Source organism: Chiroxiphia lanceolata, chromosome 26, assembly GCF_009829145.1.
Source record: "Chiroxiphia lanceolata isolate bChiLan1 chromosome 26, bChiLan1.pri, whole genome shotgun sequence".
Taxonomy (NCBI): domain Eukaryota; kingdom Metazoa; phylum Chordata; class Aves; order Passeriformes; family Pipridae; genus Chiroxiphia; species Chiroxiphia lanceolata.
In genome coordinates, this window is record NC_045662.1 from 2,156,263 (window position 1) to 2,223,944 (window position 67,682).

Below are 67,682 nucleotides of genomic sequence, written 5' to 3' on the forward strand. Positions count from 1 at the left end.
GAGCCAAGTGCTGTTCCCTGTGGGAAGGGCACAGCTGGGAGGTGGCAGCAGGGGGACAACAGGCAGAGGGGGGACAGATGTATAGGCATAGAAACAGGAGCAGAGTCCCAGGATTGCATTTCCAAGCCAACCTGAGCTCCCTGAAAGGGATTTGCTCAGCTGGGCTGTGCTCTGGTCTCTTTGGAAGACACCAGCACTGCTGCCACTGCGAGGAGAGATTCCCTCTCAGGGCAGCTGGAATGCTGCTCACACTGCTCCCTTGTTCTGGGGGGATGGAATCAACCCTCCTGTGGACCTGACACAGCCCTGAGAGCTGACATTGGTAGCTCTCTGTCACTGCTCAATATTTACTCACTCGACTCCCAGGAGGCTCCTGGTAGCTGAGAGAGGGGTGAGGAATTTCAATAATCCTACAAAGAGCAGAGGGAAGTGTTAAAAAGAAGGGGAGAAACCCAAGCATATGCCTCACAGGGGGCCAGCTCCCAGTGGCAGCGAGCTGGGACCTGGGAAGGGAGGGAGCAGATGGCAGCTTCAGACCATGGAGCTATTTTTGTATTTTGTTTTGAAACTCTGATCTTTAATTGTGCAGAGTGATAAACCTTCAGGGTGAGGAGGGGAACACAACAGCTTGCAAACCCCTGCCACGGCTGCCCTGGAACACACTTGTCTTAACACCAAATGTGCAGAGCTCAAACCAGGGCAACGAGGCTCCTGCCTGGACTGTGATGAGGGAATTCTGGAAGCTGTTTTATAAAACTCCAACTGACAGAGCTGTTAGTGAGGGGGCCCAAATGATCACTTGGTGTCCTGACTGAAGTCAGTTCCCATGTAAGTCACATCATGAGGCTGCTGCTGAGTTCTCTTTCCAGGTCTGCCAAGGACCCCATGAAAAGCTGGGATGAGTCACATGTCCTGGGCTGTATCCCTTCCTTTTATAAAGTGGAGAACAATCTATTCCCCGGGAGGCTTTGAAGCTAAAACAGGGCTTGTGAAACAATTTGGGGGGAAAGATACTGAGAAAACCCACAGGAAGTCTTTTATCAACTACAACCCACAACTCCTGGTGGAAGAGACACACGCAGTCAAATCCCCAGGCAGTCAGTGCTCCATCCACATGCCAGAGCAGCCAGAGGAGGAGGAGGAGGAGAATAAAAAAGCACATGCTGGATATTTTTGTACCAGTAATAAAACATTTACTAGAGCAAGCAGAAAGTAAATGCACAGCTGATAAAGAAAAACATCACAATGTCACAAAACCCTGACAGCTTCTGATACTTCTTCCAGTGGAAACGAGCCAGCAGTGGGTGCTGACATGCTCCAACAGAAAAGTTCTTCCCTACCTTGTGGCAAAAAAAAAAACCAAACCGAAACAAAACAAACAACCAAGTTAAAAAACGGATAATACACACGAGTTAAAAATGGGCAAGCAAGATTTTACAGATTTCCTATATGTGTTCAATATGGGGCCAGATTTGAGCTGTTCCATTTCATTCACTGCTTTTTGGGTTCTCCCTTAAAGGCTTCTGAGCAGCAGATCCCTGAATTTCTGAGTGAAGCCTCTGCCTTTAGCAATGCTTCCTGGGGGGCTCCAGCCTCTGATTGTTGTGGTGGATCTACACTGTTTTCCCTTTTTTTTGCTTTTAATTTGAAGAAAGCACTCAACCCTCTCAGAACAGAGGGTGCATAGGCACAGCAGAGAGACAGGTTTGCTATGCAGGCTTCCACCAGAATGAAGGATATTAGGGAAGAAGAGGTTCTTTGAAAGGAAAAAAATACCTGGGCAATGGGACTGGGACTGATGTACTGACCACAAAAAAGCCAGGGAGTCCAACCTACACTACATGTGAATTTGTGGTTTGCTGGGCTGGAGAAGGATCCCTTGAACAGCTCCATAAAAAATAAAACAAAGGGAAAGAAAAATCAACTTGCTCCATCCCACCTTCAGCAATGCAAATTCATACATTCTTAGTTGATGGGGAGAGAGGTAAAGGGCAACCAGGAGGCCAAATTACTTGGGAATCAGAGAATATGTGAAGAGGAGATGGGGGAAGAACTCACCATACTGACCAAAGTGCTGAGGGATTAATGTCTACCAGGCAGGTCCTGAGCATCTCTAGGTGGGCTGGACTGGTTTGTAAATGTGAACGCTGGTTAAGAAAAGACTAATTTATATTTCTGTGGACAACAGTTTCTCAATGTTCCCAGGATGTGGAACAGCTTCCTTTCGTCAAGAAGATCTGTTTAAATCCAGCAGAGTCACTTGAGCACTGAGTGTTTCAAAGCAGAGCCCAGGGAGCTTCACCAAAGTGACTTCTCTGACTGCGGGCGGTGTGTGCACGTCACGAGCGGGTCTGGCCGCAGATGTACCGGCCCGGACTGGCACGGGGGCTTCATGGTTTCCTCCTCCTCCTCCTCCCCCAGCTGCTCAACAACCAGTTCCCAAAAACCCCTAAGAAATCCTCTGGAAAAAGACAACACTACCTGCCGAGGTTCCAGGCTGTGAAACCCCGGCTTTTAACTGTCCCACCGGCTCTTCTTACGTTTGGGGGGCTCCGGGACGGCGAAACCATCTGTCTTGTTTTCCCGGCTGTTGGCCTCCTTCCTGCTCTCGCCGTTCCTGCTCTCATTGCTCCTGCCCTCGGAGCTGTTCCTGCTGTCCCCGTTGTTGTTGCGGCCGCCGGCGGCGCCCGGGAAGTCGGTGAAGTGCCGGCCCTCGTGGCGATGGATGTCGCCGTGCCGGCCCTCGCCGTGCCGGGGAGCGTCGCCGTGGCGGCCGCCGCCCTCGCCGTGGCGCTGGGCATCGTTGTAGCGGCCACCGCCGCCCTCGGCACGGCCACCGCCGCCCTCGGCACGGCCACCGCCGCCCTCTCCGCGCCGCGGGACCTCGTTGTGGCGACTGTTCCGGTTGTCGTTGTACCGTTCTCTGGCAATGCCACCAACACCGCCGCCTTCTCGGCTGTTGGCGCTGGCACTTGTGTTGTTGAAGCCCTGTGCTCCCCCGGGGAAGGTGGGCACGCTGCTCAAAGTCCCTGTGCTGGTGAAGCCCGGGACGCCCTTGGCCGCCGCGCCGGGGCCGTCGGGGTTGGCGGTGTTTTGCTGCGCCGAACTCGTCGGGACGGAGTTGAGGCTCCCGGCGCTGGTCCAGCCGCTGGCACCAGCGGCAGAGCTCCCAGTCTTTTGGTTGTTTAAACTCGCGGCGACAAAGTGGCTCTTGTACTGGGACTGCAGGAGAGGGGGAGGGAGAGAACAGAGAGCAGGTTTGGCTCTGCACTGCCCCGCAGGACGGGGAGCGATCGCGGGTTCACGAGCCTGCCTTGGATCGGGGGGATCCCCCAGGAAACAGAGTTCCTGGAAAAACCTTGGCACGATTACATTCCTGCTGTGCTTATGAACACAGAATTAGTAACGGGTATCTGCTACCAGACCACAGAAACAAGGGAGCCCCTATACGGTGGGGTTAATTTTCACACTGAAGAGAAAGAGTTTCTCTGTTCCCCCTTTCTTTGGATTGCAATTACACTATGGCTGCTAAGCAACCTCAACAGGATCAAGCCAATCCAGGAGGGAAAAAGAGCAAACAGGCAGAAGAAAACAAAGCAAGTTTGGCAAATCTGTGCAAACACATTCAGTCCAGCCTGCACATGAATTCCACCGCTTCACACTGCAGTGCTCCGAGTGACACGGTCACAACTACCAAGCTCAGCTTCCCTGAAATCAACGGGGCTGCTGCATTTTCAGGGGAGAAAATGAGTCCAAGTGATGGAACCAACCTGGAAAGCTGCTTTCATTGCTGTCAGCCTGTCCCCCATGGCCCCCGTGGATGGCTTGTAGGCCTCGTAGTTACTCATCACACTGTTGTTGTTTCCACGGTCCTGTGCAAAAACACAAAGGGCAACTGCAGAGGTTTATCCCACACAGACACTCTCAGTTCAGCCACTCTCCAAATCTGCCTTGACCCTGCACCCAGGAAATTCATCCACTAAGGATGACAGACTTCTGGGAGCCCTGAGCAGCAGAGCCATGACCTCGAGGACCACAAAGTAAAGAAGCATTAAGTCTTAGTGGGTGACAGGTAACAGTTTAACTGCAGTTTCCAGCTTCTACAGTGCAATTAAAAGTAAAATGGAATCAAATGGAGTTTTTCACACAGGTCACAGCCAGGACAAAGTGTAAACAAGGCTCCAGCTGTGGCTTTTGGAAAGATGCTGAACATGGAAGTGTCCAAGGTCAGGCTGGACAGGGCTCGGAGCAACCCAGTCCAGTGGAAGGTGTCCCTGCCCATGGCAGGGGGTGAGACTGGACGAGCTTTAAGGTCCCTTCCCACCCAAACCATTCTGGGATTCTATGACATGTTTTCAACAGCTCTGCCCCTGTACACACTGGCAGTGAGCTCATTTCCTAGCACAGATGTGCCTCAATAAGCATCCCCAGTGCTGCAAGATTTTTTTCTGCCAAGAATCAGCCTGGAAATGGCTTTTCAAGTCATTTATTAGCATTTATTTTGCAGCGACAGTCTATTTTGGGAAGAACCTCCAAACCTTCTGGATCACTCTGGCCCTAAGGAGGGCAGCTCTTGGCAAGAGGAGAAGAGCACAGGAGAGTTTCATTTGAGATATTTGATACCAACTCTGAAAGATGCTGAGCTATGAAAACCTTGAAAGCACAGGCTGTAATCCAGTACTGAGATTGTTTAAATTAAAGAGTAATCAATACTAAGTATAAAAGTTCCAAGAATCTGTAAACAACCTCTTCAGCATCTCTACTTACAGAATTCTCTGAGCCCAGCCCGGGGCGTTCCCGGTATCCCAAACCACCACCACCAATGTTCAGCTTCTTGCCTTTCCCTCCTTTGAAACGGGATTTCCGGAACCACGGATTCTGTAACAGAAAGGACAAATGTTTCTCCACACGGGGAATAAGGAGCTTCATAAATGCATGTAATGAGGCTCAGAAAAGAAGGATTTGGAGCATTTGAAAATAAAAACCATAAATGCTGTTTTCTGTTCAACCACACAGCTGCTGTAGCCACTTCTGTCACGTGGGTCTGAAGATTTTTGCTACAAATGCTTTCTATGAAAACTGATTTTATGCCCTCAACTTTCATCCATGTTTAAGTTTTGGGGCTTTGCATTCTAATAAACCCAGGATTCAACACAGTTTCCAGTGCCATCACTTGGGAGCTCTGCACTTGCTCATGCTTTGGTTTCACTGGTTTAGCTCACTGCTCGCTGGAAGAGAAATGAGGGTCTGTCAGCAAAACTTCCTGCACCAAGCAGAGGCCAGGAAATGTCACCCCAACCAGACCTCCTGTTCCCAGGTGTTTAAATAGTGGTTGGCTGCACCTCTTTTTGTGCCCTACAGTCTCCAAATCCGAAGAAGCCAGTTGGCCAAACCATTCTGCTTTGACACTCTCCTTTCAAAGGCAGCCTGAGGAGCTCTGCCTCATAAATTCTGTCCCTTTTGCTGCTTCTGTACCTCAGAAAAAGTATGTATTCTGGCAGCTGCTGTCCAAGATGCTTGGCAATGAAGCCACAGGCATGCTAATCCATCTCTGAATTTGGGAATGACCAAAAAGCCTTTACTCTCTTGCAGTTACACAGGCAGCAAAAGACAAGAAATTAAAGAGCTGATGAGTTCAGTAGCACAAGCACAACTGCTGCAGCTACCTGTCATCCCTATATATAGCAAATCTGCCAGAGAGCACTGCCAAGCACATGGAGTGATCAAGCAACAAGAGGGAATGTCCCTGTAATTGTTTTCCAGTTTAGCTTTCAACTCAGCTGCACCTCCCAGGTGCCTGCCATAAAAGTGCATCGAAAATCTGATTGTAATGAGACACTGGCATCAGCCAGATTACAGCTCCTAATTTCCTAGGCAGTGCCTGGCCCCAAAATAGATCACATACTGTGTTCCAAAATACCCATGGATTCTTCCAAAGGCCATTAAAAACACTAGGAAGCCTACTTTAAAACAGGACACTGCCAACACATGATGGAGCCAGAAACGAGCCCCCCGGCTCCCGACTTTGTGCCGGTCGTGGAATGAACCTTCCTCTACTCATCCATACCTGCATTGCCAGATCCAACAGCTCTTTGGAGACATGTTGATTGGCACCTTCCAGGTTTCTGACGAGGTCCCCAGCGAAGTTGCTGTCCTTGGGAGTCAGCAGAGTGTAGGCAACCCCCTTCTCGCCCGCGCGGCCGGTGCGGCCGATCCTGTGGGTGTGGGTGTCTATGTCCCGAGCCACGTCGTAGTTGATGACAGTCTTGATGGAAGGGATGTCCAAACCCCGAGCTGGAATAAAGGGCAACATAAGGAGAAGTGTGGTTATCCCCAGTTAACTCACAGCAATCCCACTCATACCAGCCTGTCACCTCATTCTGCTCCAGCACACCAAAGGAGTTTCCACAGGAAAACATCTCGGTTAATGCACCTTTCCTGGGCTTCAAGGTCAGGCTGGATGGGGCTTGGAACAGCCTGGTCTAGTGGAAGGTGTCCCTGCCCATGGCAGGGGGTGGAATGAGATGACCTTTAAGGTTCCTTCCAACCCAAACCATTCTATGATTCTAAAACTCTTCACAGTGCAGCAATACCTTCTCTAACTTTTATATAAGTTACACCAATCCCCAAATTCACAGGACTGGAAATGGAAGGGATCTCTTCATATGGCTGTTTTTCCAAGGAAGACAGAGGGCTTTATCAAAGGACACCAAAATTCACTTTGTTCAGCAAACATCTGTGTGCAAAAGCTGTTCTAGGGCAGGTTTCAAGTGTTTTCACCTCTTCATTTAAACATGTATAATGTCAGCTGATGAATGAATAGCAACAACTTCCTTAAGACACAGCTTAATTTCCTTCTGTATATTAAACAATAAGTCAGCCTAATCCAGGCATCATTAGGAGACTAAAAATAACCCCCCTTGCTAACGCTGTGCCATTCACAGGCTCGTGGTGGGACTCCTGGGGTGTCCAGTGCAGGGCCAGAGTTGGACTGGATGATCCCCGTGGGTCCCTCCCAACTCAGGATATTTTATGGTTCCATGGTTCTGAAAAGCACCTGGAACACAGTGCCCTGAAAATGCAGAAGCCAACCTGGCTGCCTTCCACTGAAACAAGTTTGCCTTTCTGCTGATCCCCACGGGCTGGTTCCCAGAAGGTCACGCACCTGCCACATCCGTCGCCACCAGGATGGGGATCCCCTTCTTCTTGAATTCTGAAATGACTTTATTCCTCTCACTCTGGTCCATGTCCCCATGAAGCAGCCCCAGGTTATGATCCTCCTGCTTGAGGTTATTGGCCAGTTCTTCTGCGTTGGCCTTCTTGGTGACAAACAGGAGGACGCTCCCAGAGGACGTGAACTCCACGAGGCGCCGGGTCAGCCAGTTCCACTTGCTGGGGCCAGAGGGGAAGATCTCCACAATCTGAGTGACATCCTCGTTTGCCTGAGGGGAGAAATGTCCCTGGAGTCAGGAAGAGGGGAGGTACAAGCTCTCTGTGCACCCTGAATCAAAAGTAATAAACGTGCAGTCCGGCTCATGGCACCACCGGGGAGTTTCTCAGATTTAATTTTTACACAGTTCATTATTATTTAATTCAAGGATGGTGCTCCCATAATACAGTAATAATTCAGATCAAAGCATAAAAACTCTGTGATTGAGCTGGGAAAGCTGCTTCATAGGAAAAATTCCCTGAATGAAGGGGCTTCAGGTAGCCATTATTTTTTTGTTATAAAGAAACATATTCCTGATGGAAAAAATAAACACAGAGAATTGCTGAAAAGAGAAATGTTCTGAAGGCATCCTGTGAAATTTCTCAACAGTTTCCATATATAATAAGCAAAGTTTCTCTAGAGCAAGTTTCCCTCTGCCCACTTCATCAACTTCCCACCAAATCCTCAGCCTGCTGATAGTTCAGCTGCTACTGTCAAGCAAGTCCAGCATCAACATTCCCACATAACCCAGCTGAAAGACATTACAATTTAAGCTTCAAATCCTTCATTGCAAAATAAATAAAAAAATAAAAATCGCTGCAAATTAAATAAGAGAAAATAAATAAAGCTCTAATGGGTTTATTTATATTTTTGAGACAAAATAAAAGGATATACCCCTGATTCAGCCTAATACAAAAAACCTAAAAAATAAATCACTGCATTAATGGTGTTTCCCTCTTTGATGAAACCTTCCACCACTACATTTATTGGAAGAAAGGTCAATAAAATAAAAAAAACCAAACCACGAAACTTTACTATTTTTTGTTAAGCCCGAAGTATTTACTCTTAAATATAAATGATGACTGCTGCAGTTTAACTTCAGTTTCAGAGAACAGGAAATGGAACAATTCTTTGCTCTGATTGTCTCACAGGTACCATGGGATTACCTCTCCAATGTCTCCCTGCACAACCCGGATTGGGTCGATCAGAATGTCCCGGGCCAGTTTCTCGATCTTCTTCCGGAACGTGGCACTGAACAGGAGAGCTGCAAGAAAAACAGGGGTTGAAATGGAAACCTGCTTTCAGAACTGTGAAAACACAGCACAGATGTTGTGAACGAGGGCCTGGATTATTCCTGAGGAATCTGGAGGCTGAGGTCTGTTTTCCAGGCTCTAATGGAAATTATCAATCGCTCTCAGAACGCCTCGAAGCGTGGGAACACATTTCCTGGCACCTGGAACGCTGATAATCTGTGGCACTGCTGGGAACTTTCTCTCATGGCAGCTCAGAACACTGAATTTTGAGGCATTATGGACACGAATTCAGCTCATCAGCTTTCCTCTGAGTGCAGCCAGTGGAGGGATTAGAGAGTGAGGAGCAGCCAAATGCCCACGAGCCACAACTGCTCCCTCCCCACAGCCCACGCTCAGAGTCACACCAGTGGACTTTGGCACAAGTCTCCTTGTGTGGCCGTGTCCAGAACTGGGAATTCATGCTCTGCTCCAGACTCTGAACTGCTACCCCACCACAGAGCCTCCTGTGACTCTCAGGAGGTTATTTTGAGACACCTTTACTCACTCTGTCTGTCGGGACGGACGTGGCTTGCGATTGATCTGACCTGATATTCTGGAAAGGAGAAGAAATAACGCTCTAATCACCACTGTTGCTCATTATTTAGGAGAATAACTCAAAATGCAACTTCACTGCTTTATTTAACAGACAACCACGGGATGAATGAGTGCCTCTCACTCATTATTTCATTTCACAGTCCCACTAAGCTGGGACTGGACACCCCTGCTTTCCAAAACAGTGATCTTTGTTCAATACCTACCAAACCCCATATCAAACATCCTGTCAGCTTCATCAAACACAAGGTAAGTGACCCTTTGAAGGTTTGTAGCTTTCTTTTTCACATGATCAATCAAACGACCCTATTAAGAAAAAAAACCCCAAGTTTTTAAAGTGTATTTTAAATAATGTTGATATATACAACCTTCAAGCACTTTGCTGCTTTTTATCCTCACTCACCAGAGACTTTGAACAGAAAATATCTCAAGGCTTCAGTCTAGAAATGTCAATATTCAAATCATAGAAAGAGTCCTAAAACTCTCATCAACTATGTCTGACAAGCTGAACTTATAGCTGTTTTTTCAAGGTTAACAGTTTAACAATTTTCCATTCTTCCTTATAATTAAATTTTAAATGTGAACTGCCAACTTAATCCCCCAATTTTTGGCAAGGGAGTTTCTCATGCTTTCTTTTCTTGCCTGGTACCAAATAAATAGCCACAACAAAACTTTCTCTAACCATTTGTTGCTCTGTTTTGTCCAAGTTCACAATAGTTTCTGCAATAAGCAAAACCAGTTGTCAGTGGTGCTTGTTCAGCACCAACAGCCATCCTGATTCCATGTTTCAACCCTGCAGTGTTACTGCCACTGGTTCCACACAGATTCAGGAAGATGACACTCAAGATCATGACATTTTGGGAATTCTCTTTGTGAATTTAAGGCTCAGCTTAATCAGAAGCTGGTGTTGTGCCCAGCTGACACAAACAGACCTCGCTTGCTGCTCTGTAACCTCCTCAGTTTCTCTTGGGAGAACACCAAACCCAACAGATTTGCTCTCAACACCTGACAGCCTGTGAAGAACTCGGGTCTCAGTAACCAGAGAACTAATTCTGCATCACACTGGAATTAAAGATCTGCCTCAGCTTCAGGTAAGCAACAAAAGGCTGCCCTGTGTGCACACAGGTACTTACAGGGGTGCAGACCACAATCTCTGCCCCCTCCTGAAGGGCTTTGGCTTGTTCCCACATGCTCCCTCCTCCGTACACAGCCACGGAGCGCAGGTTGTAGGCCTTCCCAAAGCGCTTGCACTCAGAGTGGATCTGGGAATTGGGAACAGACACATCACAGGCCACCTCAGACAGCTCTGAGAAAATACATCTGCCTTGGAAATACAGCCCAGCTCCTGAAATACACCTTTCAGCTAATAACTTAATGAAATTATTCTGAAATCCTCAGGGCTGAATACTTGAACACACGTGGATAAGTTTTACTAATTTGAGAAACCTATTGGGGCATCCAACTGTAATTCAGCCTGCAGGCTCTATCTTTTTACACATATAGTTTGTAGCAATGGATCCACAGCACTCTTATACTTGAAAATAACATGGGAGCACTGTGCAAAAATTTAAAATTTCAGATTTGTCCTGATCCTTCAAGAAAAAGGTGCAGGGAAGAGCCGTGAGCTGGAGCCACACTACTCATGCTCAGAGTAGTTTTTTTTAAACACTTTGCTGAGGTTCTCTGATAATTTTTGCCCAGGAGTTTTGTCTTCTTCTCCAAGAACTCTGGAAGGCACAGACAGGAATGCCACACACCTACCTGCTGGCAAAGCTCTCTGGTGGGGCAGACAATCACTGCAATGGGACCATCCCCTGGCTCCAGCTCCTTCTGATCCATGATGTGAATCAGCATCGGCCAGATGAAGGCTGCTGTTTTCCCACTTCCAGTCTTGGCTATCCCAATCATGTCTCTGCCACTCAGTGCAACTGGAACACCCTAAAAAGAAGGAGATTCTCAGCCCATATTATGCCTACCTCAGTATATCCTTGTGCTAGACTTTACATGAGAACTGAGGTAACAAGAGGAAAGCACATTACAGAGGACTCACAGCAACAATATGCCAATGCTTACAGAGTTTTATTGCCAAGTTCAGATCTGAATTAGTCTGTTTTTAGGTCTGGAAGCCATTACCATGTTGGATTGATGGTATCCTGTATGAAATCAATGTTTGGGCACAGTACAGCAGCCCAAGGATACAGTCACATGTACACAAATAAATCTTCTGCAGTTCTAAGAACACTAAAAGTTCTCTGAGCCTGTTCTTTCTGCTGCCACTCTGAGTGCTGAAGGCCTCAGTTCATCCCCACTGCTGCTACAAGGACCTCTCAACCACAGGGTTTTAAAAATACTAAGGACCAAGGTCCTAAAATGCATCACTTGGACCCAGCATCACATCCTTCTTTATACCTCAAGAAAAGCATCAGCAGTGGTGTAGGTATAATCACATTATTGATAACCTTAATTACTTATGATAACCAATCTACAGATGCAGTAAATCCCTTTTGTTTGCATGGCTCTTAAAGGAATAAATTTGTCAATGGATGGCTCTTTATTCAGCTACTGCTATTTTTAATACAATTTCTAAAAAAAAAAAACCAAAACACAAACCCTCCCCAAAGCTTTCATACATTTCTATAAGGAAGAGATGTCACTTGAATGCTCTTCAGTCTTCATCAAGAGACAAATGGAGAAAAGGATATGGATATATTTATAGTGGTCACTTAACAAGAACAAAAGTGGGTAAACCTCTATTTAAAAAATATCAAAGCTATTTTCCTGGAAAAATACAAATTCTCTGTGACAACTCTCTACAGACAACCAGAACTGTAGCTATCACATCCTCACATGGACAAGAGGCCTTGGCATGTGTTTGATTAGTTTTCTTTAGATGTTAGAGCAGCAGCAACACTCACCTGACATTGTATTGGAGTGGGTTGGGTATACTCTGATTTCCTAATTTGATGCATAAGTTGCTCATCAAACCCAAAATGAGCAAAACTACTGCCAGGCCTTGGAGGAGCAGCACCAGAGACCTTGGGAACACAAACAGAGCTTTGTTTATGGAACAGTAAGAGAAAAACAAAGAGCAATCTGTACAAAAAATAAAAACAGGGTATCTCTGCCTCTGAAAATGGATTTTTACTTTATGAACAAATGCAAATTCCAGAGGAGTTGTGTAACTAGGACTTGCAGGTATGAAAATTTAGATTAAGTGTCAATCAACACTACTAAATATCACAATTACCTCTCTGTATAACTGGTGTTCTTATAATTCCCTTCATAGAAAGTCACCCCAGTAACATGTCACAAATGGCAAAAGAACTAATTTTTGCATCTAACTTTTCCAGTTTTAATTCCTGGCTCTGGAGTTCTTTATTCCAAGTGCAACCTTGCAATCCTGGCAATCCTCACTGCCCACTTCCACAAACCCAGAGGAGACTTTAAAGACATCAGAGTCACTGCAGGCATCTGAGAGGCTTGGATTCAAAAACTGGAGTTCCTCGTGAAAATCTCCATTAAAACTAAGATTATCCAAAAGGAATGGGAGGGGAAAGATGGTGGGAGGACAGTTTTGTGCCCAGCTCACCCGGAGGTTCAGCTTGTGCCGTAACTCCACCACCTGCTGCGGGGTCAGGCTGGTGATCTCCTCGTGCTCATCATAGAAATTCTTCTCAAAGGGTGGATATTCAATCTGCAAGGTAGTTTATTACTAAGTTAGTCCAGACTCAGGATTCCTTTCTTTCTGAGGTTCTTAACTGTCTGCAAGTACATTCCTTTAATATGAAGCTATTTCAAGGACCTTTAATGTGACTTACCTACGACAGCACTGAAACATTATGGGACTCAGCTCCCGCTTTCTGGGAATGCCTCAAACAGAACAAAACGGAATAAAATCCCTTCCTACCTCTGAGTGGTCAATAGGTGGAAGAGGATCAATGATTTTTTTGGAGGGTGCAATCGGGTTCCCATCACTATCATACTCCAGGTTATCCTCTTCCTCCTCCTGGACCACACCAGCAGTGGGGTTTTCAGCCATGTAGCGAAAATACGCTTCCTGCAGCAAAACAGATCAGCACCATCACACACAATAGGAAGCAAAATTACCACTGTTTGTTCAAGTGATGTGTAAATGCTAAATGGCTGTTTGCTTTCATACCCACCACTGAGGAAAAAAACAGCCACATTCACTAGAACTGATTCTTCCAATGAACACCAAGAGATCCGTCCAGAAGGACAGTAAGCACAAATGAAAACAACTCTAAGTGTCAGCTAGACCACAAAGTGCTTCTTAAAAACAAGCTACTCTTACATGTCTGCTTAACAACTCCTTCTACCCAGTCTTATGTTTAGCAATAGAAGGGAATCTATTCTTATTTCCACACGAACAAAGCACAAATGCTGCAGGTTTCTAACCAGAGAACACAATGTTACTAAGTATATGACGCTTGTTTTTTTAAACACACTATGCCAAACAGTTTCTTCTCTTCCCCTGACTAGACTCTAAGAAATGAAAATGTATCTATTTTTCACTGAGACAGTCAACAACAAATGTGAAAGAAACTATTTCAGAAGAGTCTTTCAAGACAAGCCCAAGTTAAGTCCCTGTCACCACTGTCACATGCCACCCTCACAGCTCACAAAGATGTCTGTGTCCCTCAGAATCCCACTGGCACACCAAGACTTTCTCAGGGAGAAAACACCAGTCTCACTTGACTTGAAGCAAACATTTAAGGTCAGACTTTTAAAGCAAGGTTCAACTAAAAATATATGCATTTACTCCTCTGGTTTTTCCCCTTTCCTGGCTGATTATCCCTCAGTCTCTCAGCTATTCACTCAATAGACTGGAACAACAGCTGTCTCCAGGTGTAAGTCACCTCTGCTCACAGTTTGGCACAGCTACACTCACTTTGGAAGCAAAGGTCTTGAGGCCAGACAACCCTGCCAAGCTCTGAATTAATGCCAGTAACACGAGAGTTATGAATTACAACTTAGTAGTAAGGTATGTTTTGAAATGAAGTCTTTCCTCTTTACTAATTCTGTTACAGTGATGGTTATAATCCCCAATGAGAACTGGAGCTCCCCTGACAATGAGGAGCAAAAAGCCTCATTCTTGCCCTTAACAGACACTAAATTCTACTGCAAGTCACCTCCACACTCTAACAGCCTCTCTCTGTGTCCCATGGTGATTGTGCTCATTTCAAATTGGATGAGACCCTCAGATACTGAAAAATCTGTACAGGAAGTTGAAGTTCAAACTGACTGAAAAAAATCTTCTTAAATGAATGCAATTGTCTCCTAACATTCTTCTTGAAACACCTAGAAGGGTAGAGGCAGCAGGGTGACCCTAGAGCTTCCTGCTGAATTGTCCAGGTACTGTGCATGATACTGGAGTTTTGTTTGTAGCTTGCAGTTATGTGTTTGGAGAGGGAAGGTAAAAGAAAACAAAACAACAAAAAAAGAAGATAGAAAGACTGCATAGGAACTCACTTGGTCATCTTCCTCTTCAATGTCATCTCGAATACCCCTGGAAAAACAAGCGGAGAAAAAAAACTTCCCTGCAAGTGTTCCACAGACTCAGCTCCACAGTTTCATTTGATTAGTGCTGAGCTCCAGATTTCGTGGAAGACACAACACTAACAACTCGGTAACATTTATAATCCCAACCCATGGAGTTTTCACATCTGGTGCCAACCATAACAGCGACCCTGCAAAGACTTCTCTTTACTTCTAGTAATGAGACTGAAAGGTTAGGACTCCGTCTTCCCAGTAGAAGCCACATCAAAGATCATCCTGGTCTAAAGCTCTCGATGCTACAGAAGTCTCATAACTGAAGAGGAACATGAGCCAGGAAGTGCAAATCCAGTTCAGAACTTCCCCAGGTGGTGATTTGGATCCGGTGTTCTGTTTCAGGACCACGTATAATCTGATCAACCCCATGCAATGCAAGGTCTAACCAATGTATCTGACATTTCTATCAAGAATCAACAGCATAACTATTTCCCTTGTTCCAAACAGCTGCAAAAATTTAAACTGTTTTTGAACTCCAAATTTAGTATCCCCATTATCACGTGCTACTTGATATACCAGCTTTAATGTCTTAAAACCTAGCTGAAGTTTGGAGGAATCTCCAGGACTCAGATACAGCAGCACTGAGTTATTTTGCTCACATAATTGCAATTTTAAACTAAACCATCCTGATCTTTCCAAGGGTGTGGGAAGAAGAAAAACTATCCAGGCTGCTCTGGAAGGTGGTAGGAGTACAATGTGCTGCCCCAATTTCCATGGCCTAGAAAGGCTCCTCGTGTGGGATAACTCTCAGTGTTGTTGCAGTTCACCACAGGATGCTGCCATGGATTCTTCCCTCCTATTATCCCATTTTTACAGCACAAAATCTTTACCCACAGGGAATATCATGCACTGTTTAATGCTGTTCACTAGGTATATATTATACTGTCTACAGAACAACCATCATCAACAAAATGCATTGGAATTCTTTCAGCACCACACAAGACAAGCAGGGATGGGAATGACAAAAGAGAACTTACTTAACGTTCTTTTTTTCTTTGTCTTTATCTTCGAGTCTCTTCATGTCTCGAGCAGCTTGATCCTAACAAGTCATAAAATTATCATATGTTAAAAAGACCAAGATGATAAAACGTGGAAGGGAAAAATGTTCCTGCATAACTAGACCATTATGTCACAGAGATGACACTTTTTGGGCTAAAATTCCTCATGTTCCATAGCAGATTATCCTAAATAAATTCTCCTACTAATCCCTTTGAAGTTATACACTCTTAAGTTTGTGGCAGTGTTGTTGAAGAAATAAATCACCCATATTCCTCCTGAAAACACTGTGCTCATAACAGAACTGTAGCTAAGAAACAGTCCATGATAAACACAAGTAATTAATATTCTGGCAGTGAAAAATGCAGAAAACCTCAGTTTGATACCCAGAGACAGGCACAGCTCTGTGTTGTATTGTTTTGACGTGCCCAAAGCAGTTAAGTTATTGTAAATCAGATCCACCCTCTCCCTACCTAATCCACCTTTGAGTCCTAACACATAAAAAACAAAGCTAAATGACATTTTGACTGCAGCTGCCAAAGCCCTGAGTGGCATTTGCTGCTCCTGACTGTGGCCACAGCAATGAATAAACATTTCCCGAGCCGGGTCTTGCCTCCACTTCAGCCATGAATGCTTCCAGAGGGTCATCATCGCTGTCAGAGTCTGCTGACTTGGAATGGAACTGCTGCCGGGTGGGGGAGTTCTCTGCAGGAATGTAGGGCAACTCCACATTGCTGGAATCTTCCTCCTCATCCTCAAAGTACCTGAAAAGAATCGACCAACAGCCCAGTCAGCACATAGTTTACAGCACTGTGCTGTCCTTCATGGCTTCTGAATGAGTCAGGGTTCCCACACGGGTAATAAAAGTCAGGATGGACAGTTGAGATTTATTAATTTACCTACAATTATTCGTGTCATAAGGTCAAAGTGGTTGCAGGACAAACAGACATCACAAAACTGATCTTCTTGAGTGACTCCCCCAGGCTGGTGGACAAGGGATGCTTTTCTGACCCACTCCCACTTCCATGTGACAGATTTCATGGAATAGTTTGGGTTGGAAGAGACCTGAAAGCCCATCTCATCCCACCCCCCTGCCAGGGGCAGGGACACCTTCCACCAGCCCAGGTTGCTCCAAGCCCTGTCCAACCTGGCCTTGGACACTTCCAGGGATCCAGGGGCAGCCACAGTTTCTCTGGGCAACCTGTGCCAGGGCCTCCCCACCCTCACAGGGGAGAATTCCTTCCCAATATCCCATCCAAAGCTCAGTTTGAAGCCATTCCCCCATGCCCTGTCACCCCAGGCCCTTGTCAATAGTCTCTCTCCATGTTTCCTGTAGCTCCTTTCAGGCACTGGAAGGCCACAATCAGGTCACCCCAAAGCTTCTCTTCTCCAGGCTGAACAATCCCAATTCTCTCAGCCTTAATTTATCCATTTATGCAGCCAACAGAAGGGTTAGTAAAGAACTGTGGAGTTGAATATTCGTTTCCCTGTGCAAAAGACACCCAAATTTCTCCTGCTTGGCTCCAACTCTGAACACACCATGGAGTGAATAAGCTTGAGCTGACTGGGGCTCAGCTGGGATATGTTCTAGAGAGGGGAAGGCTGGAGGAGGAGAGCTCTCTGTGGGCTGCTGGAGTATCTCACAGCGCTTTAAATATATTAATGTATATTTATATATAGATGTACGTATATAAATGTCATGGATATTTCCCTTGTCCTTGGAAACTTTAAAACACTGAAACGTGCAGCTTGATAAACACAAGGAATGACTGTACTCACGCATTCTCTTCATCAAAATTCGCTCTCTTTGACCCAATTTTGTAGAAGGAAGGCAGCTGAGGAGGCCCTGATTTTGCAAAGGCTGCTGAGGAACCGGCTGTTCCGAAAGCGCTGTGGGACTGCTGGGACAGCTTGGGCTCCTCTTTCTTCCCAGGTGTTATGGCAAAGCCACCAAACCCAAAGCCTCTCTTAGTACCAGGTCCACCTTTATTCCAATTCATGATGTCCTCAATGTACCTGTTAAAATGAGAAAAAAGACAAATTAATGCTCTTTCTGCTTCAGGAAGTTAGAGATAATTGTCACGATTTTTCTTGTTTGTGGATCACACCAGCTATGGAAATGTGAGTGACAAGTTTGATCTGCTTCCCACAAAGGACTTGGTTCTGTACTTTTCTTGTCAGTGGGAACACATCCACAATTCCAGAGACAAAAAAAACCCCAAGTGCTTATCTTCCAAAAAAGGTCATGTCCCTCAAGGCTTACTTAAGCATATTTAAGATGTTACCTGTCCTATCTGTTTGCAGTCCAAGACAAACAACCTCAGGGTCAGAACTTTGAACACCAGGAGGAACAAGAGATGAAAAGTCAGCTTGGTGCATATTTTGCATGTCCACAGTCCCATCCTTGAGTGTAAAAAGCACTCCTGCAACCTCTAGAAAAGTGGGCCCAGAGCAGCAGACAGCTCCATTGTGAGAAAAGACACACCTCTGCCAAAAAGTCAACTCCTTCCTCTTAAGAAAGCATCTTCAGCCACATACATATGTGTATGCATCTGTGTGCACATATATATACACTATATCTTTTCTATATAATATATAAGGTCTCCAACCTACATTTTTCAAACCATATTTTAAATACCACACCCCCCATGTCCACCCAGACCTTGATTTTCTAAGATGAAGACTGAACTGATATACTAAGATTTAGAGTTCCTATTCTCAATAATTTAATTATCTGCATGGTCAAGTAAATCATACCTGTAAGGCACTAAACAGCAAGACACCCACTGCTTTCCAGTGCATTATAATCAGTTGTCCAAAGGCTACAAGTCTCATTAAACAAATCCTCACACTGAGAATCCTTGATGAGATCAGAACTCGTGGGCAAGAGAAACAACTTCACAATAATCCAAAGGCAAATAATGCTGCTGCTCCCTGTACTGAACATTTACCAGTTTGGGACTTGCTCAATAAACCTCGAGTCTAGACCAGAGCTCAGGAGCAGATTTGAGGGACAATTCTGCTATTCAGCTCTGCGTGGCAGGGACTGACCCTGGAGTCCTGACACACCTTGTGGCCTTCACACCTGCGGGTCTGCGGCAGCTGAGAGCTCAAAATGTGCCACAGAGGGGTGAGAGGTGGAGCTGCACTTCTGCTGCTGACAGGGGAACCTTTTATGTTAAAACCGTTGAGTTAAAACCTGACTGCAAGGATCCTTCCTCACTGTACTTATCCATCTTCTTTTTTCCCCTCCCGCTACCGCAGAAAATAAGGAGAACCACTTTTTTATTTCCCGTACAGCCGCGAAAGCACAAGACGTGCTCAGTCTGCCCGCGGCGCTAGCGGCGAGCGAGCACAGGGATCACGGGCAGCCTCCCGAGGCTTCGCTTCCCCGCGACCGCCGTCCCGCGGGAGGGAACTCCCAAGGCACGGACCCCTGCCCGGACCCCTCCCCAGGGCCGCGCCGCGCCCGAAGGGCGGCGGGAGCCCGCTCCCCTGAGCACGGCAGGGCCGGCAGCAGCGGGCGGGCGCTGTCCCGGCCGCCCGGGGCCCTGCGCGGGGCCCTTCCCGCCCGCGGGGCCGCGGCGCGGGGCGGGCCCTTTGTGCGGGGCAGGCCCGAGCCGCCCCCGCCCGCTGCCAGGCCGCAGCCCCGGCGGCTCCGGCGCGCGGGGGGGCCCGACGGGACGACTCTGCGGCCCCGCTGCCCTCGGTGCCCCCTCGGAGCCCCTCACTCACCGCCGGCCCCGCAGCCGCCGCCGCCACTGCCCCGGTTACCGGGGCGGGGGGTGGAGACGCGACGCACTGACGTGCCCACGCACGGCACGCGAACGACGCGCGCGGCGCATGCGCGCTGCCCGCGGGTGAAGCCGCGCCGAAGTGTGGGCGGCGGGACCGGGCAAAGGCGGGAGCGGGGAAAACCGGGAGAAAAGGGGGGGAACGGCGCCGGCGGCCCCCTGACCGCGCCGCTCCCCCGGTGCCTCCCGGGTGGTTCTGCCGCCCGCAGGGCTGGGGCTCGCTCGCCCGCCCCGCGCCCACGAGGGTGTGCCCGCGCAGCCCCGCACATGCGGCGGGGGCCGCGCCGCGCATGCGCCGCGGGCCGGCGAGCACGGAGCGGCGGGCGGGGGACGGGCCCGTGACTCAGGTAACGCGGGGCCGGGGCCGGACCGGGTGGGCGCTCGGGTTTGGGCTCGGGCTCGGGCCCTGCGGGGATGGCACACCACGCTCCCGCCTCCTCAGGCCGGCCGGGCGGCGCTCACCCCTTTCCCGGGTACCCGGTGCCGGCGGTGCTCCCGGCAGGCGCAGCCTGGCGCGGAGGGCACGGCCTGTGCCGCCCCCGCGGCGCCGGGGGTGCGGGCACCGCGGCGGGGAGGCCAGAGGGGCACTGCGGCGGGGAGGCAGATCGCTGATTTTGTCTCGTTTAACCTTGACTCATGTCCCGGGAAGGAGCCGGGAGCTGTGCCGGGAGCTGTGCCGGGAGCGGCGGGATCACGGGCAGCACCTGCGGGGGCGTCCCCGCGCCGGACGGGGGGTCACGGTCAGGGCCCGACCTGCCGGGGCCCGGCCCCTCTCCGGAATCTACTGAGCCGGGTCTGGACTCGAGTTTTACTGAGCAAGTCCCAGGCGGGTAAATGTTCTGCACGAGGAGCAGCAGCAGCGCTGTTTATTTACCTTCGGGTTACGGTGAAGTTGTTTCTCTTGCCACTGAGTTCTGGGCAGCCTGGGTGGAGATCGGGGAGGGAACCGGTCTCTCCCTGAGGGGTGTGGAGCGTGGAGGGCCTGCCAAGGCATATTCTGCTTCCTGGAGTTTGTACTTGGACCCTGTTCTAAGGGAATGCTGAGCTGAGGGGGTGCTCCAGCTTCCACCCACCTCCAGCTCAAACGTGCCCTTGTAACTGGCCACGGTTTATTTTCCAGGAAGCTCTTTGGAGTTGTCGGATCTTCTGAGAGTGGATATGCTCAAATAGTCTCAAGATTCTTACTGTGAAACTGCTGGGGTTTGGTCAAGCAGGTGGCTCCGTTGCCCTGGTGGTTTTTAACCTCTGAGTGCAAATTCCGTTCTATCTAAATAGTGGTTTGGGGTTTTATTTTTCACATAAAATTGCAGGGTATCGACACAATGCTACTGGGCTCTGCCTTGTGCTTTCCATCCTGTTTTAACATTCCGTGAACATGTTCTGTGCAGGTTTTGCTGGAGTGAGGAGTCTTTGACAGAGGTGTTTATTTTTGCCGTCCTTGTCATCCCTATCACACAGTGGGTTCCCTGTGTGAGGCACTCAGAGGAGAGCTGGTCAAATTTAGAAACAAAATCGTTTCTATTCTGAGTTTAAGAGCACGCTCTCATTAACATTCGGGTTCCCACTCGGCTCTGGTTGCGGGAGGGAGTAAAATGAGCCTCCCCAGCCGAGCCTGGTGCAGCTGATCCTCCGGGGCTGGTTGAGAAGTGCAGCAGGAGGGTTAGAGCTGCCTTTTGGGGCTCCGTTTTTGGACCTTGGAGAAGCTCCTCCTTGGGCTGGGACTGTTTTGAGATGGAGCAGAAAAGATGGGAAGCTGAGGGGAAAAAAAGGTGAACTGGTAAACTCTCTGCAGGTTTGTGGCTGATCTGGGGGCAGCTTTGGGCTCATGAGCCCCAGTTTACTCTGTTGGTTCAGGGCCTGGTGTAATACCCATCCTCTTCCTGCCTTTTATTTTTTTTTTTGGTTGAACTCCCAAGAAAAGGTCTTTGTTTCTAAGCAGAAATTGTGCTGGGACACTGTGGGACCTGATTCTGAGCAGGCAGCCTAGAAAATCACTGGTGGGCACTTTGGAACTAAGAGACATCGGAGCATCACTAAAATTAATCAAGTGTATTTTAGGATTTACTGCTGCTGTTACACATTGGTTGAGCTGACTGTGTCTAATTGCTAATTAATAACAACTGTAGGCACAGAGTGTGGTCTCAGAAGTGAGCTGGCAGTGCTGGCTGGGAGATGCTAATGGAGGGAGCTTTATAGTGGAACATCTCTGCTTCCAAACTTGCTCATCTGAACAGCGTGGCCAGATGTGAATTTGCTGCTGCCATAAGCAATCTCACCTTCAAAGTTATTTTCTCTTGTATCAGTAGTCACTTTATAGAGAAAATGGCAAGATCAGACAGGGGTTTATTTCTCTCTCTGGTCTGACCCTCATAGAGTTTTTAAATAGCTCATGGGAGTTGGGGATTGTAATGGTGTGATGTAACAAAATTGATAATTAAATCTATCATTGCAAAGAGTCCCTTTTTTTTTTTTCAGTGAAAATGAAGAATTTATATCTTTTTATTGCTGTCCTGTTCATCCCATGGAGCTTTGCTTTGGCAAAGTATGATGAATTTGAGGATGGAGATGACATTATGGAATATGATGATAATGACTTTGCTGAATTTGAAGATGTGAGTGAAGATGCAGTCACAGAGTCTCCTCAGAGGATCATCACTACAGAAGATGATGAAGAAGAAGCCACTGTAGAGCTTGAAGGTCAGGATGAGAATCAGGAAGACTTTGATGATGCAGACACGCAGGTAAGGCCTCATCTTCTGTGTTTCCTAACAGTGTCTCTTTCTTTCTCACCTTATCTTTTTGGGTTTTACTTCCTGGGCTTTGGATTTTCATGCTGTTTGTGATTTTTGTCCTTTAGGAAGGCGATACTGAGAGTGAACCATATGATGATGAGGAGTTTGAAGGCTACGAAGAGAAACCAGATGCATCTCATAGCAAAAACAAAGACCCCATAACAATAGTTAATGTAGGTATAACTGTTGATCTGCTTTCTAGTTGGAGTTGCATCACTTATTTTCTCAAGGCAGTGTGCCAGGAATGTCACTGGGGTACTAATGTGCACCTGCAATGTACAAAGTGTGGTTTTTAGCTTGTCTGTGACTGAAGTTTCACCTTGAAATGGATGGGTTTTGAAGCCAGTCTCTCTGTCCACGCTGAATCACCTTGTTGCCTCCCAAGGCAGTGCTTCACAGAATGATCAGGTGCATTTTTATTACCCCTAAGATGTCTTTTTGAGTATGTTAGTGAAAATTAAGGTTTGGATACTTCTGTGACTGAGGGGGGGTACAGTGATAACAGAATGGCTAATTAATCTCTGAGGTGGCAAGGCCAGGAAGGCTTCCCTGCTCCCCCACACAGCCTGTGGCTCTTGGTGGCATCCTGAAAATGCTCCTGGACATCAGGATTTCAATAGAAGTTACATGATGATCAGATAATGCTGTGATGGGCAGGGCATCAAACTCAAATGCTCAGTGAGTTGAAATGCTGGGCTGTTTACTCTGAGCTCACTTGGAAATGAGGAGTATTTTGTTTGTATCAAGCGAGTATTTTGGGAATGCTGTTCCCAGTTGTTTCCTGTATGCTCACTGTGCCCCAGCAGAGCCAAGTGCATTGTGTAGGCTTAGCTCTGTCCTGTTGCCTTTGTGGAGCTTCCTGCTGTGTTGGGGATGGAGCTTCTCCAGTACTCTGCATTCCCAAATGGTTTGTGTACATAAAATCCACTTGTTCAACATGTAAAAGTTTCTGTTGCCTTACACAGGTCCCTGCTCACCTTCAGAACAGCTGGGAGAGTTACTACATGGAGATCCTGATGGTGACAGGTCTCCTGGCTTACATCATGAACTACATCATTGGGAAGAACAAAAACAACCGGCTGGCTCACGCTTGGTTCAACACTCACAGGGAGCTGCTGGAAAGTAACTTTGCTCTTGTTGGTGAGTTCCATAATGACAGAGATCCAGTTTTGGTATCTGAATAAAGCTGGGTTTCGACCACGTAGGCTGTAGCAAATCCTTTTCTGTAACGTGGTGTGAGCTCTGAGCCTTCTGGTGAACTTTGGCGTTCCAGTTTGTGACTTTAGGTTGTGGTTCTCTCTCACTGCTGTTTTCCTCAGGGGATGATGGCACTAATAAAGAAGCTACAAGCACTGGGAAGCTAAATCAGGAAAATGAACACATATATAACTTGTGGTGCTCTGGGAGGGTGTGCTGTGAAGGAATGCTCATTCAGTTAAAGGTAAGGATGAGGGAGTTTGTGGTGCTGTTTACCTGTCACCAGCTGTCAGGTTCTAGAGGTTTTTCCATTCCAATTTGAGCAACAAGGAGTCCCAGCTCAGCTCTTGTGCTCACATTCAGGTACAGAGTTCTGAATATGCACATATGAAGGAAAAACTGGATAATTAAATATCTGTACAGGCCCATATTCTGCCCACCAGACTAGGTAAGAGTGAGCACTTACAGAAGGAGTATAGAATCCAGAGGTATAGTGTGAACAGAGGTAACTCTGAAGAGCTCAGCTGCTGCTTAGAGGGAGGAATGGACCAACAGGAATTTCAAGGAATTACAACAAAGACAAATACAAAGCCCTGCACTTGTGATGGAACAGCCTCACATGTAGGTTCAGCTCCTGACTGGAGGGAATAAGGCCCTGAGAAGCTCATGTAATGCAGAAAGTGGGCTTGCTTTTGAGCTCTGTTGGTGACAGAGGGGAAATTTAGGTTAGATCTTAGGAAGACATTTTTCACTGTGAGGGTGGTGGGACACTGGAGCAGGTTGCCCAGGGAGGTTGTGGCTGCCCCAACCCTGGCAGTGTTCAAAGCCAGGCTGGAAAAGGCCTTGAACAGCCTGGTCTAGTGGGAGGTGTCCCTGCTGTGGCAGAGGGTGTTGTTGGGACTAGAAGGTCTTTAAGGCCCATTCCAACCCCTTAACAATTCTATGATTCTCCAACTTCCAGAGGGCCCCTCAAAACTAAATTATTCTATAAAAACATCTCCTTACAACTGCCCTGTTTTTCCTCGAGCCCTGCTGCTGTCTGCCAGTGGAGTGCTGCACTCTGGGCCCGTTCAGATGTTCTCTGAGTTTACCAACTTGTGTTTTTAGTTTCTCAAGAGACAAGACCTGCTGAACGTCCTGGCGCGCATGATGAGGCCGGCGTCGGACCAAGTGGTACGTACTGAGCCCTCCAGATTAGCTGGGATAAACCTGCATTCCTTTGGTTCTGCCCTGCTGCTTTTGGTTGTTCCAGGTGATTTCTGTAGTATTCCACATCTTCCAGTTCAGCAGCTGTTGAAACAATCTCAAAAGAACTGTTTGTATTTCTTTCCTGCCTGTGAAATGCAAACTGCTGATGACTGGAAATTCGTTTTATCTGGGGGCTTTATCGTTTGAGTGGTTTGGTGAGCAGTCTGTCATGATTCAAAACCTCAGCTTGATAAAAAGTGGTTTTGCAATCTGAAATACTTAATGATTGTTCTTCTGTCTGCTCAGTATTTAATCCATATGTTGGTCTGGATATTATGTCCTGTAATGTTACTCTGTGCTTTCTCCCTTGCTCTCGGAGAGCATAAATACCAAGAGAGGTTACTTTTGGAATAAAGTGGCTGTGTGCACTGTGAATTCTCTTTCCATTTATCTCTAATTGTATTTACCTATATCTATTAAGAATATTTAATTGCAAATTATTTTTTACAGCTCTGCTGTTCCAGTCCCTGTCATTACACCACGACACTGAACTAAGTGCTCAATCTAATTAAAAAGCTCCCTTACTTTAAGACACGCTGGGAAGCTTTAAATCAGCCACCTTCCTCTTAGCTGTGTCTGGCCTTGCTTAGTCTTTGTGCTTAGGAATCAAAGTGTCAGACACTGGAATCTGATGAGGACTAATAACCTTCTGTCTCACAGCAAATAAAAGTGACAATGAATGATGAAGACATGGACACGTATGTGTTTGCTGTTGGAACCAGAAAAGCACTGGTGCGACTTCAGAAGGAGATGCAGGACCTGGTATGTACCTGCACGTTGATAAGTAACAGCATGTAAGAACCTCTGATCTGTAGATTCATTGTTTGTTTGGGAACAGCTGGGAACTTGTGACAGACCTGTTGGAATTTGTGGGGAAAAGACACTTTCGTCTACTGGATGAAAGTCTAATGGAATCAAAGGTTGGAAGTGTGAGAGCTGCAGGAGAAGAGGCAGTGGGAAGCAGCTTGCACCTTCCTTTTGGGGTATAGCTCATTTGGGAGGGGCTATGGTGTATTGGCAGGACACACATGTCACTTCACCTCATTTAATTTGCACAAATGACTTTTTCAGGGATTGAAAAGTAAACTTCATTAGTGATCTGTGATGTGGAAAATTTGGGGTTAAGTCATCTGTTTTTATGTGATCTGAAATGAAAACTTCCCATATGTTCCAGCCCTGAAGCTTGCAAAGAATCCAGTGATAACAAGCAGTGCTTTGCAAATCTTTTTTCTCAAGTAACAGCACTAGAGTGTGGTTGGGAGGATGCCAGGTTTTGTTCTGTTATCAATGTCAGCAAAAATGCTTTAATCCACTTTGAGCATTCCAGCATGGATGTATTAGAATTGTTTTATCTTTTTCCTGAAAGTGCTGACTATTGAAGGGAAATACCAACTTAAAGACTGTCGATGCCTTGTGCTTTGCTTTGTTTGAGATGTCCCCTGGCCAGGCTCAGCGAGTGTATTTTTTATTGTTTCTTTGCTGGTACTTTTAGGGGTCCCGGTGTTCCAGCACAGTTCAGTCTGATAAGATACTTAGAAGCTTTGTGTTTATTTTGCTTTCTCATTGTTCTCTTTGAAACAGAGCGAGTTCTGCAGTGATAAACCCAAGTCTGGTGCAAAATATGGGCTTCCAGATTCGCTGGCCATCTTGTCGGAGATGGGGGAGGTCACGGAGGGAATGATGGACGCCAAGGTAAACCTGACTGAAATAATACAAATATCCCTTGGAAACCCTGGCCTTGCTTACAGCCTGTGGGACAAGGTTCTAATCTTTATGTCCTGGGAGCATCACAACAAGAGAGCCAGATGGCCCTAGTGGGATCTAGGGAAATCAAGACCCTAGTGAAGCATGAGGGCTGGAAGGAGGATGTAATTCTCTTTATTCCTTTTTTAACATCACAACTGTTAGTCTGTCCTGAATTGCAGACTTAAAATTGCCTTTCAGAGCCTGAGAGTAGCTTCAGCAGCCAGTTGAAGGAAGGTGTTGATGGTGTATCTGCAGGTCCTCAAAGCTGACTTGTTTTCAAATTAACTGGAAAATCCCAAATGAGAGTTACAAATCTGAGTTGCTCACGTTATTTCCATGCACTGGGGCCCGTTCTAGCAATAAGTAAAAACATTGGAGTTGAAATTTCAGTGTCATTGTGGCAAGCTGAGCACAGCAATTTTCTGAGTGATATATGGAATCACAGCCTGGTTTGGGATGGAGGGGACCTTCAAGATCATCCAGTTCGAACCCCCTGCCATGGGCAGACAACCTGGCAAACCTGTATGGAGTGAGGAGGCTGCAGATGGGTTGGTGTTGGGAAAAACTAACCCCGGTTTGTCTTTCAGATGATACATTTCCTCACACACTACGCTGACAAGATCGAGTCCGTCCAATTCTCGGACCAGTTCTCCGGTCCAAAACTTATGCAAGAGTAGGTACAAAGCCAGATCTCTGCCCCCAGTAGCTTTTGTAACTCCAGATAAAATAGAGGCCTTGTTTGCAGTGTGAAACCTGCTGGAACGCACACAAGGGGAAATTGGGAGCAAAGGTCAGACAGGTGAATAAATACACTCCCAATGCTTCCAAACGCTGCGTTAATTGAGAAGATCAAGGTGCTGGATTGCCCTAATGTTTGTTTTTGTGTGCTGGTTCCGCTGTGGTTTGGACAGCTCTGGGTATCAGACACCACCTGGCAGGTGCAGCACACTCAGCTGCACAGAAAACAACTCAGAAATCCTGCCCAGGGTGTGCAGGACGTGAGAGGGCCACGACATGACACTGCAGGAGAGTCAACACCTAACTCAGGTGCTGTTTGAATGCACTGAAAACTGGGTTTAAGCAAGTCTGAAGTGTAAAAAAACCCCAAACTATCACAGCTGCTTGACCTTCCCTCCTTGATACAGCCAAACATTCTGCTGCTGAATCCATCCCTTGGCCACTTTTGTTCAGGATAATTCACAGCTGTGCTTCAGAAATACTCAGGTGCAGCACCTCTGCTGTTTCTCTGAGCCTCCCAGTCCAGAGGTGCTTTACTGCTGCTTCAGGATTGCCAAGTGGTGGGAGATCTAATCTGAATTATCATGTAGGTTTTTGCAAGGGTGTATTATGCTCACAGGCATATAAATAACTGATCTCTATTGAAACTTGAAACTCTCCTCCAAAAAAAGGAACAGACTTTGATTTAACTGTAAGACAGCAGCGTGTGTACCTTGTACTGAAATTGTGCAGGATCTGTGAAATGCAGGCCTGAGTTTCTCACATGAGAATACTGTGGGATTTTGGGCAGTGAAGACCTGAATTCTTCAGAAAATGTTTTGTTTTCCTAGCACATGTATGGATCTTTAGTAGTATAAACAACAGGACGTGTAAAAATGAATGTAATTAAAAATATACAGGCCTCCTTAGTACTCAGAGGCCCTCTGACAGTCAGATGGGCTGGTGCTGCATGTTTTTCCATTCATGCCTTTTCCCTGCACACTTTTGACTAAAACACTTCAGGAATCTGAACAGTTTGAAACTTAACTTTGGTTTACAGACAGGCTTTTAATCTTGTTTGTTTTATTCAAGTAATTTCCAAGTGTCTCTTGGTTCTTGATGAGGTTTTCACTAACAATTGAGGTTATTTTTTATTCCTGTATTTTTTTTCACTCATTCCAAACGCTTTTTTCTTTCCTCCAGGGAGGGCCAGCTTACAAAACTGCCCGAAACTAAAAAGACACTTTTGTTTACATTTAACGGTAAGAGAACTGGTGCCTGTGTGTGTCTGGGGGAGTGTTGGGCTTTATTTGTGCAAGTCACCTGCTCCAGTTCTGTCACCTATGGAAAATAATGTATGATGAATGACTTCAGTGCATGATAATTGATAAACACAAGGCAGCAACACACTGGGACTCTCAATCTTGCTCTCACTGATCTTAGATCACGCTCCTCTCTACAGGTGGCTTACTTTTAAGCCATGAGCCCTTACAGTTTGAGCTTACACAGATTCCCCTGGTTAACCCTGGTTTGAAATAAAAGCAGACTGTTGAGGACCTCTTCTAGAAAAGGCCTGTAGTTCTCTTCAAAATTCAAGGCTGTCCCTCCAAGTGAAGCTTCCTAAAGAGGAGGATAAGAGCATCTTTATTTCATGAACAGTGTGACCAATAAGGAAAGAGCGTTAGAGCAAGTAGAGAAGTCCTGCCAGTCTCTCTGAATGAACAAGTAACTCTTTATTTCAGTGCCTGGTTCAGGCAACACTTCCCCAAAGGACATGGAGTCTTTGCTGCCTCTGATGAGCATGGTCATCTACTCCATTGACAAAGCAAAGAAGTTCCGGCTGAACAGAGAAGTGAGTAGTGTCTTTTTGTGTCTTCTGAGTGCTGTGTGAAACTGCAGCCATTGCCACTGGATCCTTCAGATCAGGAGCCTTACGTTTCACGGGTGACTGCTGGAGATGCTGCATCCTGCTCGTGGGGAAATCTAGATAAATTTTTTTTTTTTCCCCCCTCTGTGGAAAGGGTAAACAGAAAGCTGACAAGAACAGGGCACGTGTGGAGGAGAACTTCCTCAAGCTGACCCACGTGCAGAGACAGGAGGCTGCCCAGTCCCGCCGGGAGGAGAAGAAACGGGCGGAGAAGGAGCGAATCATGAACGAAGAGGATCCCGAGAAACAGCGTCGGCTGGAGGTGGGGGGATGTCAGACTGGCCCAGCCTGCTGGCACATTCCAGCAGTGGAAACTTTGATTTCTATTTGCTGGAAGGCAGACAGCTGTCAGGGTATTTACTGCTGCTCTCTGAAACAAGGCAACCCCTCACCCTGAAACCGGCTGGGAGGGGAACATTCTTCCAGATTCCTTGGGCATGCAGTGACAGGCCCAGGGGGAAAGGTTTTAAGCTGAAGGAGAGTAGATTTACACTGGATATTGGGAAGGAATCCTTCCCTGGGAGGGTGGGGAGGCCCTGGCACAGGTTGCCCAGAGAAGCTGTGGCTGCCCCTGGATCCCTGGAGGTGTCCAAGGCCAGGTTGGACAGGGCTGGGAGCAACCTGGGCTGGTGGAAGGTGTCCCTGCCCTTTCTGGGATTCTATGATTTCCCTGCTGGTTAAACATGGGGAAACTGAGGCATGGCTGCACTGTGCCTTGTCTGAACCAAAGGGAGGATGGTGGAGCCTGTGCTGGCTGGAGCATAAAAGAGGGATGTGCTTCCTCTTAAATTTTGGGGGAAGGGTTTTGTCTTTGTGGGGACCCCCCCACGCACACCTTATGAGAAAGCCCACATTGGAAGGGAGGTGAACCCAGTACTGGGAGTTTTGTTTGGCTCTGAAATGCTCCACTTGCTCTTTGAGGAGGTCCCTGATGTTTATTCACACCCCTGTCCTTGCCCACAGGAGGCTGCTCTGCGGCGGGAGCAGAAGAAGCTGGAGAAGAAGCAGATGAAGATGAAGCAAATCAAAGTGAAAGCCATGTGAGAGGCGTCTCGGTGCCACCTGGGGAACTGTAATTCACGGGGACAAAGACCTACGTAACTCCATAATCCTCTGCTTCTTTGAACACTAGTAGCCATTCAGAGAAAAGTTCTTGCATTGGTGTTACTTATTTAAGTATTGCAGCAACATGCAGGTGTGTGTGGAGAGCTTTGTCTCGGCAGTTCGTATTCCAGGTGGTAAAAAGTTTTTTGCTACTTGTCTTGTTTAAAAAACAAACAAAAAAAATATTGCAATATTCTTGAATGCTCTTTGTCATTTGTTCTTTAAAAACAGAAGATTGTAAACCTGTCCACGTGTGCTGGTAACATATTCATGCTTTGGTTTTAAACTTTGGGTTTAGTTAGTGGGAGGGAAAGGGGGGAAAACTTAATGGGGAGGAAAACTGCACAATAAACACTTACTGTGCATTTATTTGCATCAAGGCACAAAACTTAGAGCCTTCCATACACAGTATGGATTCTTCAGGGATTTAAGCCCAGTAGAATAGAAGTAATTTTTTAATTTTCTTTTTCTTTTTTTTACAAACCAGGGCCTGAAGCAGTATTAGGTCAGCTGTGGGCATGATTGGCTAATGTATAAAAGATAAGGATGGTTAGAACCAAGGGAGTGGAGTACATGGATAGTTTCCTACCTGTGGGTTTGGATGCTGCAGGCTTGGCACAGCGTGAGGTCTGTGATGTCAGCTTAGTGTTCCTTCAGGAGTGAGTGCATGGTGAGTTAGCAGTTCAGCCAGCTTTCCTCGGGTGTTTTTAACTGTTCAAGTTTAGTTCAGACACTTCTGATCCCAGCAGCTGCTGCCTAGTTCACTTCAGCCAGGAGCCAGATTCAGTGAGGTGCCTGCAATTGCCAACGTCCCCAAGGCAGTAAAAGCGTTTCAGAGGACATTTATCCTCTTCATCTGGTCAGTGGTCACCTGAGGGTTTTGAATCCAAATGGGGAGAATGAAGTGAATGCCCTGTGCAAGCACTTTGCTGGGAGAGCTCTGCATTTTATAAATGCTGCCTATCCAGAAGGCATTTTATTGTTGCTTGTAACAGACTTTGAACAGTTTTGTGGGGAAACAATGTCTTGCATTTTCTTGTTCAATACTTTGCGCAAACTTGGTTCTGAGGCAATAAGAAAGAGCTGCTGTTGAAACAGCAACTGCTTAAACTTGTTCCAGCATGGGATACTTTACCCTGATTGAAATGCAAATGTCTGTAACCTGATACATGCAAATACATTCATTTTATAATGGTTGGTAAAAATATTTAAAACCAAAACTAATGTAAAGTATGTGGAAATTTTAGCACTATTTAGCTTTAAAGATTAATACAGTGTTGTTTCACAGAGTTCTTTGAAAGGAATTACTAGTTTGTGCTCTTCTGAGTAAGTGGACAGCTTTCCTGAAGTCCCATCCAGTTGTGGGCCATGGCAGCTAATTTTGTAATATGAACATTCAAATGAACAATCTAAAGAGTAAAATATAATTGAAACACTCCACTTGCCTACTTTACTTGGCTCGACTCAGTGTTCCTTTCATTTAGTAGGATCTCAAAGCCTCCTTTGTCCTGGGTAGGTTTTGAACATCCAGGAGCTGCTGTTCCCTCTGCTGTGATGGTGGGTGGTGGAAGTGATTCCTTCCACCTGGGATCTGCTCCCTGGGAGGGTGGGGGTTGCTGGGGGAGGGCTGGAGGAAGATGTCTCTCCCCTGGTGCAGGTTTGGGATGGTGGAGATGGAGGATTTGCTCCCAGGCTTTAAGGATGGGGTTTATGGGTGGGTGCAAGAGCAGAGTGGGGGGGTGAGTGGGTTCCCTGTGCCCGAGGACTGGTGGGAGCACAGCCTGGGCCACTGAGGGACCCACGGAATTAGAGAAGCTGGAAAAGGCCTCTGAGGTCATCAAGCCCACCCTGTGCCCGATCCCCACCTTGTCCCCAGCCCAGAGCACTGACCACCACGGCCAGTCCTTCCTTGGACACCTCCAGGGATGGGGACTCCACCACCTCCCTGGGCAGCCCCTTCCAGTGCCTGACAACCCTTTCCAGGAAAAAATTCCTCCTGATGTCCAACCTGACCCTCCCCTGGCACAGCTGGAGGCCGTTCCCTCTCCTCCTGTCCCTTGTTCCCTGGGAGCAGAGCCCGACCCCCCCCGGCTCCCCCCTCCTGTCAGGGGGTTGCAGAGCCAGAAGGTCCCCCCTGAGCCTCCTTTTCTCCAGGCTGAGCCCCCCCAGCTCCCTCAGCTGCTCCTGCTGCTCCAGCCCCTTCCCCAGCTCCGTTCCTTTCCCTGGAAACGCTCCAGCCCGTAAATGTCCTTGCACTGAGGGGCCCAGAACTGGATACAGGACTCGAGGTGTGGCTTCACCACAACAGGGGAAGAATCACTTCCCTGGTCCTGCTGCCGCTCCATTTGACACAAGCCAGAGGTGCCTTTGGCCTTCTTGCCCACCTGGGCACAGGCTGGCTCACGTTCAGCCTGCTGTCAACCAGCACCGGCAGAGCCGCTTTGCAGCCGCTCCGCCCCAGCCCTCAGTGCTGTGCCCCGGAGCGCGGGACCCGCTCGCTCCCCCTCGCGCCCCCTCACGGACCCAACATGGCGGCAGCTCCTGCCCCGCCCCCTCGCGCGTCGCGCGCCGGCGCGGTGACGTCACGCGCGTCGCGCGCCGGCGCGGTGACGTCACGCGCAGCGCGTCCCGCCGGTGAGCGGCGGCCGCAGTCTGAGGGGTCCGTGAGGGGCCCCGGGGGGGGCACCCGGGGAGGGGTCGGGGCTTTGTGAGGGCTCCGGGCGGCGCTCACCGGGGTCACCGCTCCCCTGGGGTCCTCCCGCGCTGGGGTCGGGTGAGGGGCTCAGGGGGACATCGGGGGTGTCCGTGCTTTGTGTGGGCCGCGGGTGAGGGGCCCCGGGGGGTGTTCGGGGTATCGGTGCTTTGTGAGGGCTCCTGACGGTGCTTACCGGGGTTAACGCTCACCTGGGGCCGGGTGAGGGGCCCAAGGGGGGTGTTCGGGGGTGTCGGTGCTTTGTGAGGGCACCGGGCGGTGGTTACCGGGGTTACCGCTCCCCTGAGGCCCTCCCGGGCCGGGGCTGCTGGGCAGGGCGGGTGAGGGGCCTTGGGGGATTCCGGGGTCTCGGTGCTTTGTGAGGGCTCCGGGCGGTGGTTACCGGGGCTGCGGGTCCGTGAGGGGCCGGGGGGTGCCCGGGGGTGCCGGGGGTGTGAGCGCTGCCCGGTGCGGGGGTGACACTTGGCCGCTCCGCTGTGTGTCCCGCAGGTGTCCCGCCCTTTCTGCTGCGCGCGGTCCCACAGCGGCGGATCCATGTCTTTCCTTGTAAGTAAACCCGAGCGCATTAGGGTGAGTGTTGAAGACCTCCCAGCTTCCCTCGAGTCGGTACTGACGAGCCTCGCGCTTTGTGCAGAGGGGGCCGGGCCTGGAGAGCACCGTGAAAGCGCAGGGAAACTTAATTACGGGGTTAATTACAGGGCGGGGATGGGTGTGCGACCAGCGCTGGTTAAAAAACACTGTGCCGAAGGATTTATTGCTGCACGCGTATCTCCTTGGTGTGCAGCGGGGCTGCAGTGGGCCTTGTAATGAAGAAAAAGGGCCATAATGCTGTTTATTTTCAGCTTTTTTTTAAGAAGTGGCCGCCTCACCTGTGTCACCTGTTTGTTTTTCCCTTCACTTTGCTTGCAAAGCTAAACTCAGCAGCTGCGTTTGATTCTGCTTTTTTAAGTGAGGTTTCCTGCAACACAACCACTTTTAATGCCTTAAAATGGTACTGTTACAGACAAGTTTTGAGCTACTATAACCTAAACACTCGTTGGTGCTTTCTAGGACTGGCTTCCCTTGTGCTAAAAAACATGAGCTGTTTTTTAAATTATTTTGCCAAGTAGACAGATGCTACCCTGGTAATGTTTGTGATTTGTTGTTTAATACTAACTTCGTGATCAATACTCTGCTAGCTTAAAATTGCATATTCTGTTTTTTATTACGTGTGTAGATATTTTTCTTTCTTTGAATTACAGTGTTGGATAGTAGTAGAACCTAATGCTGTGAAATTTCAAATGTGAATTCTGGAGGAGAACAACAGCTTTAGAACCTTTATGTTCTAATCAGTAGACATGTAACCAAAATACTTAAATTTTCTAAGATTGTAAATTGTGAAAGCTTTTTTTTTTTAACACCTATTACACCCTAAAACCCAATTTATTTGCCTGTAAAAGGGAGTTGTTGCATGTTGGTAATTTTTGCTGTATGTGCATGTATAAAAACTTGTTTGAATTATTAAAATGATGTTAGTTTTACTGCATTTTAGTGCATGTTGGTTGGGAATAACAGCGGTGGGTTGTCACAAAAAGGGAATGTCCTTGTCCAGAGTGAGGATATAACTGATGATGCAGCAAATCAGTTCCATAATTACTGAAGTTACATGATTCTCCTGTGGGTTTTTTTGGGGAAGGGGGGAAAAGAAACTTGGCTCCAGGTGGAATAACTGATTGTGGGGAGGATTTTTCTGTCTTTCAGCGGTGGGTGTCTGAGAAGTTCATTGTTGAGGGTTTAAGAGAGTTCGAGCTGTTTGGAGGTAAGTTCTCTACTCTCCTAAGATGACATTGTTAGAAATGTTTTATTTTAGCTGCAAGGTCTGTTAATTTGATGGTAAAGATGTATCTTAACACTAAAAGAGGTGATTCAATCTGGTTGTAGCACCAGGTCTGGTTATTCAGGCTGGCAAAGCACAGAAATTTAATGTGGAAGTGTTGTCCTTTGGAAATCAGTTCCATGTTGATTACTGTACTATTTTTATCTGTATTTCTCAGCATAACCACTTTTTTTCTTATGCAAAAGGTGGCTTTGGGGTTTGGTAAAGTTAATTATGATTTTCTGAGTAAAAGTGGATTTTGAAACTGCTGATGGCTCCCCAGTGTGCCTGCAGAGACCTGATGGGTTTGTGCTCTGCCTTGTGCATAAAACCCCAAATTGCCCACTAGGATGCAGAATTCCTGATCAATGACATGGAAAAAATCAGCGTAGGAAATATGTCTAGACCTTGAGCTTTCAGGTGGAATGGAGGAATTTTTATTGCTTTGAATAGTTTTCGATAGTTTCTTCTGTATTTAAGTGTCACCTCTGAATGTGTTTAGAATCATAAAGAGTTTAGGTTGGAAGAGACCTTTGAAGATCATGTAGTCCACCCCCCTGCCATGAGCAGGGACATGGCAGAGGGATATTTAGGGCTGTAATTAAAAAAATTGCCACCTTACATTTCTGTCAAATATATGAACAGTAGCACTGTTTGAATCTCTTTAATTCCCATATGTGTATTGAAATTTTATGTAAATTAAATAATAACAAAGACTTGTGTATATGTGGTATCAGAAAGTGTCATGTAGGGTTATTTGCTCAGTTTTCCAGCTATATTTTAATGTGTTGAACACAACATGGTGAACAATTAATTTCTTTACTCCAGAGCAGCCTCCGGGTGACTCTCGGAGAAAAGTAAGTGACTTGTGCAGGCTGTGGTGCTGTGGTTCATTGCATGGAGATTATTCCTTGTGGAAGTTTGATTTTTCTTTTTATCTTAGTTATATATCTCATCTCTGTATTTAGCTCTACAAGTGTGGAAGCAGGTTTCACCCTGGAGTGGAGATTTTGGTGTGTGGTTTTCAAACTCTTCTGTGATCAGCCAAAAATTTAAACTCAAGTCTCTTGGATTTGTACTGGTGTCATCATCCCCTCTCCCCCCAGCCTCTCGAGGGTCTCTTTTTGAGGTGACTTAGATCTGATTCTTCAGAGAATGAAGGAAGAGGTTTGGTGGTCATTTTCAGAGCCAATTCCATGCCTGATTTGCCTCCTAAAAAGTAAAATCACTCCCAGCCATGGGGTGTTCAAAAATGTACATCCAAAATGTGGCAGTTGAAAGCTTCACCTTGGTGGTGTTTGTTCTCCAGGACCTGATCACTCTCTGGTTCATAATGAGCACATAAAATAGCACAATTTACAGGACAATATTTTTGTCAAAATGATTCCCCACCTCCCCACAACACACTGAAACATCTCTGTGTGCAGGTGTTGCTCTAGTTTAAGTTAATTACAAACATGAATTAAGTGTGATTTGATTATAACTGTGTCAGTTCAAGCTTCTTATAATTGATTTTTGTGCCAGTGTCTGTAATTTACTGGCACAAACAAAGCTGAAAATAGGAGATGTATTTGGAATTTGTCTAAAATTGAGTACATTCACACCTTTTTGAAATGGCTGAGTGTTACAGATATGCTGGGCTGGAAGCAAGTTGAGATTAGCATCTGTTTTGGTTTTATTAAAGTATTCACTTGGGGTTTGGACACTTTTACTGATTCTCATTTTGAATTTTATATCTAAATAAAAGCCTTTTTTTTCCCAGCAAAGCTGTAGAAAAAAGTAAATAATTTGGGGAGAGGGGTGGGAGGAAAATTTCTGTTGCTTGTGCTGGAAGTGAGTGAGGGAATGAGGAGGTGGAGAGGAAGGCAGCAGAACAAAACTGATATTCCCTCTTCCTAACTCAGAGGAATGTCACTTGGCAAATGCAGATCCTTGCAAGCATCACATAACTGATTGTGCTGTGGCATTTATACCAGTAGTTGCCTTTCAAAGGTTAATTTCCTTTAAATCTATCTCAAATTAAGATCAGCTCCAGGAGCTGTAAAGCCAGCTCTGAGTGAATGCTGGGCCATAAAGCTGCTTTTGCCTTTGACCATACACCAAAAGTTACCCCGTGTGAAACCACTGAGGAGCTTTTTGCAGTATCTCATAAATGACATTTCAGTTTAACTTTCTTTTTTTTAAACTCTTGTATGGTGTCAATAAGTTCCTGGTAGAGCTCCTTTTGCATTAACTCTGTTATTGGTCACTGCTAACATGAGGAGAGGTGAGTGAAGACCTCCTACTGGAAGACTTCAAAAGAGAATTTACAGCATCTTTCCATTACTGTACAGCCTACACCATTAATGAGATTAAATTTATTTAATTCTTTGCATCTGTTTTGTTGGCTCATGCTCTGTCTGGAGTGGACTTTAATAAAGCAAACCACTTACATGTTGCTCAGTGTCCCCCTAGCTGTCACCGCTCCATAACTGCTTCCCAGCCTCCTGCTTCCATCTCCTTGGTGGTGCCTTTCTGCTTCAGAGGTTTCCATCTGCCTGTGTGTCTCTCCTGGCAATCTGGCTGCTGGCAGGACTGTGTGAAATTGCTGCAAGAAGTGATGAATGATACAATTGGGATCAGAACTGACAGACCTCTTTAGCAGAAGTTTGAAATCCTGAGTGGGAAGTTGCTGCCTGTTCTGAGCCAAGGAACAGCGCTGTAGTCTTAGGACTAGGAGAAAGGATTTGAGAGTGCTGGTCCTGAGACAGGACTGAGTTGTTTGAGCTGAAGTTATACCCTAGCACTGGTCACAAATCTTAATTTTTGCCTTACTGGAAAAATATTTTAAAGGCAGGCAGTGTGCTGTTCATAGCCAGTTGAAAAGGTGGAACTTGGGAAGTGTGACTCTTTAGTTTACTCTCAAAGTACACTTGGGGACCCAGAGGTAATTTTCAGCAATTCCTGTCTGTGCTCTTTGCATGTACCCCGTGCTGAGGGTAGAACAGGAAGGTCCTTGTTTTTCAGCTGTCACTGGGCTGTTTCCATCTTTCAGTGATGGAAATAAAAAAGGGAGTTTGCTGTCACACTAGGAAAAGGCACAAACCTCTTCTGCTTCATGCACCATGAGAGAAGGTCTGATAAAGGGCATTTGCTGTTGATGAAGAATGAGGTGGAAAAATTGAGCTGACGTTCCAAATGTCAGGAGGAGTTAATGTGCTGGAAATTCGAGATAACTAAATGCGATTTTAGACACCAAATAAATTCTAATCCCCATTTGGATGCATTCCTGGTGACTTTGGAATTTGAGGGAGTTGGAAGGCATAAAGGAGCTTTGTAAGAATGTTGAAGTTTATCATCTGCAAAATCCTACTTGGGAAGATTTATGTGTCTGTAAATAAGGCAGAAAGCTTTGTGTCAGATGGAGTGAGGGAAAGCTGACAGGCTTGGGAGTGCTGCTTCCCCATGTGCTGGTGGGGCTTTTTTATCCCTTTTTCCCCCTCCTTTTTTTTTTCTGTAAGCACTAATGCTTTGCAGTTTTTGCTTTCATTTGGAGCTTCTCTTTTCACATGTGTCTGATTTTCTTCATCCCTTGTGCCATTCAGCTAAGCAGCTTCAGCTGTGCTGGGCTTATCCCAGGTGAGCAGGTGAAAAGCAGGAGCCCCAGCGTCCACCAGGAACTGCCACAGTGAAGGGAAGTGCTGGGAACAAGCTTCCCTTTGGCTCTTGCTCAGGCAAACAGGATGGTGGCACAGGAGTTTGTAACTCATGGGAGAAAGGCAGTTACCTTAAAGCAGTGCTCAGGCTCTCCTGGGAAATAATAATTGGCTTTATCCAAATATTCCTGAATAAATTCTAGCTTACAGTGGTTAACAACCTACCTGTTACTTGTTTGGTAACACAGATCTCTGGATCTTCTGAAATGAGGCATCTCCTGAATTTCAATTGATAAATGACTATTTAAGAGCATTATAACAGCAATGAAATCCTCTTCTGTATTCAGTACTGCCATTATTTTGAGGTGTGTGATGAGGTAAGGCACAGATGATTTTTCCAGCAGGTGATCTTTGTTTCTTTTGACCTGACTTCCTTTTTTCCCCCAGACAAATGAGGCGAGCTCCGAGTCGATAGCTTCTTCCCCTAAAAGGGACACCATGAGCAACTTCCTTCCAGACAGCAGCTGCTATGAGTTGCTCACCATCATAGGTAATTCTGGAGGGCTGGAGGATCAGAATCTGCTTTGCAGAGAAAACAACTTGGACAGATTGTTGGCCTTTTCTTGATTGATTGCTTATTTTTGACATTAGGTGTCTGTCATCTTTGATTTTAAACTCACTTGAATAAAAAATGAGATGCCAGTCCTGAAGGTTTTCAGCTGGGAGGTGGGTTAATGATACTGGGGGTGCAGTACAGTCAGCAGAAGCAGCCTGAAACCTGTCCTTGGTGGTCTTGATCACTTTATTTCTACCTCGGTCTTGAATTTGAAGGACAGGATAATATTACTGGCTAGGAGGATTCCTCTCAATGGGATACCTGCCAAGGAAAGTGGTATCTGATGGAATGATTACTCTTTTTCACAAGGCCAAGAATAGTTTCAGTAAATGAGCGTAAAGATGGTTAGAAGGGTCAAGGACTGGAGGATTTCTCCAGAGGGGTGTGGTTCCAGAAGGGCTGGAGGATTTCTCCAGAGGGGTGTGGTTCCAGAGGTGTTGCTGAAGCTTTAATGCCTTTTCTTTCAGGCAGAGGCTTTGAAGACCTGATGGTTGTGAACCTGGCCAGGTATAAACCCACAGGAGAGTATGTCACAGTCAGAAGGGTGAACCTGGAGGCCTGCACAAACGAGATGGTCACGTTCCTGCAGGTAACACCAACCCACGATGGGAGCTGAGGAGAGGACAGAGACAGCTACAGCTGTGCTTATCAACACTGCAGCCATGTTTCTACATTTTCCAAACCTAATCAAAACATCTTTTTTTTTTTTTATTTCAGGGGGAACTTCATGTTTCCAAGCTCTTCAACCACCCGAACATCGTGCCATACAAAGCAACCTTCATAGCTGACAATGAGCTGTGGGTTGTGACATCTTTCATGGCCTATGGTAGGTGGAGAGGGGATACCTTTGTCCCACCATCATATTGTGTGAACTGAAATGAAGTGGAAGAGGTGAAGTATCCTTGGGGCTTTTGTTCTGACAGGTGGTGTTTTGTTTCTTTTTAGGCTCTGCAAAAGATCTAATCTGTACCCATTTTATGGATGGGATGAGTGAACTGGCCATTGCATATATCCTCCAAGGTGTATTGAAAGCACTTGACTACATCCACCACATGGGCTATGTACATAGGTATTAAAAAAATAAATTGATCCATTTTCCTTCTTTTGGAAGCTCTTGGAAATACTGCTCAGAGTAGAGCAGAGAGGATGATTCAGGAGACACTGAACACATTAAGTTTTGTATTTGCTGTTGGAGCAGATCAGTTTGATACTCATGGGAGATGATATCACTGACCTTACTAAGCTGCAGGAAAGTGTCACTGTGGAACAAATTTGTCCCAAAGACCACTGTATCTGAAATCACAGTCCATAAGCTTTAGTCCTGCATTTCTCCTTGCCACAGAAACATTCTTTGGGAACATGCAAAGGGGGTGAAGAGAGTCCCATTAATGTTTGTAGAAGTGGTCCCAGGATGGTTGTTTAGGAGTCTCAGTGTCCTGGTAGGAGGCTGTTCAGGTGTTGTCCTGTGCATTGAGCTGTCCAGTGAAGTAAAGGCAGAGAACCTGACTGTTTTTCCCTTCTTTTCCCAGGAGTGTCAAAGCCAGCCATATCCTGATCTCTGTGGATGGGAAGGTGTACCTCTCTGGCCTGAGGAGTAACCTGAGTATGATCAACCACGGGCAGCGACTCAAAGTTGTTCATGACTTCCCCAAGTACAGCATCAAAGTGCTGCCTTGGCTCAGTCCTGAGGTCTTGCAGCAGGTGTGTTTAAAAAACCTGCTTGTGTTTAGTGATCTGTGGCATCTCTGTGTAATACTCTGAGTTGTTAGGGCACCTTCAGGGGGTGTAGGGAGGGGGGACGTGACAAAACCCAGGGAGTCACTTTTTGTTGTGATGAGCTGTCCTTTTTTTCTGTCCTTATTGCCTCAGAAAGTGACCCCCCAGCAAGGGAAAACTTGTATTCCTGTTGGAAAGGGAAATTGCTGAACAGTAAAAAGGTGTTTAAATGCAAGGAAAAGGAAGGGTAGAGACTAGAGGGAACAGATTTGGGGTGGGTGCAGGGAAACTCTGACAAATTTATCTATTTGAGTAAATAGTTTAACTGTAGGTACCTCTACAGATTGTCTCATTATGAAAGGGTCACATCAGGTGCCAGTTACCCCAAGGCAGATGCCAACCCTACCAGCTGGCTGATTGCAGTTGCACAAGTGTTGCCCTTAACTGTGTGTTTTAACAAACCAAAACACCCCAGCACAATAAACCAGTCTGTCTGTGGGTTGTGCTGTTCCTGCTCTAATCATCTGGGTTTGCTGACTTGCATATCAAATCATGAGTATTGCCCAATCAGTCACATCCAAGTCCTCAGGGCTAATCTTTCTTTTCCCTTTCATGTAGAACCTCCAGGGTTACGATGCAAAATCTGACATTTACAGCGTGGGGATAACGGCCTGTGAGCTGGCAAACGGACACGTCCCCTTCAAAGACATGCCTTCCACTCAGGTGAGGTTTGGAAGCTGCTCCTTTCTCATCCTTCATCCTGGCACATGGAGCTGCTTCGCTGCGCTGGGATGCGAGGACAGAAGGGTGCTGTGCCTGTGTGAGTGGGAAGTCCCAACTGTCTCGCTTACTGTCTGTGATGTTGCCTGTGCCCTGCTCTTCCAGATGCTCTTGGAGAAGCTGAATGGAACCGTTCCCTGCCTGCTGGACACCACCACAATTCCTGCTGACGAGCTGACTATGAAGACGTCCCGCTCCAGTGCTAATTATGGGATGGGTGAGAGCACGGCCGTCAGCAACGTGCGAGCGGCCAACGGAGAGCCAGCCCTGCACCCCTATCTCCGCACCTTCTCCACCTACTTCCATAACTTCGTGGAGCAGTGCCTCCAGAGGAACCCTGACTTCAGGTAAAGCCAGGTGAAAGCTGCTCTTCACACCTGGTTAAGCTGTGGGAGTCAGCAAAGTTCAAAGTTTTCTTTCCCAAAGTGTGGTGGAGGGAGGATGTGCTGCATCCACTGAGGAGAGCAGTCCAGGTGTGTAAAACAGAGCAGTGTTAACACTTCGAGCGCTTTATGAGAGCCTGAAGGACTCCTTGACACCCTTCTTTGGGGAGTAAATGGTGCAGCACATCAAGGAAACAAACTGAACAACTTGAATTTCTGGCCCCGTAAGACCACTTTTACCCAGTTCCACTCACTCTGCTCTTCAGCCAGCAGAGAATTATGATGGGAAGGGATCAAGAGCTGCATTTTCCTCTGTAGTGAGGGTGGGGTCATCTATAGCCATGACAGACTTCTCTGGCATGTCCCAGTGCTTGGAAGCTGTCCTTGGCCAGATGTTGGGAGGAGCAAGTAGGTAACTGGAGGGTTAGAAAAAAGGTTGAACTCACCTCACATAAAATATTATGTGATATTAAATACTTAATAACTGTGCTCCTGGTGACAAAAGAGAGATACCCAATAAATGAGAAATGGGAGAGGCAGGAAGGACTGATCTTTTCTTCTACTACCTGACTTCAAAGGCTGACATGTTTTCTTGTGTGCTTACTCCATTCTCCCTCCCTTCCACAGGCCAAGCGCAGGCGCTCTGCTCAGTCACCCCTTTTTCAAGCAGGTAAGGAACTAATTTATCTGCAGGTAAAGCACAGTGGCTTTGCTGTAGTTGTCTTGCTGTGTCCCTGAACCCGAGGGTGGGCCCGTTGAGTCGCTGAATTCTCTGTGATCTGAAGGACTGAGTCAGTTTGGTGGCTGCAGTGCAGTGGTGATCCTCTCATCCCCCTGGGCGTGCATCTCTTATCAAACAGGGGTTGTAAATCTGCCTGTCCCATGTGTCACAACAGCTCTTCACCCACAGGCTGTTGAGTTCTGGGGCGAGGCAGTTCTAACCTGGTCCTTCACAAGCCCAAACGAGTGATCTGTGGGTTTGCTGCCGGGTGTTGCTGCCCAGGGGTGGAGCAGCACCTGAGCAGCCGAGCTCTCTCTGCTCTGTGCAGATCAAGCGCCGCGCGTCCGAAGCGCTCCCGGAACTCCTGCGCCCCGTCACCCCCATCACCAACTTGGAAGGGACACAGCCCCAGGATCCCAGTGGCATTTTTGGGTTGGTGTCAAATCTGGAGCAGCTGGATGTAGATGACTGGGAATTCTAGAAAAACAGGGACTATGCCGAGTTCTGGAGGAGCTTTCTGGACGTTGTATTTATTGGTCCTGCTCATAAAAGCTGATGAATGTTACACACAGAAGAGTTTACAGGTCTTTGGGAAGGAACTTCAACTGCCTGTTTACTTAAGAAGTAGCCTGGAAGCATGGACAGACCTGAGCTGGGAAAGGATCAACCCAAGGAACTGTGGTGTATTCCAGATGGTGCAGTGCCCAGAGCCCCCACCCTTGTGGCTGAGCACTGGTAGATCACTTGAGGGGGTTGAGTGAGTTTGTGTAGTTATGGTCTCTATTTATGTGTTTCTAAAAATCACTGGCTTCCTCCTATCACAGTTGAGGCTGCATGTCCCTACCCTCTGTGGTTCTTTCTCTTTTAAGGGTGCCTTAGAGTTGAGGGGAGGTGGGCAGCTCTTAGTTTTGGGCATTCTCTTAGAACTAGTCAGATTCCTGTTAGTGTTGTCACAGGGCAAGTGTTGATGGGGACAAAAGGGATTATGTTCTTAGTTACTGCTTTGTGATGGAAAATGGGAGATCAAAGACAACCTGGTGCCATTCCAGGCACTCTTGCTGCATTGGGCATTCCTGTGCAGCACTGGATTCTGCCAGTTCTGGAGAGGGTTTTTGAAGACTCCTCCCTCGATGCTGAGCACTCTGAACTCCAGGTCAGACAGGACCTTCCAGCCTCCCCTCCCAGCTGCCTCTGTCACCAGAGCAGTGGATGCCTCTACCACAAACCAGCTTTTTTATCCCCATCCAGTTGAACCTCGTGCTATCTGGGCTGGTTTCACAGCACACAGCACTCTTACCAGCTTGTTCTTAGTGATTTACCCTGGCAGAGAGGAACAGTAAGTTGATTTTCCTGCTAAATCCTCTTGCTGATGACTCCTGTACAGAACTGAACTTCACCCCTCCATCACCAGAGCTGTTCTGCCTTCCCTGGCTGACTGACAGGTAAAAGCTGCTCACATGGCTCCCTGTGATTCACGACTGTGTGACTCTGCCCTGCTGCTGTGGCAGCTCTCCCCCATTCCACAGTGTTTGGGGTTTTTTTGGAGGTGTATTTAAGGCTTTTCGTTTGACTTTTCCAAGGACCACTGGTGCTGGAGGTCGTCTACTCTTTATTGGAGCACTGAGAATCTTCATGTAGGTGCAGTTGATGGGAGTAGTGGTGCTGGCAACGGGTCCTTCTTGTGTTTATAAACTGTACTTGAACCCAGATAAAGTTTGTTACTCTAGTTTTTTGCCAAAACAAATAAAATATTTCTGAAGTTGTTTTTTAAGTCTGCTGTTTCTGCAGGCTGATGGGAGTGAATCAGAGGGTGACACAGGCTGGCTGTGCACACTTGCTCTTATCTCCATACAGGTCACCAGTTCATTGCAGCTGCCTTCATGTTTCAAAGACATATTTCAGCGAAATCAAGAAGCTGCAAACACCTGCACTTGCTCTTTTCTGAAACTTTCAGTGAAACCCTTCTCCCAGCACAGGGGTGTTTATAAGGTCAGGCCCAGTTCCTCTCCAGGATCAGGTTTGTCTCCTGATTTAATCTTATTAGAGTAAGTGGATCTTAATTTCTTGGTTTGCTATGAAGTCTGCAGTTTGCAGAAATCCTTATCAGGGCTGAATCCCTGGTACTTAAAGCAAGAAAAAGCACAGTACCACTTGTCATGAAACCTTTGGGGCTGAGTGAAGGATGGTTGGGGGCTGGGTTTTCTCACAAACAGGGCAGATTCAGGAGCTGTGCTGCCCACTGAAGTTCATCCCTCACAAGTTCTAGTAACCAAGACAGGAGGGCATAAATCCCCAATGCCTGCAGTGCTCCAGCCTCCTTTCCCCTGAGTTAGTGTTTTTAGGGTGAAGGATGAACTTGATGCCAGCTCATATTTCTCATCCCTGTCCCTGCTTGCAGCTTGCTCCATGCTCAGAGCTTATGGACTTAAATTAACTTGGAGAGTTTTATGCTTACACAGCAGCAGGATCAGTGCAGAATTAGGAGTGAACAGCAGCCCCTTGGCCAGAAGCAGTGAGTTATGAACTGAACATTCAGCTTTCAGCATCTCCTTCCCCGGGTGCATTGGGGTCCTGGGGGGAGCAAACAGCCCTACTCAGCCACAGCTCTACTACTCACCTCTTCTGCCAGAGCAGCAAATGAGTCCAGCACAGCTGGACACTGTTCCAGAAGCTGCTGGTTGGATACACAACCCCTGGCTCCAGGTGTGAGGGTTTTTTTTTTTATCCTACAAAAGCTTTATTCAGTTATATACAAAACAGGGTGCTCTGCTACTGCCCATCCTCGCTGTGGTCTGACTGCTGCTCCTCCTCTTCCTCCCCTTTGTGTTTTTCCAGTTTTGCCATGAGCTCTGAAAAACAGGAACAGGCAGGATGAAGTGACAGGTGCAGGGGCTGTCCCACACCAAAGCCAGGTCCTGTGAACACCCAGAGCCAGGGCAGCTACCAAAGATCCTTCGCCTGCAGAGGCTCAGCTCAGAGGGTATCCAGCGTTGGCTGAGTCCAGGCACGACCTGGTCACTCCATCACTGCCTTACTGATGGGACAAGCTGCTCCCCTGGCACGTCCCCCTTCCCTCTCCAGAACTCACTCCCTGAATTTCCACACCAAGGGCAAGCACAGACCCTCATTTTGCACCCACTGAGCCTCCCAGGCCATGATTTAATATCTCCTGGCACTAATAAAGCTCTGCTGGCAGCCAAGAGCTCTCAGCTCCAGGGCCAGGCCCAGCCCCAAGAAGATCCATCAGGAGCTGGTGCCTTTGCTGCTCTGGAAGGTCTCCCCCCAGGTGTGTGTTACCTTTTGCTGGGTTGAAGACCCCGTTGGTTTGCTTGTCACAGACGTAGCAGCGCTGGGATTTGCGATAGTGCTGGAGGGCACAGCTCTCACAGAAGTAGTGCCTACACCTGCAGGGAGACACAGGGCTCACTGCAAGTCACCAAACACAACCACTGTGGCCTGCAGGCAAAAATTAGACTGCTGGTCCCAGGGGGAGCAAAAGTGAGCTGCAGGCAGAGCTTCCCCTGCATCCCTGTCCCAGTGAAGGTGTTTTGGCACTGCTTCACTGATGTGGAGTGACAGCACAGAGCCACCAGTGACCTCTTCTGACACAGGCACCAGGACAGCCAGCAGTGTGGGAGAGGGCTGCCCTCAGCCTCCTCTTCCTCACCAAGCTCTTGGCTTCCCCATTCTCCCATTCTCTGCTCAGGCAGTGCAGTGTGCCATTCCAGGAGGAATGAAGGCGTGACAAAATCCCAAGGTTGAGGAGAAAAATTATGTAATGAGTCAGCATCTGTGAAAATCTAAGAAGTGCCTGAACAAGGGCTTGAGATCACTTCCAAGGGGATGCTCCAGATGCAGCTATGAGGCTCCCTGGTTCTCAGAGGACTTCCCCACCCACCAGAAAGCCATGGCAGACAACAACCAGGTTCCACCCACAGCCTGTGGGCAGTGTTTGCCTCAACAGTGAACGACTCATGAGCTGAATCCACAGCATACACGTAGCTCCTCGTGCCAAACCACCACTCACTTGGTGACCACGGGGTTCTTGAAGGAACTTCTGCAGATGAAGCATTTGAAAGGCATGTCCTCCTCATCACTGCTCACCTCGTAGTTCTCCTCGTCTGCAGAAGAGAGAGTGAACCAGACCAGAGCAAGAGCAGCCAGCCCAGCCCATGTGTGGGGCATGAAATATTAAATATGAGGAGAGCACAGCAGGTGGGATTGAATCTGTGCTGGAAAGAACGGAGCTCTGGCATCTGGGTGTTGCTGATGTCAGTAACACATGTGGGCCTGGGCTATAATTAGGGCTAATGAGCCAGGGGGCCTGTTGCTCATCTCACAAGAGCAAATTCCTTTCTACCTCACCCACTCACTGCTATAAAGAGAAACATCCTCCAGCCCCCTCATGTTTTTTAGACTTTCTTCCAAACCAGCTGCCACCAAAACTCTGGCTCCAACTGAACAGAGAACACCCTCTTCCCCTTGAGCTGCACAGCAACGCTCACGAACCCTGGGCCACAGCTCTGGGCACTGAGTGAGAAAAGCTGATGTGCCCAGGGAAGGGTCACAGCTCCTGGGCATCCGTGGGACAGATGGTCCCATCTCTCCAGTTCCACAGACCCACACAACAGCAGGGCTCTCCTGTCACAGAGCAACAGGGGAAATCACCCTCTGGAGTGGAGTCACTGGTGGTCCAAAAGCAGCAGCTCTAAGCTTATCCTGCAGCAGGGAGTTCCACAGCTTTGGAATAAAGAGCCCTTTGCTGTCTCACACTGCACACACCAGGGGCTGGATTAATACTAGACCGAAATCCATGATGAGAGGCAGGATGTGGTGGCCTCCTCCTCAGAGGGGCCGTACCGTTGACCCCGTAGCGCCCCTCGTCCAGCTCCCGCTCGATCTGCCAGCCGTGCTTGTAGTCCGAGCGGTCGTGCAGGAACTTGCAGCTGTCTGAGCAGCACAAGGAAAAGAGGAATTAACATCCAGGCTGGGAGGGCACAGTGTTACCAGCACGTTCATTCCTGAGCTTTGCCCAGCAGGTGAGACGTGGGTTGCTCCCCGCTCCAGGGCAGTGCCAAGCTCCTGGAGCAGGTACAGGACCCCTCAGTGTTGACAGGCTGGGAAGATCATCCTCCCTGTGCCACAGGGACAGTGCCAGCAGTCAACACACGTGGGAAGTGGGATAAGGAACAGGAAATCCCATCTCTCCCATGGCCTCGGTGGGCCCGCACACCTGTGGGAATGTGGGTCACTGGGACATCCCAAGGGTCCCTCCCAGGACTCCCATAATCCCTAATTAGAGGCCCTGGGCTTTCAGGAGGGCCAGCACAAATGACAAGAATGTTCCATGAACAGCTCTGCACCAGCATCACACCCCAGACCTGCACAGAAGTGCCTGTGAATCAGTCTCAGCACCACAAAAGGGGATCAGAGCTGCACTGGATCCCTTTGCAGACCTGGTGCATCACTGTTTCAGCTGCAGGGACGACCCACTCACCCCCAAAGCCACAGAACCCCGTCTCTTTGTAGTCCTTGCAGATGTCAGGCTGGTAGTCCCATCGCACCGTGGCCCGAAGGTGCTCTGGAGCACGGATGGGGCCTTTCCTGAAAGGGGAGAGAGGGCTCAGGGTGCCTGCACAGCAGCCCTGGAGCAGGGCCTGGCCAGAACCAGGCACCAGCCCTGTCAGACAAACAGAAACTGGCAGTGACAGCAAAGTTCAAGCCCCAAACAGGTGCCTTTGGGATGGTCCCAGTTCCCCCAGGCTCAAACCAACCCACCTGACCATTCCCGAAGAGGCGTTTCCCATGGACGTGTCCTTGGGCTTCACGTACTTCTGGTAGTTGTTAATGCCACGGTAAATTTTATCATCTTCCTTTCCTCTCAGCTCCTGGGAGAGCAAGAAGAGGTGATTAGGATCAGGAAAGCTTCATGACAGTTTAGCTGTCACCACTATGATACCAGCCTCCCTTCCTACCCTGCCCTGCTTAACACCAAGATGCCAACAAAGCCACAGGATTCCCCTATTTGCAAGGGTTGCACTCTTGGTTTTTCAAGTTTCCAGGGAAGTAGAGACTCCAACTCTTGCTGGTGTGCAGAAGGGGATGAGTAAAGCACAGGCACTCCTGCTGCAGAGCACCAGCTCCTCAGAGCGAGGCTGACTCACCTCCTGGATTTTCTGGCTGCGCTCAAAGATGGCCTGGGCGTCCTTCTCCTTCTCCGTGTCCAGTTCATACACTGCTGTGGCTCCCATGTCTTCTGGGCCAACAGGTTTCTGAAAAGGAAGGAAAACTTGTGACAAGAGTGGAGGGAAAACCTGGACAAGGCAGGGAGCTCCCTGGCTACCTGAAGCAAGAACTGGACACACCTGATTTACCTTCTATCAGTTTCTGCCATCCCTTGGTACCCACCAGGGAGAATCCCCCATGGGCTGGAGGCCAATTCCCCACTGCTCCCAAATTTTAGGCTGCAGCCAGGAAACACTTGGCCTTATTTTACTCCTGCACACTCAGTCCCAGCTCAGCTGGAAGCTGCACTCAGGTCTCCCACATCCAACACTTCAACCACAGAACCCTCCTGCCCACACATGGGATGTCACATCTGAACTTCTGACCTAGCTGGGGGTGGCCAAAATTCAGTTTTAACACAGTGATCTGGTTTAGATTCCTCTGTAATGGACTGAACAGACACCTCTTCCTAGGTTTTATCAGATCTTCAGGAACAGCTGCACAGAAACCGAAGAATAATTACAGCCAGCCTCAATTAAACACAAATCCAACTTGGGTGCCAGAAGCTTCTGGAGACCAAAGCTGTCACCTCCTCCTGTCCCTTCCCGTGCTCTCCAACAAGGAGGGCAATCAAAGAGCCCTTTGGGAGCACCTTAAAGCAGTGAATAATCACAGCACGAGGTTATTTTCATATTTGTCTCTAATGTGACAAGGAGACCTCAGCCTGACCCTGAGCTTTGCCTGAGGACAGCCAGGAATTATTCCCATTTACACAGAGAACACACAGTAAGGAAATAGCTCTGAAGAGGAACATATGTGGATATCTTCTTCTAATCCTACTGATATCCTGCCCAGGCTGATACTGATGGGCAAAATGTCACTGGATCAAGAGGGAACTAAGAGTAAAACCTACTGGGGAGAGCAACTTGAGCTGTGCCCAAACTTCACAGCTGATTTCTCTCCAGCCCAGCTGGACATGCCACCCATCAACCCCAAGAAACCAATGACCTCTCTGCAGCTTTTACTCCATCAGGAATCACAGGGACAAAGACAGGAGCACCCTCTAAGTCACCTTGAATTCCTTGGGAAGGAAGGTGGTCCCACACCGAAAACACAAACCTAGCAGTTGGGCAAAGCTGATCCAAGTGCTCCCTCTCCTGAAAATTCTGTGCAATGTTGGGCAAGTCCAGTGGCATCCTGGGGTTTTAATCCCCACCTCTAGGAGGGACAGGCCAACCTAGGAGGAACTATCAGAATAAACCTAGCACAAGGTGCTTGGCTGCTGAGACACAGGGGTGCATCCATAGATAAAAAAGAGGGAATGGCTGCTCCCACACTCACAAATCCACCGAGGTGACACCCCAGCCCCCCTGCTGCCCGTCCTTACCGCCGACCTGGTGGATTTGTAGGTGACCCCGATGTCCTTGGCAGGGTCCTCGTCCTCACTGCTGCTCGGGGCGTACTCCGGCCTCTCCCTGGTGCACCTCCGGGTCTGAGGGGCGGCAGGGCAGGGATTGGGGGTGGAAGGGCGCAGCCCTGGGCCTGGCTGGAGCCTGGCAGGCCCTGCCGTGCCCCCTGGGCGCTCCCCTTACCTTCTGGATCATGGGGTTGGGGGTCTCCCGCCGCCGCTCCTTCCTCACCACTGTGCTGCCCTCCTCCCCGCTGCTCTCTGCGGGGACAGCCCGGCCTGACGCTCTGCCGGGGGCAGGCCCGAGGCAGCCTCCCCCCGGGGACAGCCGCGGGAGGCCGGAGGAACCTTCCCCCCGGGGCAGAGCCCTTCACCCCCCATGGCACCGGGAAGGGTCACAGAACCACACAGAATAAATACCCTGAGCTGGGAGGGACCCATAAGGATCGTCCAGTCCAACCCCAGCCCTGCCCAGGACACCTCAGCAATCCCATCCTGTCCTTTAGAGCGTTGTCCAAACCCTCCTGGAGCTCTGGCAGCCTTGGGGCCGTGCCCACTGCCCTGAGAGCCTGTTCAGTGCCAACCACCCTCTGGGGGAAGAACCTTTTCCTGAAATCCAGCCTGACCCTCCCCTAGCACAGCGCCAGGGGTCCTTCCCCCCGCGTACCACACGGACACAGGCTGAGCAGGGCGGCCGGGCCCCTCCGTGTGGGCAGCGCTGGGGGTGGCACCAGGCCCTGCCTCGCCTCCACAGCGCACCTGCCCTGCGCGGCCCGGCTTCCCGCGCCCTCGGGGTGCCCCCAGCCCTCACCCTGCTCCTGGTCGCTGCTGGGCCGTTTCCGCCGGCCCCTGCCCGCGGCCCGGCCCCGCTTCTTGAACACGAAGCTGCAGACGCTGCTCTCCTCCGCCATCTTGTGCCGCCGACACTGCGGGGCGGCGGATAGAGCGGCACAGGGCGGCCGGCCCGGGCAGCGCCCCCTGCGGGCCCGGAGGGCTGAGCGCCCCGGGCTGCGCCAGGCTGGGCCGGGGGTCCCCGGGGGTCCCTGAGCCGCTCCCCGACCCCAATCCCCGATCCCGATCCCTCCTTGCACTCTCCGTCCCCCCTTGCTCCTTCCCGCGGCCCCCGAGCCCGGCAGCGGGGGCGGTTTCCGCGTTTCCCCGCGGGCCCGGCGGGTTTCCATGGCAACGGGGACGCCGCTGGGTCCCAGAGCCCTCCGGACCCCCCGGGTGGGCACGGGAGGGATCCCGGACCACGGACCCGCACAGGGTGTGTGCCCCGGCACGGCCCTGTGCCCCGCGGGGGTGTGAGTGTGTGTGTGTGTGTGTACATGTGTGTATATTTGTGTGTGTACGTGTGTGTGTGTTTACATGTGTATGTACATGAGTGTGTATGTACATGAGTGTGTATCTGTGTGTATGTGTGTGTGTGTGTACATGTGTATGTACGTGTGTGTACGTGTATGTGTGTGTACATATGTGTACGCATGTACATGTGTGTGTACGTGTGTGTACATGTGAGTGTACATGTGAATGTGTACACATATGTCCGTGTGTGAGTACATATGTACCTGTGTGTGCATGTTTGTGTGTGTGTACGTGTGTGTGTACATAAGTACATGTGTGTGTGCATGTGTGTACATACATATGTACATATGTACATGTGTGTGTACACGTGAGTGTGTGTGTGTGTACACATACATGTGTGTGTGTGTACTCATGTGTATATATGTGTGTTGCATGTGTGTGTGTATGTGGGTGTGTGTACATAAGTACAGGTGTACATGTGCGTGTGTGTCCATGGTCATGGGTGTGCACATGTGTGTGAGCGTGCAGGAGCCTGGCAGCATGTGCGTGTTTGTGTGTGCGTGCACATGCATGTGGGTGTACATGTGCATGTGTGTGTGTGTGAGAGCGCACACACATGTTCACACATGTGCACATGCATGCATTCCAACACGTGCACGTGTGTGTATTTGTGCACTAGTGTGCACAGGTGTGTGGGCAGGGACATGTGTGTGCATGTGGACACAGGTGTGAGAGGGCACGAGTGTGGCAGCATGTGCATGTGAGCACATGTGCGTGTGTGTGCATGTGTGCTCCTGTGTGTGTCTGTGCACATGTGAGACAGCATGAGCATGCCAGCCTGTGCACATGTGTGTGTGTGCTTGTGCATGCATGTGCAAGATGTCTGGTCATGGGCATGTGTGTGCACATGTGTGAGGGCATGAGCATGCCAGTCTGTGCATACGTGTGTGTGTGCTTGTGCGTGCATTAGTGTGCACAGGTGTGTGTGTGTGTGCCAGCATGTGCATGTGTGGCTATGGCTGTGCACTGCATGTGTGTGCACGTGTGTGAGATGCATGAACCTGCCAGCGTGGGCATGTGTGTGCATGTGTACATGTGTGTGTCCGCTGGGGTGTGTGCATGTGTGTGAACATGTGTGAGAGGGCACGAGCACCTCAGTGTGTACATGTGTGGGGTGTGTGTGCATGTGTGTGAACACGTGTGAGAGGGCACGAGCACCCCAGTGTGTGCATGTGTGGGGTGTGTGTGTGCATGTGTGTGAACATGTGTGAGAGGGCACGAGCACCTCAGTGTGTGCATGTGTGTGAACATGTGTGAGAGGGCACGAGCACCCCAGTGTGTGCACGTGGGGGGTGTGTGTGGTGTGTGTGCACAGCTGTGTGGCCGTGGCACGTGTGTGTGTGTGTGTGTGTGTGTGAGCACACGTGTGCCCCTGCAGCGTCTCTCTCCGCACAAGGACCCTGGTGCTGGGGACCCTCCTGGGCCGTGGGCTCAGGCCCCAGCTCAGGACCCCCCTCAGCGGGTGCCAGGACGAGTCCCCAGCCCTGTCCTCCCTCAGACCCCCATCCCGAGGCTCAGGGAGTCACACCCGGCCTGGAGATGGGATCCTTTGCCCGTGTCCGTGCCCAGAGCCCGGGGCAGCCCGTGGGTGCTGTGCTCGTTCCCTTCCCACACACCCACCCTTGTTTTGGGACAAAAGAGACCCCCTGGATGCTCTTCTCCTCCCCATGTCTCGACAGATCCCACTTTGCAGCCCTCTGGTCTCCGCTGCCTGCTCTGTGTGACCGTCTGGGCCGGGATCTGCCCGGCAGCAGCTGATTTTACCACGGAGTGGAATTCCTCCTTTATTTGCGCTCGGTGACAGGGAGCCTCTTCAGCACAGATGCTATTTGGGCAATGCAGAGTGGCAGACGTGGTAAATCATATCGCTGCTGTCTCCCTGTCCAGTAAACACTTCCATAAAATCCTTGATTGTGTTTTTTTGTACGGGGAGTTACAGGCAAACTGCACACAAAGCACCTGGCTCTGCCTCTGGGCTCAGACTTTGGGCCACCTCCAGCCGGCGTTTGGCTCTTTCCACGCTGTGTTCGGGAGCCAAACAAGAATATTTGCTCCTGCATCATCATTATCAAAGCTATTCCCACCTCTCCACTGCGTATTTTCCTTCGTGGATCCCCCTCTGAACGGGTTTGGGAGGTTAAGGTGAAGCCCTCGGAGCTACAGGTTCCCGCTGCCTCTCTGCTGGCTCAGGTCCATCCCGGCTTCCTTGGCCGCCGTGAAACCACCCCCGAGTTCCCTCCAGGTTTTAACTGTTAATATTTAACCTATTTATTCCTGATGTTTTGCCTTGTACCCGGGGAAATCCTAGCCCTCCAAACCCCAGGGGAAGCTGCCTTCGTGGTCCCGGTAGTGCTTTTTCCTTGCCCTGTGAGACCCTGCCCTGACAGATCTGCCGCCCACCTTACACGGCCCCGCTCCCACGCTCCACGCCAGCTCTCCATGGAATAAAACCCGGATTTCTGAAGCCATCACCGCTCAGCTCTGCTCCCCTGGGAGGTGAGAAGTGGGGAGCAATGGGATTCCCCTTTTCTGCAGCTGCCTGATAAGATTCTTCCTCTGCAAACAGTTTGTTGAGGGGTGTGTGTGTGTTGCAGGGTGGGAGGAATTCGGCTTTCACAGACCCCGGAGGGACGGATCCTTTGGGATGCTCGCGGGAAACCTTCCATGAGTGGGTGGGTGAGCCCAAGGCCGCGTCCAAAGTCTGGAGCGAAGCCAATCTGGAGGGAGGGGGAGAGGATGGAAAAGCTAATTACGGCGGGGGGGGGGGTAATTACACCCACACTGCCACAAAGCGGAAAGAGACGCTCGGGGGGTCGGCAGCGCTGAGCCGGGGAGGGGCCGCGGGGGTCCGGGGAGAGGGAGCCGGGAGGAGAGGGGCTGGGGAAGGTTTGGGGTTAGAGGTTGGCTGCACACAAAGGAGCGAGCGGCTGGAAGACGGTTCGGCGCCGGGAGCCAATCGCTGCCGCGGCCCCGCGATAAAAAGGGCTGCGAGGCGGCGGTGGGAGCGCGCAGGAAGCGGCTCCCGCTCCCACAGCCCCGGCCCCTGCGGCGGGAGAGGGGCGGCCAGAGCCCCCCAGCACCGGCACGGACCCCCCCCGACCCCCTGAGCCCCCCGCTTGGCATCCCCCAGGCGTACGGTGAGCCCGGGCTCCGGGAGAACAACGCGATGGGGAGGCGGCGGGAGAGCCGGCGGGAGACAATGATGGTCCCTGGAAATGGGAAAGGGGGGGTTCGCCCATCCCCGGGATCGCTGCCCACCGCGGGGGGCTCGGGGGTGGGGAGGGATAAGAGCGGTCGGCGGGCGGCCGGGGAGAAAGGGATGGAGAGGAGGGAGGGATGCAAAGGGAGGGGAGAACCCCGGGAAGCGGCACCGCTGGAGCCACCCGGGAGATGGGGGTTCGTTCCCCCCCAGCCCCGGGCAGCCCCCCGGGAGGAGGAGGAACCATCCGGGCGCTCCGGGAACTTTCCGCTCTGGGAGGAGGCTCGGCCGAGGGGGTCGCGGGAGGCAGGTTTGGGGGGGTCCCAAGGGGGGCTGTTCTGGGCCGGGGTCAGGTGGGGGCAAAGAGGTGCTGCCGGAGCTCCGGGAGCCTGTTGGGGGGCGATGCTGTGGGGGGGGGGGGACGAGCCCCCCGTGCCCGGTGTGAGCCGGGGAGCAAAGGGCTGGTCCCCTCCGGATCGAGCAGAGGCCTGTGCTGGCTGGATCCGCTGCAAGGGGTGTCTGGGGGTGCAAATTTCGGGGCTCCCCCTCCCCGTTCGGGCTGTAATTCCCTCTTTGTTGTGTGCTGCAGCACATGCCGGAGGGGGGCTGGACAGATCCATTTTATTAAGCTGATCAGAAAGAGCAGAGATGGAAGAAAAACCTGTTAGATCCCGACTCCCTTATCCCCCCTTCGTTAATGCCTGCTAATTCCCGATGGTGTGTCTCCTACCGCCTCATCCAGCCTGGATTCAAACCTTTCCAGCGACAGGTCTTTCATCACTTCCCTGGGGAGGCTGTTGCATGACTGTGAGATTTAATAACAACACAAATGCCCCGAGCTCTGACATAACCCTTAACAGCCAGGGATCTCCCAGGGCTTCACAAAGGAGAGCAGCTCTGTTTTCATCGGGGGGGGGCAGAGAAAAGGGAACAGAAAAAATGAAATTGATTGTCCACTGCCACCCAAAAAATTAGCAGCAGAGTTGGGAATCAAGCCCAGCTCTCCCAAGTCCTGGTTTGATGCTGTAACTACCGTGTTTTGAGCCAGTCTGATCTGTCTAATCCCCTTGGATCGCTTGAAACCAGCTAAGCTACCTTGTAGATCACATTTATGATCAATTTTCTGGTGATTTTTGTTCACGGGGCGACCACTGGTTTCGAAAAAACGTGATAATTCAGCCTTGAAAATCGTGCTTTGTCCACTGAAGGCGTCGTGTGAGGGCTCTCGCAGGGAAGACATCTGGTGCCTCAGCTGAGCTGTCGTGTGTTTAAGGCCAGGAGTAGCACATCTGCAGAATTATTAACAGAGATTACAAAATAATTGCAGAGAAACCGACCAAGCTTAGTCTGAAACAGCCCCAGTGCTCGTGTCCTTTTTTAAATGGGAGAAGCAAATTCCCAGTTCCGAAGAGAGGGCCTGTCAGAACCAACCTCTTGGGCTTTGCAAAGTGACTGGATGCATCTTCAGTTTTTTGCAGCTCAAAACTGGGTTCCTGACCTTTTTTGGTCGACAGAAAATCCCACGAGACTTCTCATTAGGGAAGGGAGTTCCTCTTCTGGTTTCCTTCGGTTGGTCAATTCTGTGAGGCTTCAACCACCCCCCTGGTCCTGCGTGGTGGTGGAGTTTTTGTTTTCCTTTTCTCTCAGCCCTTGCAGGGTTGTTGGCCATTGCCAGGCAGCTGCCATGTCCTCCCCCAGAGGTGCCTTCTGCCTTTTCCTTCCCAGTTAAGTCATTTTTATGAGCTGTCTGGGAGGGTTGCAGCGCTTACCTCGCTGTTAGCCAAAGCTCTGAGATGGAAAACATTAAATCTGGGTGAAGGGATTATTGCAATATCAATGTTAAGCACACTTTAGACATATTTCTCACTCCTCTGGTGTGCCCATAACCTTCTCCATATGGCCAGCTCAGGGTTTTCAGACACAAGGTGCCTCAGCACCCTCTGATGTGCCTCTCCAGGGACTGCTTTTCCTGGCACACTGGAATGTGTGCCATGAATTTCAGAGCACCAGGTCCTACACTGGGCTCTATGGTACATTGGATCCTAAAAGGGAGGATGGAGGTGAAGGTTGGAAATAGGGCAGCTCACAAAGAATGAATGATCTGTGGAGAGATTTAACTATAAATATGATTTTGGTGGCTTTTTTAATTACACACTCTGCATTTGGGCAGCAAACAGCAGCTCTTGTAGGGGTTGTGTGGAGGCAGGGACTGTGGAAAGGGGCTGTGCTGTGTTTTGGGGTGCCTGGAACAGGCCTCACTCTTGCTCTTGCTGCATCTGCTGATGGTGAAACAGCAAAAACTCTTGGGGGGGAACTCTCAGGGTTCAAGAGATGGGCTCACCCCCAAAATCAAGGTTGGAAAAGCCCTCCAAGATCACCGAGTCCAACCGTTCCCCCAGCACTAACCCACGTCCCCAGGTGCCACATCCACAGGGCTTTAAATCCCTCCAGGGATGGGGACTCCACCACAGGAAATGCCAGTCCGAAGTCTGGTGGATAACAGGTGATATTCCAGGAGAGGAAATCAGCCAACATAACATTGGCGGGTTGTGTTTGAGGAGAGAGGAAATTACAGGCAATTACAGATCCATTAATTGGAGTACGAGGAAAGGTTGGTTTCTAGAACAGGTCCTGGAAGAGTAATCAAAGACATGCTGTTGGGAAGCAGAATGAAATGCTGGGTGGTTTTTACACAGATCATGTCACGTTGGCTCAGTGTCTTCCTTGGATATGATAAATGACTTGTGAAACAACAGGGCCTCGTGATACAGTGCCCCAAGGAAACGATTATTTTAGGTGGAGAGAGAAGAGAGGAGAGGGAAAAGAGAGCCAAGTGGAAGGAGGACACCTGGATCCTTCCACAGTGTAAGGGCACATCAGGCCAGATGTTTTCAAGGGAGTTTTGTACCAGAATTCCGAGGTCTGAGAGCTCCCACAGTGTGGAGAAGCCAGGTCAGCTCACCTGCTGGTGTCAGGCCACCAAAGTGGGGACAGAGGACAGGTTAAAAGGGATTGGCTTCTCCTGCTAAAAAAAAAAACCAACTGATAAGGAATGTGATTTATCATCACAAATCCACTGAGAGGCAAATATATGGTGGAAGGAGAACTGGAGGCATAATGTATAATGGTAAATGGATGTGCATTTATGTAGGAAACCACGAGGTGAAGTTTCCAGGTGGTTTATGGAGGAGATAATGGAAAAGCTGAAAAGGGGAAGGGAAGGAGCATGAACTACTGTTTGCCTACTGTGCTTGTGTGCACCAGGTCTATATTGCACCTCATTAGTGCCACTCTGCAGAGCTCCCAAGGTTTCTCTCAGGGAAGCACTTCTGCCTCATGTCCAGCCTGAACCTCTCAACCTGCAGTTTTCATTCTGGCACTACTGAGGATTTGTCTCTGCCTGGAAAAGGCTCTTCTCATCCACCCCCTCAGCAGAGTTTCTCTGCTTTATCTGAGACCCTAGAGAGACAGGAGCTCCCAAGGAGCAGGTACTCCCTTTGGACCATGATTTTTAATGGATGCCATTAAACATGGCCACGATCCCAGGAAGGAACTGCTCAGTGCCTCAGTTTCTGCTTCTGGAAAGCCAGTGAATCCCTGCAGCATCCTCCTGGCACATCTGCCCCCTCGCTGGGAGGCAGGGGCAGGGAACCAGCCCAATCTCCCTGGCCCTGGTCCTTCCAGCTCCTGCTCAGGGGAGAGCAGCCAGGGCAGGGGTGAAGGTGGGAGAGGGGAGCGGGTGGGCAGGGGCTTCCCTCGGGCTCCCCCCTCGCCCGTGTGGGTCCCCCATTGTTGCCCTGACAAAGGCAGCCCTGTTCCTCCCCACAACTATTCCTTGTCAGCATCCCTCAGCATTTTGGCTGCAGATTTCCTGCCCACTGGCAGCCTTTCAAGAGGCAGCCCGGGCACAGGACGTGGCTGGAAAGGGGATTAGAGGAGCGGGATGGTGGAAGGGAGAGCTGGGCCCTGGGGTGCAGGGATGGGCCCACCCCCCCCCAGAAATGGGATGAGCAGGGTGGTGGTAATCCCAGAATGTCCAAATGCTCCTCCCTGGGGTCTTCCACCCCGTGCCAACCCAGCAGGGACCTGCCCTGGTCCTGAATACTGGTGAGGTCAAGTGGTTGGCTCAAAGCCATGCAAGAGCCAAGACCTGCAGCTGAATGAAGGGCTTCCGTGGCTGAAGCTGGAGCCGTGACCACTGGGCTGGCTCCATCATCCCACTGTGCCCCTTCCCTGGCACTGCTGTGCCCGGTTCTGGCACTCTCCTCTTTGATGCTGGCTCTTCACACACTTTGTTTCATGGTGTGGGTCAACTGTGAGACCCCCAAGGCTGCAGATGGGCAGTGAGCTGGGTGATTCCCAGGCTCTGGGGACAGGCTTTTCCACCTCCTCTTCACCTCCTTTTCTCACCGTCCTGCTGAGAGGGACGATGGGCTGGGCTGGCCGTGGAGCTGCAGGGTCAGTGCTGTGCTGTGTGCGTGGGTTTCACTAATCCTGCACATGATCTGGGGCACATCCAGCCCCACATCCATCCCAAAACAGCCCGTATTTCCTGGGAGAAAGCCCTGACAGCCTCTTCAAGGTGTCGAGCCCCTGCCCTTCCCTCGCTGTGCTGCTGGGGACACTCCATGTCCTTGGGGGATGGAGGAGGAAGGGGCCCGGATCCCCCACGCTGTACTTTGCCTTTGGGAAAGCCCCTGCCGTGGGGGAGTGATCCCTGCAGGAAACACACCCTTCCCAGGGCTGTAATGGGAACCAGATGGCAGAGAGGGGCCTCTGGCCCTCCACAGACACGCTGCTGCTTCCCTGGGCCGGAAACTCCGCGGCTCCCAGAGAGCCACGGCCAGCACGGGGCTGGGGCCCACTGGGAGCTGCTGGGAGGGCACTGGGAGCAGCAGGATCACCAGTGGGGGCACTGGGAGCAGCAGGATCATCAGTGGGGGCACTGGGAGCAGCAGGATCATCAGTGGGGGCACTGGGAGCAGCAGGATCATCAGTGGGGGCACTGGGAGCAGCAGGATCATCAGTGGGGGCACTGGGAGCAGCAGGATCATCAGTGGGGGCACTGGGAGCAGCAGGATCATCAGTGGGGGCACTGGGAGCAGCAGGATCATCAGTGGGGGCACTGGGAGCAGCAGGATCATCAGTGGGGGCACTGGGAGCAGCAGGATCATCAGTGGGGGCACTGGGAGCAGCAGGATCATCAGTGGGGGCACTGGGAGCAGCTGGATCAGCAGTGGGGGCACTGGGAGCAGCTGGGTTGGCACTGGGGGCACTGGGAGCAGCTGGATCAGCAGTGGGGGTAGCCAGTATGACCCCACTGGAGAGAGAAAGGAGGGAAAGGCTCCCTACACCCATCCTGGCTGTGGGATCCTTTGGAGGCACGTTGTGATCAGGGAGTTCCCTTGAGGGGCCACCCCAGGTGTTCCCTCTCCCTGCATCTGCGCCAGGGAGGGGAGATGTTAGGGAATAGCTCTGTGATCAAGCAGCTTCTGGGAAGGATGTTGCCTTTCTCCCTCCAAACTGTTCCTGCTTGGAGCTAAAAGGCAGCTGAGCACTGCTCCGGCTGCTCCACACGGCAGCAGGCACATGTCCCCTCTGGGTGATGGACAAATTCCAACCCTGAGGTCCTGACTCAAACACCAGCTCGCTGAGATCACCCAAAAAGCCCCCAGAGCAGGACCAGCAGCTGCTGGTGGTGACCTGGGCAGCAGAACTGGCAGGTCAGGCACCAAGTGCATCCCCCTGGCTGTGGTGCCACACCGAGACCCACCTCCCTGTCTGCCATGCTGTGGCCATCAGTGTTCCCAGCAGGAGCTGCTCCGTCACCCCAGGTAGATGGCACGAGCCCAGATCCCCTGGAAAGATGTTTTATAGTCCACACCAGCTGTCAGTCGCTCCCAGGAGGGGCAGGAAGAACAGAGGCTGGAGGGCAAAGGTGTTCCCACCTTGTCCTGAGCCAAACACCTGAAGCTGGTGGCATGACCAGGAGGGCACAGTCCTCACTCCTGCTCTTCCCAGGCTGCATAAGCGGCCAAGGGCTTTAGGGAACAGAGGTTTGGAACAGGCAGGTCTAGTCATGGTGCCGACCTCCACCCTGGAGCCTTGGCCTTGGCTTTCTGGCTTTGTCAGAGGTGCCCTCTGTGCTCCTCACAGCACAGCCCAGAGGGCTGCCCGAGCCACTGTGAGGGCTTTGCCATGTCAGTGTGGCAGCATGTCTTTAAGCAAAGCCTGTGCCACAGTGTTCTTCCACTCATCAGGCTGGTGTTGGCTGCCTTGGGCTCAAATCCCATCCTGCGCTCCTTGGAAGCACGATGAGAGCAGCTGAGAGCCTCCTAGAAACCCTCCTGCAGTCTCTCACTTGTTCTGGTTCCCTTATCGCTCAGCACACCCTTCCCCTTCGAGATTTCTGCTCTTGCCTCCTGCCCTTCGGCAGGAAGGAGGTTTGGTAACTCCTGCTCCTGTGCCTGAAGGGGCTCTCTGCACCCTGAGCCAAGAGACAGCGGCGGGGAGAGCGTGGGCACGAGAGGGCACGTGTGTGGAGGGCACGAGAGGGCACATGTGTGGAGGGCAGAGGGGTGTGGAGAGGATGGAGGACGGGGCTGGGTGGAGAACATCAAGCCATGGGGTAGGCTAAGTGGGGAGGAATTGAAGGGAATGGGGTTTGGGGGAATGAGAAGCAAAGAAACAAATAGTAGGTGAAAGAAACCGTGTGTTTGTCACAGAATCACAGAGTGGTTTGAGTTGGAAGGGACCTCAAAGCTCATCTCGTTCCAACCTCCTGCCGTGGGCAGGGACACCTCCCACTGGCCCAGGTTGTGGGGAAGGGCAAGAGGGGGAGGATGGAAGGACTGGGAAAACCGAGGGGCAGGAGGTGGCTGGGGTAGGGGAGGAAGATGAGCTGCGAGGGAGGAGGAAGAGAAGCAGGGGGAGGACAAACATTTGTGTTGAAGGTCGGGGTGAAGGTGAAAGGCAGGTGGGAAGGGGGAGGGTTGTGCATCTGTGCCAGAGGCGTCTGTGGGGCGGGGACAGCAGGTTCTCTGGGTTCCTCAGGTTCCCCTCTGGCCTGAGCTGGGCTGCAGGCACCTGACAGACCCCAGGATCACGAAGGGAAGGTCCTGTCCCAGGGAACGGGGGCAGAGAGGGGCTGTGGGTTTGGGCACTGGCCCCAGCAGACTCTGGGTTCAGCAGCAGCTGCCTGTGAGCGAGCTGGGAGGGCAGGAAATAACAAGCAAACCGCAGAGGGACGGGAAATGATCTGGGTAAAACAGAGCCATGCCTCAGATGGGGCTGAGAAGTGTTTGTGATGAGGGCTGTGCACCCCTAGGACCTGGGGCAGAGGTCTCTCAACTCTGAGAGCAGCCACGAGATCTGGGTGCTTTGCTGGGTGTAACACGAGCCTGGTGTCAGCTGTTTGGCAGCCAAGGAGCCCCCAAAACCCAGGGCATGTCGGCAAATGTCCCAGTGAGGTGGGCATTGAGGAGACACCCCCTGCCCCCAGCCCTTCACCCTGGCATATCTCTGCCCTCGGGGCTCTCTCAGGGTCTATCACAGCCCTTGGGCAGCAGGAAAGTTTTTGAGGTGACAGTCTGAGGCTGAGGGGGTTCAGCAGGAGATGAGAGCAGCCTCAGGCAGGAGGGGTGGTGCTGGTTTTCCATCCCCCAGCTCATCCCCATCATTGCAGAGCTACCCCTTCACCCTCCTCCTCCCTGCTTTGCTCCTCCCTTCGCTCAACCCCTCAGTTCAGTGCCGTGTATGCAAACCAGGGCTGATCTTTCACGGGTGTTTTGAAGGTAAAGTGTGGTGGGGAAAAACCCCTGAGGAGCTGTCAGTGCCTTTTCAGCTATTTTTTACCAAAAGGGGTGATTTGCAGTGCTGGTGGTTTTTTTCCTGTGCTGGTCCCTGTCAGCCCCATCCTCCCGGGCACTCAGCTCATCACACGAGGCCACAGCTCACAGGGCTCAGCCTGAAGGTGACGTGGGCTCCCCAGAGAAGACAAAATCCCCATCACTCGCTCTGCTGAGCTGTGATCAGCAAGACTTTTCTGGGCTAAAATTAGACTAAAATCACAGTCCTTCCTCCAGCAACACCAGTCCTTTAGTGGCTGCATCAGTGAAACACGGGGCATTGGTTTTGCTCCCTCGGCTTGGCCATTGCCTGGTAGCTGCCTCCACGTGTGGGTTTGGAGCACAAGCCATCACATCACCTTCTGATCATGTTCCCAGCAGTCCTCTCCCTTCCCAGCCCAGGATCTTTGTATGGGATTATCTTTGTATGAGATTAGAGGACTGGAGCTACTGAGCTCAGCGCCCCAGATCACAGAATCCCAGGCTGGTTTGGGTTGGAAGGAACCTTAAAGCTCATCTCATTCCACCCTCCAGCCATGGGCAGGGACACCTTCCACCAGACCAGGGTACTCAGAGTCCCAGACTCTCCAGCTCCCTATCACAGTGTCCCAGACCTGCATCTCCTGTCTGTTGGTCCAGCCTGGTGTGCCTGAACCTCTTGGCTCCCTCAGGAATCTCTCAGACCAACGAGGCTGCTCTGAGAGAGCCGAGCACACACCACCTCCTGCAGAGCTGCTGGGTTTGGGGTGATGAAACCAACCCTGCTGCTGTTGACATTTCCTTCCAGGTGTTGCAAAAAGGCTGTCTTACCCAGGGAACATCGACCCACAGACTTCAAGCTCAGGACTAATCAGACAGAGGAGGGGAAGGAATCATGTTCCAGGCCACGGGAGCCGCCAGCCCACCCCCAGCCCATGTACGTAGATCCCGCGGTTTGTGTGGGAATTGCACCCCAGTTTTGGTCCTCAGGGAGGGAGGGAGGGCTGTGTACAGGAGCTGTGCTCCAGGCCTGACACCTCAGGGTGATCAGAGGCACAGTGACTGCAGCTCAAACAGCAGAGCTGGGGACAGGAATGTTCCAGCAGAAGGTGCTGTTTGCTGAGCACTCCGAGCGCCGGCGCCCAGGCTCGGGTCCATCCAGAGCTCTCACCCCGCTCTCATCTCCAGTTGCCTCTGTTTGTTTGTGTTTCCATGGCTTTCCGTGATCACAATTGAGAGCATTCGAGCTGCTTAGGACCGCAGTAATCGGAGGTGGAAAAACATAAAGGCTCAAGAACATCTCCTGCTGGGACAGGATACGGCCCTTCCCCGAGGGGAGATAGATCAGATACGGGATAGATAGAGAGCCTGCCCCGAGCCAGGAGGCTGCCGAGAAGTGACGAGCCGCGGTGGATTGCTGCAGCCTTGGGAACGGATGTATCCCAGCTCCAGAGAGGCAGCGTTTTCCTCAGCTCTGGCTCAGCTGAGCCTGGAAACAGCGCATTAAATCCTGACCCCGGGAGAGCACCCGCGGTTGTTCTGCCACTGCCAGGGGATGCAACTGGTTTTACACGGCCGGAGCCTCCCCGCTGCCCGTGTCCCACTGTTGACTTTGGCTCCTGCTTCCAGCCTCGTGGGAGGGAGAGGAAAATCACGTCCCTGACCTGAGTCAGGGAGAGCAGCTGGGAAACGTCTGAGGAGGCAGCTCAGCCAGGGGAGAGTTTCCTGTGCGTCTCTCAGACAAACTGTTTCCAAAAATACAAAGGAGGAACGATGGGGAAGGGCAGAGAGGGAGGAACGGGGGGGGTGGGGGATCAGCCTGGGGGCAGAGAGGGGCAGCACTGGCCAGGCAGAGCCAAGGAGCAGCGAGGGGAAGGACAAGGACAGCGGGGAGATGTCCTGGGGTGACATCCTGGGGTCACAGTGCCCCGACCCTGGGAACGAGCAGTGCAGAGGGTGAGCCAGCCCTGAGGGTGACCTGCTGAAGTGTGATGGCCCCTTTGATCCTGACAGTTTGAAGGAAGGAGGGAGAATTTCCATGAGTGCAAAGGCGGGTGAAACACTCCCAGGGGGCTGTCGGGACCTGCGCGGTGGGTGTGGGGAGGGTGAGGACGCGAGTGGGGGGGATTTGGGAAGAGAGGAGCTGTTGCAGCTGCAGATGAAGGAGCATTTACCAAGACTCTGCCCTGAAATCCCAGGGCACCTCAGCATTTGGGTCTCTCTGCCCTGGTGCTGGAGCAGCATCTGCCCCCCACAAGCTGCAGACCCCATGGAGCACATCATCAGTTCTGCCCTCACTCACTGCCCCTCTGCTCTCCCCACACCCCCCTGAGCCTGCAGGGCCTTGGAGGCATTTCCTGCACAGCAGCAGCAGCAGCAGCGTGAGGGGCTGGGAACAGGGCAGGGAAACTCCAAAACAAAACATCCACCGAGGGGGAACAGCACCAGAGCTCCGGGAGAGTGAGGAGCTCCTGGGGGAACAGGCAGGGCACCACCCCCTGAGCCCAGGCAAGGCCATATGGCAGCACTGCTGGAGCCCTGGGCACCCCCAGCAAGAGGAGTTAATCACCCTCTGCAGCCCGGGGGTGGGTGTTGGCTGGAGGGAGCAGGAGCAGCACCTGGGAGCAGAGCTGCTGTTGGTAGGTGCATCAGCCACAGGTGAGGATTTGCCAGTGCAGGTCACAGATGGGTTTTGCCAAGGGCTTGTCTGCAGCAGCTCAGCAAGTCCTTTCCCTCTCTCTGCCTGCCACAGGCCCTTGCTGTCCCCAGGGGTGTGGGAGCTGTGCTGTTGTTATTCCTGAGGGATGATGTGAGTCCCAGGATGTGCACGGTGGTGGCACTGGGTGGCCCAGGACAGGGATCAGTGCCTGCAGCTGGTGAGAGCTGCTCAGCAGGGGACAGTTCTTACCCTGCAATGCCAATGCTGTGACATCTCCTGGCTCCATGTGTGGATGCTGCTGCCACCACAAAACAGCTCTGCTCTACCTGGCCATGGAAAATACAGAGCAGTGCCATGATCCTGCTGGATAAGGGCTGCTCTGCCCCTGGAAGTTCCACAGTTGCCTGGTGCTCCATTCCTTCTCTGCAAAATGTCCATGTTTTCCCTTCTTCCTCTATTTCCCTCTCTTCCTTCTCTCTTTGGGAAAAGCACCACAGCACAGGCAGTAACACACGCCAGGACCTGACAGATGTCGTGGCCTCTGGGCAAGTGAGTTCAGGGACGGTCACCACGCTGTGACAGGGGCTGGTGTGCCCCGGGGTCCTGCAGAGCAGCTGCCTGTGCCAATCCTCCTCCCCTCCTCCTCAAGCACAGCTCAATGTCAGGCCAAGCTCTCATTTTGATTTCTCTTCTCCTTCCCTTTTCAGGAGGCAAAGAGCAGCTCAGGAGGCAGCACAGTGCAGCGCTCCAAGGTACCTGGGATTTCACCACGTCATGTAGAGTGGTTTGGGTTGGAAGGGACCTTAAAGATCATCCAGTTCCACCCCCTGCCTTGGGAAAAGCACCTTCCACTATCCCCAGTTGCTCCAAGCCCCGTCCAAGCTGGCCTTGGACACTTCCAGGGATGGGGCAGCCACAGCTTCTCTGTGTCAGTGCCTCATCCTACTGATTCCTGGTGAGGGGAGAAGGACCAAACACCCCAGGCCCAAGCACCAGTCCAGCCCAGCATCAGTGGGGTGGCCCAGGGAGGGGGGAGGTGAGGCTGCTTCACGCTCACCAACGCTCCAGCGAGTGGCAGCACAAATATCAGGGAAGAGGGCTGTGATGGGAGCCAGGCATGGGGAATCCCACACTCCTTCCTCATCCCGTGTCTCCCTTTGGTGTCCCCTTGCCCAGTCGTTCAGCCTGAAGGCTCAGGTGAAGGAGATGTGCACTGCCTGCCAGAAAACCGTGTACCCCATGGAGCGGCTGGTGGCCGACAAGTTTGTCTTCCACAACTCCTGCTTCTGCTGCAAGCACTGCCACACCAAGCTCAGGTGAGCCGGGCTGGGCCTGTGCTGGGACAGGTGTCACCACAACTCTGCTGAGCCAGGGTGGGGGAAACCCTTCCCAACACTGCACCCACCCCCCTCACCCATCACAGCCCCTCGCTTGGGCGGTGCCCAAAGACCTCCCAGCTCACTCATGGCAGCAAAGAATCTGCCCACCTGCTCCCAAGTCTCAGCTAAATCCCACCTGGCATGGAAGGAGAGAGGCTTCCCCTCGAGAGCAGCCCCAGGGTAACACAGAGCTGCACTAGAGCCTCCTCCCAGAGCACTCAGAGCCAAGGCTGAGCTCCCTGGAGACACCTCCCCCTCTACAGACCTGCTCATAGCCCCCAACAGCCTGCACTGGCTGGAGGGAGCAGTTTACCCTGTTTAAGGGTCTCCTCCTGCACCTTCCCTCCTCCTTCCTCCCTTGCCCTGGTGTCCCCAAACCCCAGATCCCCGAGCCCACCTAACCCCGCCCTCCCTCCGCAGCCTGGGCAGCTACGCCGCCCTCCACGGGGAGTTCTACTGCAAGCCCCACTTCCAGCAGCTCTTCAAGAGTAAAGGCAACTACGACGAGGGCTTCGGGCGCAAGCAGCACAAGGAGCTGTGGGTGCACAAGGAGGTGGAGAGCGGCACCAAGTCGGCGTGAGTGGGGCCAGCCCACCCACCCCCGAGCCCAGCAGGGCCCGAGGGCACTGAGCCAGCACTGACTAAGCTGATGTAAAGCAGGACCTGCGGGAGGGGAGGGCAGGGCAGGGCAGGGGGGCAGCCCACCCCACTTTGAGGGTGCTCAGAGGGGTCCTGCGGATCACAAGGACAGGGCAGAAGTGACGGGGTGCAGACCCCAGACCTTAAGCTCTCTCTCCTCAGGCCCCTTTCCCCCGTGAGATCAGACCAGAAGCACTTGCCAACCCCTCCCCACCGCCCTGGGACCCCCAACCCTGTTCATACATTTCAGGCCTGTCACCGTGGAAAAGATGATCTGGGGGCTTAACCAGCTTGTGAGTCCCAGCAGAGCTCCTGCCACCCCCATCCTGCCTTGCTGGGGCTCTGGACAACGAGGGTCCTTGGTTTACATCAGCTCAGTTCAGCTGGGGTGGCTCAGCCCCCAGGACGCTGCCCTGC

At 50.5% G+C, this 67,682-nt stretch overlaps 5 protein-coding genes across 19 annotated transcripts in view; 3 read left to right on the forward strand and 2 right to left on the reverse strand.

Moving 5' to 3' along the window:
• Nucleotides 1–1,170: 1,170 nt before the first annotated feature.
• Nucleotides 1,171–19,434, reverse strand: DDX42 (DEAD-box helicase 42). Of its 2 annotated transcripts, XM_032711542.1 has the most exons (18): nucleotides 19,357–19,434; nucleotides 17,401–17,637; nucleotides 16,235–16,385; nucleotides 15,603–15,664; nucleotides 14,545–14,581; nucleotides 12,962–13,111; nucleotides 12,644–12,748; nucleotides 11,970–12,089; nucleotides 10,816–10,992; nucleotides 10,188–10,316; nucleotides 9,261–9,360; nucleotides 9,008–9,055; nucleotides 8,377–8,474; nucleotides 7,166–7,442; nucleotides 6,068–6,294; nucleotides 4,768–4,878; nucleotides 3,771–3,872; nucleotides 1,171–3,222 (listed from the first exon to the last, which is right to left on the reverse strand). In XM_032711542.1, exons 2-18 carry the CDS (start codon nucleotides 17,619–17,621, stop codon nucleotides 2,515–2,517), a joined length of 2,823 nt encoding a protein of 940 aa, XP_032567433.1. In that variant the 5' UTR covers nucleotides 17,622–17,637; nucleotides 19,357–19,434; the 3' UTR covers nucleotides 1,171–2,514. The 2 variants fall into 2 exon arrangements, with proteins under 2 accessions (XP_032567433.1, XP_032567435.1); XM_032711544.1 differs by lacking the exons at nucleotides 14,545–14,581; nucleotides 17,401–17,637; nucleotides 19,357–19,434 and having other exon boundaries at nucleotides 16,235–16,249.
• A 248-nt stretch (nucleotides 19,435–19,682) lies between these two features.
• CCDC47 (coiled-coil domain containing 47) lies at nucleotides 19,683–30,392 on the forward strand. Its single transcript, XM_032711555.1, has 13 exons — nucleotides 19,683–19,762; nucleotides 21,891–22,156; nucleotides 22,273–22,380; nucleotides 23,173–23,347; nucleotides 23,527–23,648; nucleotides 24,512–24,577; nucleotides 25,313–25,414; nucleotides 26,234–26,344; nucleotides 26,986–27,071; nucleotides 28,319–28,377; nucleotides 28,858–28,967; nucleotides 29,137–29,304; nucleotides 30,006–30,392. Exons 2-13 carry the CDS (start codon nucleotides 21,896–21,898, stop codon nucleotides 30,084–30,086), a joined length of 1,449 nt encoding a protein of 482 aa, XP_032567446.1. The 5' UTR covers nucleotides 19,683–19,762; nucleotides 21,891–21,895; the 3' UTR covers nucleotides 30,087–30,392.
• Nucleotides 30,393–32,791: 2,399 nt separating this feature from the next.
• On the forward strand, nucleotides 32,792–44,336 carry STRADA (STE20 related adaptor alpha). Of its 10 annotated transcripts, none has more exons than XM_032711547.1 (13): nucleotides 32,792–32,805; nucleotides 33,349–33,429; nucleotides 34,600–34,657; nucleotides 35,543–35,571; nucleotides 38,797–38,899; nucleotides 39,433–39,554; nucleotides 39,683–39,791; nucleotides 39,911–40,034; nucleotides 40,495–40,666; nucleotides 41,300–41,404; nucleotides 41,567–41,808; nucleotides 42,472–42,514; nucleotides 42,894–44,336. In XM_032711547.1, the coding sequence occupies exons 2-13, from the start codon at nucleotides 33,394–33,396 to the stop codon at nucleotides 43,044–43,046; spliced, it is 1,296 nt and encodes a 431-aa protein (XP_032567438.1). In that variant the 5' UTR covers nucleotides 32,792–32,805; nucleotides 33,349–33,393; the 3' UTR covers nucleotides 43,047–44,336. The 10 variants fall into 10 exon arrangements, with proteins under 10 accessions (XP_032567438.1, XP_032567437.1, XP_032567443.1 ...); XM_032711546.1 differs by lacking the exon at nucleotides 32,792–32,805 and adding an exon at nucleotides 32,818–32,919; XM_032711552.1 differs by lacking the exon at nucleotides 32,792–32,805 and adding an exon at nucleotides 32,818–32,919 and having other exon boundaries at nucleotides 33,349–33,405.
• A 941-nt stretch (nucleotides 44,337–45,277) lies between these two features.
• LOC116798871 (E3 ubiquitin-protein ligase RNF113A-like) lies at nucleotides 45,278–51,142 on the reverse strand. Its single transcript, XM_032711556.1, is given in 11 exon segments — nucleotides 45,278–45,382; nucleotides 45,385–45,414; nucleotides 45,863–45,969; nucleotides 46,593–46,686; nucleotides 47,426–47,515; nucleotides 48,063–48,169; nucleotides 48,344–48,453; nucleotides 48,730–48,837; nucleotides 50,178–50,282; nucleotides 50,383–50,459; nucleotides 51,010–51,142. Coding segments are annotated over 11 exon segments (1,008 nt in total). The 5' UTR covers nucleotides 51,110–51,142; the 3' UTR covers nucleotides 45,278–45,302.
• Nucleotides 51,143–53,967: 2,825 nt separating this feature from the next.
• Nucleotides 53,968–67,682, forward strand: part of LIMD2 (LIM domain containing 2) — a 13,842-nt gene continuing 127 nt past the window's right edge. Inside the window, exons 1-5 of one of the 5 annotated variants that reach the window (XM_032711537.1) lie at nucleotides 53,968–54,059; nucleotides 63,397–63,525; nucleotides 65,955–65,999; nucleotides 66,424–66,563; nucleotides 67,047–67,682. The exon at nucleotides 67,047–67,682 is cut by the window's right edge and continues 127 nt beyond it. In XM_032711537.1, the coding sequence (XP_032567428.1) occupies nucleotides 63,484–63,525; nucleotides 65,955–65,999; nucleotides 66,424–66,563; nucleotides 67,047–67,206 (387 nt within the window). In that variant the 5' untranslated portion in view covers nucleotides 53,968–54,059; nucleotides 63,397–63,483 and the 3' untranslated portion in view covers nucleotides 67,207–67,682. Of the gene's footprint in view, nucleotides 54,060–54,127; nucleotides 54,236–54,454; nucleotides 54,701–54,938; nucleotides 55,073–61,171; nucleotides 61,293–63,396; nucleotides 63,526–65,954; nucleotides 66,000–66,423; nucleotides 66,564–67,046 lie in introns of those variants that run through there. The other 4 variants (XM_032711536.1, XM_032711533.1, XM_032711538.1 and 1 more) reach the window with 4 other exon arrangements.

Bases quoted from the DNA above. Each gene is read 5' to 3' on its own strand.
- DDX42 (XM_032711542.1), bottom strand. From the start codon at position 17,621: ATGAATTGGAATAAAGGTGGACCTGGTACTAAGAGAGGCTTTGGGTTT. The intron at 16,386-17,400 runs GTGAGTACAGTC...GATTCTTTTCAG, and splicing joins AATTTTGATGAAGAGAATGC to GTACTTTGAGGATGAGGAGG. The intron at 9,056-9,260 runs GTAGGTATTGAA...TCTCCTTTCCAG, and splicing joins GATGTTTGATATGGGGTTTG to AATATCAGGTCAGATCAATC.
- STRADA (XM_032711547.1), top strand. From the start codon at position 33,394: ATGTCTTTCCTTGTAAGTAAACCCGAGCGCATTAGG. The intron at 38,900-39,432 runs GTAATTCTGGAG...CTTTTCTTTCAG, and splicing joins TGAGTTGCTCACCATCATAG to GCAGAGGCTTTGAAGACCTG. The intron at 39,792-39,910 runs GTAGGTGGAGAG...GTTTCTTTTTAG, and splicing joins GACATCTTTCATGGCCTATG to GCTCTGCAAAAGATCTAATC.
- CCDC47 (XM_032711555.1), top strand. From the start codon at position 21,896: ATGAAGAATTTATATCTTTTTATTGCTGTCCTGTTCATCCCATGGAGC. The intron at 22,381-23,172 runs GTAGGTATAACT...TGCCTTACACAG, and splicing joins ACCCCATAACAATAGTTAAT to GTCCCTGCTCACCTTCAGAA. The intron at 23,649-24,511 runs GTAAGGATGAGG...TTGTGTTTTTAG, and splicing joins GAATGCTCATTCAGTTAAAG to TTTCTCAAGAGACAAGACCT.